Source organism: Lissotriton vulgaris, chromosome 3_1 (assembly GCF_964263255.1).
Source record: "Lissotriton vulgaris chromosome 3_1, aLisVul1.2, whole genome shotgun sequence".
Taxonomy (NCBI): Eukaryota; Metazoa; Chordata; class Amphibia; order Caudata; family Salamandridae; genus Lissotriton; species Lissotriton vulgaris.
Window position 1 is genome coordinate 1,485,364,472 of NC_141689.1, and position 72,089 is coordinate 1,485,436,560.

Genomic DNA, 72,089 nt, shown 5'->3' on the forward strand with positions numbered 1-72,089 from the left:
GAGAGGGTGTGGGATGTAGGAAGGCTGATGCCTTCTGTCTCATCCAATTCCTGGTTGTTAGGTGGTACTACCCTCAATGTCAGTGTATGATCTACGTGAGGGGCCTTGTGATTCAGGAGTAGGGACGACTCTTCACTTTGGCGCTGATAATGTTCTTTGTTTGTCTGATAGGTAGACCTCTCAGTTCTTACAGTCGTGTTCTCCGGTACTGGCATTACTAGACCAGTTAACTCTACCTGGTTAGGGTTTTGCGCATGATGGTTCCTGGTTCTATTTGCGCCTCTGATGGTGACATCGTGAATATGTAGAGTGTCTACTGGTGGGGTTAGGAGAAGTTGATTACTCGGGTCGTCCATTGAGTCTTTTACCAATTGGAAAGTCTTGGCAAATCTCTCTAGATCTCGATTTGCTGCTTGTATCAGCACCATTCCAGATTTATATATCGTGATGTTAAGTTCGGCTCTGCATCTTTCTGACGGTGAGGTTGACATTTTTAAGCCATGAGGGATGTTTTTCGTAGTTTTTATGGTAAGCATCTTAGTGAAGGCATTGCGCCATTTAGCTGTTCTGTATGTATAGAATATGAGGTCATTCATTTTTGTACCAGTAGTTGCATTAAAGTATAGGTCTGCGAATAGTATGTCCGGGGTTTTCCTCAGGGATTCGTGTTTAAACTTCTTAGCTGCATTTTTAGTTAAATTATGGGGGTATTTTATACTCTGGGCACTCAAGCCAGCAGACGCTAGGTATCTTTCGCTCATTTTAGCTCCGTTCTGCATGTATTATGGTGATTCTTTCTCCGTTTTATTCCAGGTAGCCCCACTGCTGATGTTATTTGTTGCTGGTTTTATTCCCAGATCTAGAAGTGTGTAGTTATAGTTTTGCTGACTAGTACTGGATATAGCTTCTCTTTTCCATAATTATTCCTCATTTACCTCTAGTAGTTGTAGTTTCAGAGTGCTTAATAATTATTAGCCGGCTGACCTTTGCTCTGCTCTATGTTGGGTGTAAAAGCTAATCCTTGTAAGATGGCTGCCCTTATGTATGTTATTATACAGGCAGGGAGGCCTTTCTCTCTTTCCACTTCTTACTCCAGGTACCACCCATGTGCACCCCCCACCCCCCCTTCACCTCTGGGGGCCCGCAACGGGCCCCCAAACAAAAATCCGTATGCCTTTGCACGCCGGAAATGCCGCCGTGTAAAGGCATGTTCCTCCAGACATCCTAAAATGGCTGGCGGTGTCTGATAGACACCGCCAGCCATGTTAGTGCTTTTCCGCCGCGGACGGGAGGCGACCGCGACAGAAAAGCTGCGGACTGAAAAACGATCCCCCAGCCATCCTAATCTGGCGGAGGGTCTTTTTAAGTCCGCTGCGGATTTCCCGCATCCTCTGGGCCGGCGGTGGATTCGCCGGCCCGGAGGATGCGGAAAATCCACAATCCTAATCTGCCCCATAGTTTGAATGGATGGATGCCTGGATCATGGTACTATCTGACTCTTAGATAGCATATGTGTATCTAGAGAGAGTAGACGGTCACTGGATGAACTAAGTGTTACTTTGAAGAGCATGTAACACCGCACCCGCACGTCCGTCCCAGTGTAGGAAAGGCAAGGAAAAGAAGTTGTAATTTTGTCCGAATACTACCATGAATAGTAGCAGTAGTTTGTATTGCAAGCACAGCATATATCCGGCTATTACGATGCCCACTCACTACCTCTGTTAATAAGTATAGTAGAACTCGGTCATTCATGTGTGGATGTATCACTGTTCACTCAATAAAAAGCAAAGCACCTAAAGTCATCCCATATGTAAGCAAATACATACCATGTGCAGTGATAGATATTTAGATTATTTATCTTCTTCATTTTCCTTTTCTAGTATTCATTGGCACTGTAGGGTGAAAGTTAAATTAATTAAGCAGTAGCCCTTGTAACAGAGTATTCTCAGTGCCACCCGTAATAGAAAAGTAAGAGCATCACCACCTGCATGTACTGGACTGGTACAGTAACGCAAGTCTGTCTCACTCATCATGGCGGGCGTCTGTTTTTCTCGGGTGGAAGTTGACTGCGCTGGCATTATGCCGGCTTGCAGAAGTTAACGTACCAATTTTGCTAAACAAGAAAGAAGAAGAAGAATAAGACTAGTGTACTGTCATAGTCGACTCTAATGGAGTGATCCATAGTGCTCGTAGAATTGATTCCTTAACCTCCCACTAATGTTAGAGCAAGGGTGAAGAAGTGGGAGGTTAGATAGATACTGGCCACAATAGTTATGTACTGCACTTGCAAGTTGCTAGTTCTACTGTGACACAACTTTCTGCTGAATCATTTTGTGCTAATCTTAAAGAGCATTGGTTACAGACTATGTTTATTTATTTATTTATTTATTGTCATTTTTAAAGCGCGGCGAATACCCGTAGGCGTCTTGGCGCTGGCTGAGGGCATAGGTCAACATCCAGGAGAACCAACGGAACCTTCCTAACTATTGGTCAAACAACCAAGTCTTGAGTTGTTTACGGAATATTAGCAGGGATGGACTAGTCTTGATGTAAGAGGGTAGGGAATTCCAGAGTTTTGGGGCGGCAACCAAAGAGCGTCTATCGCCCCAGGTGACTGTTCTAGTGCGTGGTACTACTAGATGATTGTGATGGGTGGAGCGGAGAGCACGAGTTGGTATGTAACGTACAAGATTATGTTTAAGAAAGTGGGGGTCATGATTGTTAAGTGCCTTGTAGACAATACACAGCGATTTGAACTTAATTCGACTGCGTATCGGGAGCCAATGAAGTTTCCTGATGGTGTTGGAGACAGGTGCAAATTTGGGAAGTCCCGAAAGCAGCCGGGCTGCTGCGTTTTGAATTGACTGCATCTTGTTTGTCACTCGATTTTGGGCATGTAGGAAGAGGGCGTTACAATAATCCAAGGCGGACAACACCAATGAACTGATCTGAGTTTTCCTGACTGAATCCGGTAGAAAAGGTAGGATTTTCCTTATCTATTTAAGTTTCATGTGAGCCGTGGCTGCAATTTTGTTGGCATGCGCCATGAAGTTAAGACCCACATCGAAGGTGACGCCAAGATTCCTGACTTTAAGAGCTGGGCTAGGAGGCGTTCCAAAAGATGTAGGCCACCAAACTGATGACCAGCCAGGAGAAAGGTGACCAAAAATGACCACTTCGGTCTTTTCTGAATTAAGCTTCAGACAATTGGTGGCCATCCAGTCACCTATGGCCACCATCCCTCTTGTGAAGCGTGTGGCCACCTCATCACCATCCCCCTTAATGGCCAATACCAGTTGGGTGTCATCGGCATAGGAGGTTAGGCTCATCCCAAATGCTTGGATGACAATAGCAAGGTCTGACACATAGATATTAAACAGTGTCGGACTTAGGGATGAGCCTTGCGGAACCCCACACGGCAGCGACACCTTAGAGGATTGGTATGGTCCTAGGGATACCGCCTGCGTTCTATTAGCCAGAAGCGACACAAGTAGATCCAGCGCCGTTTTCTGGACCCCCATCCGTCCGACACGGTCGGCCAAGATCTTGTGGTCGACCGTGTCGAAGGCCGCCGAGAGGTCCAGCATGACCAGAACTGCTGTCCCCCCCTGATCCCGTATGGCTCTGACGTCATCAGCCACTTTCAGGAGGGCGGTTTCCGTGCCATGGCATTTGCGGAATCCGAACTGGGTGTTATCGAGCAGCTGATATTGCTCTACAAAGTCCGACAGCTGCTGATTCATGGCTTTTTCTACGACTTTGGCCAAAAATGGGAGACTGGCAATAGGCCTGTAGTTTTTTAGGTCGTCTTTATTAAGGTTGGCTTTTTTTAATAAAGGTTTTACCAGCGTATGTTTCAGGGAGTCGGGAAAAATCCCGGAACTAAACATAACGTTACAGACCGAGGTGATGGCCGGAATCAATGTGTCCATAACTGGGGCAAGAACTTTAAGCAGGCAAGGATCCAGTGCTGAGCCGGTTTTAATTCTAGAGATAATGATCTTCGTCTGATCCATAGAGAGGTCGGTGAAGCGTGTCAATGAATTCTCCAGCGGGGGAGGGGGAGGAGGACTGATGACCGGTTTGAGTGTTCATGGTAAAAGCCTGATAAATGTCATTTACTTTCGTAAAGAAGAAATTAGATAGGGCATCGCAAAGATGTTGTGAGGGGGGAGGTGTGAGATCCTGCATGCTGCCAGAGAGGAGCTTAGTGATGTTAAATAACTCTTTGCTTGAGTTTTTTGCCTTTTTAATTTGTTCTTTCTTCATATAGATGCTCCTTCCAAACCAACCCGGAAGGAGCTGGCTAGACGGGCCCGGCAACGGAGGCTGGAGGCCACTGTCGCTGAATATCGGCGGCTGGTGGCCCAGGAGGAGGGGACTCGCAGTCTACAACAACATCTACCGGCACAGCTGCATCCTCCTCCTCACTCCCTGGGTCACCCAGTCAGCGCAGAAGGTCTCCAGTGGTACGGAGCCGGGGTACCGCTGCCGCAGTCACCCGCCACCGCCGAGCAGCATAGAAATCAGCTGCCCCCCCACAGCAGTTGCAAAAAACGTATTCACCGCCTTTCCCTGAGGGTTTCCTACCTCGAGCAGGAGCTGCTAAACACGAAAACCCTGCTCGAGACCCTCCGCAAGGAGCATTCCGACCTGGCCCGGAAAGTCAACAGCAGCAGCCAGCAGTAGGAGGAGAGACTGTCCCTTGCCCTTTTTTAAAGACTTCTGGGGGCTGGGAATTGGGAGTTGGTTTTTTTTCACTTTTTTAGACTTTTCACTGACATTCTTTGGGGTTAGGGAGTGGGGGTGGGTTGGGTCTTGTGGGAGATTATTTTTGTCAGGGATATAAATATACTTTAAACTTTATCTTAGCATACATATTTTTTTACTGCTTTTGAGGCTGGTGGGTGGGGGTTTAACAGTAACTTTGTTTTTGTGAAACTGAAGTGGCATCTTGATTCAAGTTGTGTAATTAATTGCCCAAATGTTTTCAAAACTAAGTGCCTCTCACAGAGTAAGTGAATTCAATAGTCCTAGGACTTTACTAGTGCTAGCGTCAGTCTCTCGTCTCTCCTAATACTCCATTATACTTCCTCCCCCAAACGCTTATCTTACCTGTAATTTGTGTTTGGAAATAGGGCTAGGCACAGGGCTGGCTGCACGGCAAATGGCGATTAAGGTTGGCAATCCTGGGTGGATGAAATGTCATCATTGCGTTGGTACTAGTGGTGTTACACAGTGGCAGTTGCAGCATCTGAAAAAAAAGAAAATTAAACCTTATTTGTCCTTACCGTAGCATTAGAACGGTACGATAGAGAATATACCAGGTGACAGTACACTACAACAGTGCCACAATGTAGCCTAACAAATGGTAAAGTATTGAAAGTACAACTAGTACTTGCGTTAAGTTTCTTTGACATTGGCTACTACTACAAGAAATTATTTGGGGGAAAGTTTTGTTGAGAGAAGAAAAAAAAAGCATAGCATGGACAAACAATAATTGAAGATAAAGTAATCTTTGGGTGCAAAGCTAACCATAAATCTTTTAAGTGACATAAAGGAAGTGCATGCACTACTGCATGCGCGGTTACTGAAAAGTAAGTAGTACTTTCGACAACCGTGAATGACAGAATGCGACAGTACAGGGCTGCAGCATTTTCACTTGCCTATCTCTGCACTCAGAGAAACCCTTCTTACATTAAATTAGGTTTAAAAAATAGCAGAAGCAAAACCTATAGAATGGCTGTAGGGATGAATTTAAAAGCAAAGATCCAAGAAATGCAGACTCACACTCATAGAAGTTCACAGCAATAACATTACTTTAAAGATAATTAGAAAAGAACGGATACTGTATCTGTGTGTTGTTGTAGTTGTCCTGTTGAATTTGATAAGTTGCATGCATCAAACCATTCCTCTTATTAGCGGGACTCCTCCATTCCAGCTGACGCTCCGTCCATCAATGTTGGTGACCAGAAGACACCCTGTCCACTGCCTGCCTGGCGGATGCTGAATTGCAGCTCGCTAATGTGAAGCCTGACTTCATCCTTTTTTTCCCATCGCACAGACTGAAACCCGGCCTGTAATTATTGATGGAAAAACAGGAAGTGATATTAGAACACCACTGACAAATAAATATAAGGTATTTACGCTGTGTAGTGCAAAAAGTCACACCTTGAGTTTCCTAATAGACAGTACAATATTTTTGAAAGTGCGTACTCTGTCTGAGTCTCCTTTTGAAGGATAAATAAGTATGGGCAAATTAATTTAGAGGATCTTTCCCCTCAAGCTAGGTGTACTGTAAACTGTGTTTTAGAACAAAATTAGACCTTCCCAGCAGTGCTTCCACCCAGACCCTTACTAAAGCCAGTCGCAAAAATGTAGAAGACCCCCAATCAGATCTCAAAAAATGAGGCCTAGTAGAAAACTGGTGACAAAACGTACTTTGAAAGTAAAAGTAGGCTCAAATCCCCTTACCCACCAATTGAGGGGTGCAACAGGGTGTCAAAGTAACACCCTGCCACCCTTCAATCTTTCCCCCTTTTACCGAATCGGTATTTACAGATTCGGTAATTGCCATTCATTCCTATGGGCTTCCAGGCCCATAGGAATGAATCGCCATTACCGAATCTGTAAATACCATTTCGGTAATTATCGAAACTTACCGATTCGGTAATTTTTACAGAAAAATTACCTACATCCCATTTACCTGTTCTTAAATACCGAATCGGTATGATTCGGTATTTAAGAGTCGGTAAACTGCGATTACCTACATCTAGCCCCAAGTGCCAGGGCTCTCGTCAGGAAGCCACAGCAGCTTGCACCACAAGTTGCTCCTCCCAGCGCAGCCAATGGCAGTGCCAACACAACTACTAACCATCACACTCATACAAGTGTGACGATTCAGACAATAGTAATTTTTAATATATATTGATTTTAAAACAACTGTTGTTGTGCCATCTTTAAATTAGACAGATAGCTCCACGATGTGGCAGACTATTACATGCTCCGGTGTTGACAATTAGGTGCCAGTGCCGAGAACCGCTAACCAGCGGCTCAAATTAAGCACTGGTAAAGGGCCAGACCCTGCACCTTAAGTCTGCTGAGTCGTATTGTGAGATGTGACTAGTTGAGTTAAATGTAGACACGGGGCACATGGCCCTGCGCCCAGAATATACTGCACATGGCAGCACTGCTAGATGGATCACTGAGGTGAGATGCTTTTATCAGGCTCAGCTGTACCCAGTCTCAGATATACATAGTCAAATGCTCTGTACAGCGGGTTCTATGGTGACAGGGCTGGGTGTTTCTATAGTCGGCTGCATATGAATGTGCTGTTGATTTAGGGAATATGAAGGGTATGGCTTGGTAGAGCCTTAATCCATGGAAAGTGCCCAGTCCCAACTTTGTACAGCCTATGGTGATGGTAGATGTGATATCTTTAGTCATATAATTGATTATGTCATTTATCATGTCATACTTATGACGTGCATATGTCACGTGGCCCATAGGGACATTGTCATTTTCACTAAGTTAGCATGAGCATGTTGCAACTTGCCTGCTGCTTTGAGCACGTCACTACACGTCTTTATTTTTGCAATATTTTCAATGGCTGCGTTCACATGAGCACTCATCGCTGTGTTCACTCTCTGCATGTTCATGGGATTTTGACTGAACATTATGTGCAAGGTTGAACAGCAATGCCCCTTGTTATTTTGTTCTGGCCAGGTCTGAGCCCTTTTAACAAAAAACATACCAATGCAGCTGTTGTTTGGACAACGTGTTTTGGTTTTTAGTGGAATACAAGAATAGGTAGCACACACTTGAAGAGTGACCTTTCCAGGGAGAAGATTGAGACAGCACCTATGGTGTAGATCTACCACCTATAGGCTAAGGTATGGGGACAAAGCCCAGAGCTCTTCTATTATATAATAATATTTCTTCTTAGCAAGGGGAGAGAGGTTAGGCACGATAGTCCTTTTTTCATTGTCTTTTTATAATGACATCTCCCTTTGTGATATATGGACTAGCTGTTATTCTGACTGTGTTTGTACTTCTGCTTGTTGTGGCATGTATACTGCATGTTAAAAGAAATAGTTAAAATAAATATTTTTAACTGTTTTGTGTCTCTGTCAGATCTTATTGTGGACAAGTACAACTGTGAGAGTGAAAGGGTGTGTCTTGTTACCGCAATTCCTGAGAGATCTTGGAGTGTTGTGTTCTGGGGTGCCTAATCATTTGTTTCTCTGTGAGTGAGTAGTAGAACAAGTGAGACACTATAGCTAGTTGGTCCTGGGCTTGTGGAAACTAAGGTGGTAGGAAGACTCAGTCCCTATACACCAGGGTACCATATTCCTGCGCATAGATCTGTGTTTGTGCAGAATCCCTGCAACAGGGCACCACCAACGTTTGGTCTGGTACTTATTCATGAGACACCTGAGTAGCTCTTGTGCTTGTCCATAATACCCCCTCACCTATTTCCCAAGACGTCCGTGGTATGAGGGCTAAACTGCCTATATTTGTGTTTTATAGGTTTTTCAAGCTTGAAGTTTAAAAGATTTAGTTTCTCTCTCTCAACTTGATTTTGTGCTACCATTCTTCTGATTGATCCTTTTCCATTTATATTATGGCAGTCACTATTCCGGTACCTAAACACGCTGTTTCTGTGATCTGTGTAGACCCCTTATCAGTTGATGGGGCCATTTGGCCCGTTTTGGCGGGTTTTACAATCCATCCAAATTATATTAATGTTACACATGCAGTGCTACACCAGTTACATACAACACTGATTCATATACACAGAAGTGTCATATAATTTACGTCACATGCGATACAATTGGCTCCGGCTGGAGCCACTCCCCAGCCACCAGGACATTGTGGTGGTCTTGTTATTAGTCGCGTCATGATTAATTAAGTGATGGGCAAACGTCTTCAAAACCATAATGACTTGCCATTTTGGCTTGCACAAAAATTTGAACAACTTGAAGTTGTCTTTCCGCATACTATCCCTGTGAAAAACACAAGGGGCCATATGTAGGTAAAAGGAGATTACCGAATTTTACGGAATCGGTATTAAGAATTCGTAAAACGCGATGTAGATAAAAAATCAGTAAAGTTTACCGATTCGTTCTGAAAGAATCGGTAAAAAAATCAAAAATCCAACAATGAAGTACCAAATCGGTGTTACCGAATCCATTACCGAATCGGTAAAAACCGAATTGGTAATTCAAAAATACGTACGTAGGAGAATCAGCCAATCCTGATCAACCAATTACCTTACAAACAGGAAGTTGCCAAACCCAGCCAGGTGTACAGGACCAGGAGCACACAGTGAGGCAGGCAGGCAGTCAGCCAGGAGAGCTGAGGAGGCAACAGCAACTCAGCCACACAGCCACGAAGCAAGACAGAAGAACCCGAAAGCACGGCGCCATCACAGCCACCCATTCCTCAAGCACAGCCATCACCACCGCGCCAGGGAGGGCCGCAGTCCCCTCTCACACAGTCCCCAGAGCGGCAATCACCGACACCACCACCACCACAGTCAGGCAGGAGGCATGGCGTGCCCAGCCTCCAGCAGATGGAGGGGTCGGAGGAGGAGGGCAGATTTGGCGAACAAAGTCCCATAGGTGATCAATACCACAGGGAGAGGGCTGTGCAGCATCCGAGGGCTCCCACATCACATCAAGACGCCGCAGGGTAAGGCCGAACAGTCCAGTTGCATCCGAGCAGGGTGACAGTGTGTTTGCTGGACTGGAAGGCAACATGCTGAAGGTCCAGCGCCTGCAAAGGAGGGTGATGAAGTCAATGCACAGGGAGGTGGCACACATGAACAAGCATATGCACAGGATGGAGAAGGGCATCAGTGCTATGGGTCAGAACTTGTGTGCGGGAATGGAGAGAGTAGCTAACTCGGTGGACAACCTCTGCAGCCAGCTTCAGCAGGACCGTCTTGGCAGGCGCGGGGAGAGACAGAGGCTCCAGGCCTATACCAAGTCGGTGAACCGGCTGGCCACTACAACTTCAGTGATGTGTCGCAGGTCCATCGCCATGCAGGAGGGGATGGCGCATTGCAGCAGGGATGTGGCCAGGGGGATGGTGTCCAGAGGCTACCAGCCGTGGTGGCATTACGCCCTCACCCACTGAATGCAGGTGGCGTTGTGAACGCAACGTGCCTGCACATGAACAATCGTCCACACCAGACAGTGTTGAAAGGGAACGTGGACGTGCTGCGCGTGGACGCAGGAAGTAAAGAGCTATGGCTGTTTCCATGAATGAGATGGCTGATGTAACCCATGTCCAATTGGACATTGCTCACTATAGTGGAGGTGTGCACAATAAACACCTTTACATGTAACAGGTAATGGCTCAGTGTCGTTACTCACTCAGAAAAAGTTTGACGTAATCTCTGACCGTCTCTGTCTCCCATCATGTTCAATTGCACCACCAGCTGCGCAGGGCTCTGGCTGAGGGTTGTCGTCGTCCTCGTCCTCTGAGTCAGTTAGTTCCACTGCTGTACCTTTTTTTGTGGCTAGATTGTGCAATATTGCACATGTAGCAATAATCTTGCAACATTTCATGGGGCTGTACAGACGTGTACCTCCAGTTTTGTGGAGGCAACGGAATCTGCTTTTGAGCAATCCAAATGTGCGCTCCACCACGTTACGTGTGCTCCTATGTGCCACAATATACCTCCTCTCCCTTGGGGTGGTTGGGTTGAGATATGGTGTGAGCAGATCAGGCCGGAGGGCATATGCGCTGTCACCTATGTGAAGAAGTAAGTGGCATTGATTACTGTGAACAACAGCTTGAGGCAGGGTGTACATCAGGGTGTGGCACATGTACCTACCTAGTATGTATCCGTCTCCAAATTCGCCAGCAAGCAGACGTGTATGGATGCCACTGTTACGGAAGATGTAGGTGTCGTGGCTACTCCCGGGGAATTTGGCTCCTCTTTTGAATCTTCACTTCTCTTGCTATCTTCTTTTCTTGCAAGATTGTGATATCAACAAGAAACTGCAACAAATGTTTTATTAACAACTGATCCCATTTATTCAGCTAACATTGTCAATCTTTTTATCTTATTTCTTGTTCTTTATTATGCTGACTTAATTTGACCTACCCGAGTTTCTGGTGACCAAGGCCTCTCTTCTTTCTTTTTTATATATGTTCTACTTTCTCTCTAACTGTAATTGCAATGCATATTTTTTATTAGTATTTCTGCTGTGATGCTCTATATTTAATTATTCCTTTCTCTCTTCCAGACTCTCACCTCTTATTGTACAGATGCTACCTTAAATGAGGATCCATTTTCATCTCAGGTAAGTCTCTCTTCTTATCTTTTCTCTTGATATTGGTAGTAGGCTTTTATGTGTAGTAACCCAACCTTAATGTTGTGTTCTAGATCTGCTACATGAATCCTTTACTTAGTAATGATGATGTATGAATCCTTCAGGAAAGCTTTTCCCAAATTAACCTTTCTACTGAGGATAATATCGACAAAGTTAAAGAAACTCTCTGCAGTGTCCTTTTACCCAAATTGAAAATCAGCGATACTAGTGCTGACTCTGTCCAATCATAAACTCTATGATTCTTAAAAATAAATCAGCAAACTGTGCCGCATTTACAATTTGTGCTCTCTTATAACCTCAAAACTAAACTCTAGTCATTTCACTCTCAGCTCCTTATTTCTGCTGAATTCAATGCACTTGTGCTGACTCTACCTTTCGAAACACTACTCTTTCGAAGTCCGTGTGAAGTGACTCGAGAAATAGCATGCGCAATTCCGTATTTCCTGACTACCTCCTAAAACTCGGAAACCTCCCAAAACAAGCAGAAACCAAAACTAAGAGCTTACTGACTTGCGCATAACCACAATGCTACTCTTCATGACAGGTATTCTGAAACACAACGGGAGAAACGTTGAGTGCAGGCGCGATGAGTTTTCCCTGACTGACTTTTGCTCCGCAAACCTCTGTAGCTCCTCCTTCTCGAACTCCTCAAGTGAAGTGCACACTTCTGTGGGAGCTTCCCCTGGACATTCCAAATTGCCACCAAGCACCAGAACACTAGCCTGCTGACCCAATGGCAGCTCCTTGGTGGCCATCTTGGATTTTCTATGATCTCTCATCTTATGCAAATAATAACCATAGGTCAACCTTGTGGGACCTCTTTATTTCAATCTTGTGGGACCTCTTTACTTAATTACACCAATGGAGTAACCCTTTGTATTAGGAAGCAGAGTGGGTCTGACAGTACCCCCCGCAAGGTAGGTCCCTCCGGCTTGGGGTAGCCTGGAAATTTCTTGTGAAACTCCCTAATTAATCGAGAAGCATGTACATCTGAACTTAACTCCCATGATCTTTCTTCTGGACCATAACCTTTCCAATATAGTAAGTAGTAAATCTGACCTTTAGTTTCTTTTGAGTCCAAAATTCATTTGACTTCACATTCCACTATTCCCTCTGTTTTAATTGGTTTTGGGGGTTTGCCTATTCTTAATTCTTTTGGTGTCTTTTTGAGAGAAGCATGAAACTGGATGTATTCTCAGACTCTTGGGTACTTTCTGTTGGTAAGTCAAGGTACTCAATTTCTTTTCAATTAAATAGGAACCTACAAACCTTGGTTGTAATTTCTTGTTTCCTTTGAGCTTAAGATTTTTAGTGCTTAACCAAACCTTTTCTCCAACTTGGAAATACGGGTTCTTTCCTTCTCTTCTTGTCTACATATTGTTTGTAACTTTCCTTAGCTCATGTGAGATTTTAGTTGCTTAACTATGTACTTGAGTCATATGTTCAACTAAGTATTTTACTGCAGCAACTTCTACTTCTTGAAAATTTATAGATTGGTTTGGATAGCTTCCTGAATTTAAATAAAATGGAGAATACCCAGTGGACACATTTTTTGCATTGTTTTGCTCAAACTCTGCAGCCCAAAGTTATTCTAGCCAGTCTCCCTCTTAATCTAAAATACATAATCTGAGATATTGTTCTAGCTCTTGCTTTGTTCTTTCAGTTTGGCCATCTGACTCTGGGTGATAACTAGTTGTGTACCTTGTTTTTATGTTTAATTTATTTGTAAATGCTCTCCAAACATGAGAAATACATTGAGATCCCCTGTCAGACACTAGTACCTTGGGACTCCCATGAGCTTGCACTATTGTTTGGCTAAAGGTGTGTGCTAATTTCCTAGCTGTTGGTACTCCTTTTAAGAGGACAAAATGGACCACCTTTTTAAATGTATCTACACAAAGTAATATTGTGTCAAACCCTTGGTTGGATGGTAACTCTACTATAAGATCTAATGTCACTGTATACCAGGGGTCAGGTGGTGTGGGTAAGGCTTGCAATAAACCCTTTGGAGCTTGTCTCTTCTGTTTTCCCCTCATACAAGTTTTGCACGTGGCTACATACTGGTGAATATCCTTTGTCATATTGGGTCACCAAAAGCGACATTTCAAGAGATCTTCTGTCTTCTGGATTCCTTTATGACCGGCTAATATGTGTTCGTGACACTTGTTTAATGCTTTTGTTTTGCAATTCCTGGGTTGACAAATAGAGCGCTCCGGCATGATAAGGTAAATTTCTACGGACTTACAGTCTGGAACCCTCATTTGCCCTTTTCTTCATTTCTTTTAAACCCATCGATTCTTGTGCCGATTCTTTCATGGATTCTTTCAGAACTGCTCCCATGACCCTCCCTTCTACTATTATACTTGGATTTTCAATCTCTTCTTGCATATTCTATGTGCCCAGTCTGGATAAGGCATCTGCTTTACCATTTTGAGTTGCTGGTCTATATGTGATAACAAAGTCATTATCAGCAAAATATAATGACCATCGGAGTTGTCTTGGAGTCAATGTTCTTGCTGACTTCAAAAAGTTCAGATTCTGATGTGTATACTGTGATAGTATGCCTGGCACTCATCAAGTAATGCCTCCACTCCTTGAATGCATTTTTATAGCCAATAACTCTTTCTCAATTATAGTGTAATTTATCTCGGGGAGGTTAACTTCCTTGAACGAAAGGCCACCGAGTGTAATTGACCCATGGTTTTGTGTCTTTGAGACAAAACTCCTCCCAATGCCAGATTAGATGTGTCAGTTTCTACATAAAAGGGCTCGGCGGGATCTTGATGCAACAAGATCAGAGCTGTGGTGAAATCTTTCTTTACTTTCATAAATGCTTTTTCAGCTTCATTAGGCCAACTGAATTTAACTCCCTTCCTTAGCAATCTCGTTAAGGGAATTAACTTCTTGGAAAAATCTTGGATGAACCTCCTGTAGAATTTAGCAAAGCCTATAAAACTTTGGACTTCTTTCACAGTCTTTGGAGATTCCCACTCAGTTACTGCCTTGATTTTCATCTCTGAAAAGGAGGGGGGTTATTACTTCTCACAGGTGTTTACAACGGCGCTAGACCAAATAGCGTGATCAGTATTCGTGTACCACAAAATAAATGCGGTGCTAAAGGTGGGTAAAAATAGCCCCTTAAAGCCCCAAACTGGGACCAGGAGGCTCAAAACAATATATATCAACAAATCCTATGCACACGGGTGTGCATAGGATTTGAGGCCCACATACCGTTCCTATTTGTATGGGTTCGACACCATGTTGTGAATCATTTCCCTTTGCATTCTCTACCTTTGCTTGATCAAACCTAGGTCTCCTTGAGAGAAAATCTCTCCTCTGCTCTCCTGTTCTTTTGTTCTATCGAAAATTTATTTCAAGAACTAAATCAATTAGAGCTGAGATTTCTATAGCTCTGTTGGGCACTTGGGCTAAGGCATCTTTTAATTCATCTTTTAATCCACGATAGAACACTACTGCTCGTTTATTCTCTGGCCATTCAGTTTCCACTACTAGTTTGTTGAACTGAGCCAAGTATGCAATGAGATCCCGATTACCCTGTTTAATCTCCAACAGTTCGGTTATCTGTGGCTTGTGAAGCTTTGCACCGATCAAAGATCCTGAGAAATTTGTTTTTTTAATTCATCTGTAGCATATAGAATTGGATAATTTCTGGTCACTAAAGGCATAAACCAGGACGTTGGGTCTCCACTAAGATAAGATAGTATGAATGCCACTCACGACTGCACGTCAGGAAAAACCGCAGAACGGCACATAAAATGTAAGGTGCATTGTGTCAAAAACACTTGTACCTTTTCAGGATCTCCATTAAACCACTCAGGAGGGGCCAAAGAAATAACTGGGGATAAGGAATTAATGAAATGGGTTGTAACCTTGGGCATAGGGACTATTGGGTCACTAGAATATTCCTCATGTGTAGATGAGTTGTTGAAACTTGTCTCAGATACTATCCTATTCATCTTAATCGTTAAATCTGTAGTTTCTCTCCGAGATGTTATCAGGTCCTGTCTAAGTTCCCTATTTTCCTCCCTAACTGCTATTAATTATTTTGGTATCCCTGCCAAAACGTCTCCTAACTTCTTTAGGTCTATACCTTTGGCCATTCTGTTCAGATGCAAACTCAGTGTTGGCACTTCACTCTGTCAGGAAGGCTGTTGCCCAATATGCAAAGGAGCAGAGCGACATCAGTTCTCAATGCCCCCACTACAGTTTTCCAGCCAACCATGTTTTGCCAAGAACGTGCATAACTGCGGAAGCCACAGTGGGGAAAGGGGATGGGACAGAGAAGAGACAGCCACACTTCTTTACTCTGGTTCCACTTCTGAATCTTCACTTCTCTCGCTATCTTCTTTTCTTGCAAGATTGTGTTATCAATATGGAACTGCAACACATGTTTTATTAACAACTGATCACCTTTATTCACTTAACATTGTCATTCTTCTTATCTTATTTCTTTTTCTTTATTAAGCTGACATAATTGCACCTACCCGAGTTTCTGGTGACCATTGTCTCTCTTTTTTCTTCTTTATGTATTTTCTACTTTCTCTGTAACTGTAATTGCAATGCATTTTTTTTTATTAGTTTTTCTGCTGTGCTTTTCTATATTTAATTATTCCTTTCTCTCTTCCAGACTCCCACCTCTTATTGTACAGATGCTATCTTAAATGAGGATCTATTTTCACCTCAGGTAGGTCTCTCGTCTTATCTTTTCTCTTGACATTGGTAGTAGTCTTTTATGTGTAGTAACCCAACCTTAATGTTGTGTTCTAGATCTGCTACATGATTCTTTTACTTAGTAATGATGAGGTATGAATCCTTCAGGAAAGCTTTTCCCAAATTAACCTTTCTACTGAGGATGATATCGACAAAGTTAAAGAAACTCTCTGCAGTTGCCTTTTACCCAACTTAAAAATCAGCTATACTAATGCTGACTCTGCCCAATCATAAACTCCATGCTTCTTAAAAATAAATCAGCAAACTGTGTCCAATTACAATTTATGCTCTCTTATAACCTCAAAACTAATCTCTGGTCATTTCACTCTCAGCTCCTTATTGCTGCTGAATTCAATGCACTTGTGCTGACTCTACCTTTCGAAACACTACTCTTTCGAAGTCCGTGTGAAGTGACTCGAGAAATAGCATGCGCAATTCCGTATTTCCTGACTACCTCCTAAAACTCGGAAACCTCCCAAAACAAGCAGAAACCAAAACTAAGAGCTTACTGACTTGCGCGTAACCACAATGCTACTCTTCATGATAGGTATTCTGAAACACAATGGGAGAAACGTCGATTGCAGGCGTGACGAGTTTTCCCTGACTGACTTTCGCGCTGCAAACTTCTGTAGCTCCTCCTTCTCGAACTCCTCAAATGAAGTGCACACTTCTGTGGGAGCTTCCCCTGTACATTCCAAATTGCCACCAAGCACTAGGACACTAGCCTGCTGAGCCAATTGTCCCTCCTTGGCATCCATCTTGGATTTCCTCAGAACTCTCACCTTATGTAAGTAATAACTATAGGTTAATCTTGTGGGACCTCTTAACTTAATTACACCAATGGAGTAACCCTTTGTATTAGGAGGCAGAGTGGTTCTGACAGGCGGTAACCCTCCTCGACAGCGCAGCAAAGGTTACCATAGTGCGGCAGACACTCCACCAGCGTCTGGAGGCGAAAGCAATTGATACTCTCATTACAGTAGAAACAGCTGACACTCGTGTTGCCCCCGATAGGCTTTATGAAATAGACCTCGAAATTGAAGGTGATATTAAATGCCCAATTAATGGAGTTTTGGGGAAAATCTAACTTCTTCTAATGATATTTTGTTGGCAGAGGTTGATTAACTTCCCCCTTTTGTCCTTGCTTCCTCTAGAGACAAGGGGCCAGATGTAGGTAATCTCAATTTACCTATTCTTAAATACCGAATTTTACAGATTTGGTATTTAAGAATAGGTAAATGGGATGTAGATACATTTTCTGTAAAAATTACCGAATCGGGTAGATTCGTAATTAAGAATCAGTATTTACCGATTCGGTAAATACCGATTCAGTAATTCCCATTCATTCCTATGGGCCTGGAGGCCCATAGGAATGAATGGAAATTGCTGATTTGGTAAATAGGGGAACCCTTTCAAGGGTGGCAGGGTGTCACATTGACACCCTGCTGCACCCCTGAATAGTGCATGGGTGCACATGTGGCACACATACATGCCCTAAGGGCATGTATGTCTGCCACATGACACTGAATAAAAAGCAGAACATTGCTTTTTAAAAGGAATTTGTTATTTACCACCAACTAATAGATGGTGGTAAATAACGAATCCTTAAATGTAAGAAGCACTCACTTGAGTGCTCCCTACATTACAGATTCTGTAATTTACCGAATCAGTATTTTAAGAATTCGGTAATTTACCGATTCGGTAAATTACTGAATCCTGAAATGTGGCCTCGTACATCTGAAAAGCCTAATACCGGTTGGTAACGCCTGAAATCCGGTAATTTCGGCCTTTACCGACCGGTATTAGGCTTCCTACATCTGGACCAAGATGTTATTCTACTGAGATTTTCACAATATGTTTCTGATGACGATAAATTGGCTTATGACTCTTAGTGTCCTTGATCATTGGCCCCGGTGTTCTATCGTGACCAGGCCTGTTGGGACAAGGGTTCCCCGGTTCATGTGATACCTGTGCGTTCCACACCTCAGCCCCAAACACAGTATTCGATCAAATGGGATGCCTAAGCATCCCTAAGTGAAATCTTGACCCAATTGGAATATCAGGGTGTGATTGAACCCTGTGTTTCATCAATAAATAATCCTCTTTTTCCGATATTGAAACCGGACGGTTCACATTGCATAGTTTTACACTACAGACATTTGAACAGTCTTGTTCGTACCTTTGCGGTTCAGAATACACATAGCTCTGCGTTAGTGCATAAAATTGTTTGAAAAAAGTACAAAACCACTTTGGATATTTGAGTTTTCAGTCACTCCTTGGCTCCAGAGAGCCGTGATTTGACGTTATTCAGTGTGCTAGGCAAGCAGGGCCGATATGCGAGATTGCCTATGGGATATGAGACTAGCCCAGGTGTGTCCCTTTTCATGAGATCGACCCCGATGCCTTCTCGTGCGTCGATGACATATACTTGACGGATGATGAATTACAGCCGCATCAGCTGCGTGTGGACCACATATTTTGGAAACATTGGTTACAAATTAAATTTTGCTAAAACTCACATCGCCTTCTTGGCGGTTCTTTTTGTTAGTTACAAACTCAACATTGAAGGTAGGGGCTTGGCCCTCCACTTTCTGGAGAAATGTGCTCAATTGCAACCTCCATCTACTCTTAAAAAACTGCAATCTTGCTGTTTTTTTAAAATTTTGGGAGGATATACATTCCTGAATATGCCCAGCATATCAAACCTCTTTACTCTTCAATACAACTTTCTTTTTCGACTTACAGTTGGCTTCCGGAACATACCGCAATTCTTCAGTCTCTGCAGTCTGACTGCTTGCGATCAACTTCTTGTTAACACAATAAAATTCTACGAATTTGGTAATAAGGATTATGCCTGGAGCGTGAGGCTTTTCTTACTTCATGTTCAATGACGGGAACACTGTCCCCATTGCTTTCAAATCACATTTGTATACTTCATCTGAGTTTCATTTTTCCTCTACTGATTCTTTTTGACTGCTGTTCAGATGGTGACCCTGAAGGAACGCTCTCTGGAACAGGGGAAATGCAGTATCATGGTCTTGCCGGTACCTGCTTTAGAAGCAGTTAGAAAGGCTAGTGTCCTAAATTCTAAAGCCTTTCATCCTTGCTGGATACAATAGGCTAGTACTTTGGCATTGGCTGATGTAAACTTTTTCTTTGATCCTTCTTTCCAGACACAGGAGTTTTTACAATATGAACATGTTCATCCTGCTCCATTGTCTCCGCTTCCTCTTAATCAGTACAAATGTATCATTTACACCAACGGTTCAGCTCAACCTGTTGTTGGTTCTAAGCATGCTTTTTCAGCAGTCTGTGTAATTGTGGCAGGTACGATTGTTAATGGGGATTTTAAATCCTCCTTGGTGCACACACAATCTCTGGGTGACTGTGCGGCTCATTTGGCTGAGTTACATTCTTTGGGTTTGGCTCTTGAATTTGCTGATCCTGAAGTCCCCTCACTCATAGTGTATGATTCATTTTACTGTGTACAATCCTTTAATGACAATTTGTTCTTTTGGACACAGAAAGATTTAGTTCATTCTAAAGGTAAATGGTAACATGTGTGGCATAAAACGCTCTGGGTTCGGGTGGCTGCTCTTAAGAAATGTTTGCCACTCACACATGTTATCCATACTTTAGGCCATCAATGTGTGGGACCACATGCTGTTGGTAATTCAATGGCTGATGAGGCAGCCAAATCTACAGTAGCCACATCTCAGTAGCAGCAGTCACTATGTCTATGACTAAAATTGATGATGATATTTTGCCAGCTATCACTGCGACAAAAGAGGGGAAAGAGTTCCCCCAAGGTTTTCCTTCACGTTACACATATCACTTGTCTCTCATCAATTGCCCTTTGCAACAATTCCATCTGTTGGGGGTTGGCTGATTCCCAATGAGGACCGCAGACTTTCTTTGATCATTAGAACTCATGAAGGCGTGGCTTCTGCACATGCTAGAGTAACTGGGACAATTTCACTTTTACAGCAACGTTTTTGGTGGCATGGATTATATCAACAGGCTTGTAAATATGTTCTTTATTGTGATATTTGTCAACAAATTAAACCTTCTACTGTAGCACGTCCGCCATATACTCAACTTTACATTTCAAACTTTTTGATGGTATTTATCTTGATCACTGTGGTCCTTTGACATCTGATACTGCTTTGAAACACATCTTGGTTGCAGTGGATTCGTGCATGAGATTCCTTTGGGTTTGGCCGCAACGCAGTGCAGACGCTTAAACTGTTCTAAAAGATTTGCGTGTCTTTGTCAGTACGTTTGCCTGTGGCACCTTAATTCTGACCAAGGTCCAGTGTTTGCCTCTAAGGCTTACCGGGATGCGAGGAAGTCTCTGGGGATGCAGGTGTAATTCGCGTCTCGATATCAGCCTGAGGGCAATTCTGTTGTGGAGCGGATGAACCGTGACTTAAAGTAATCTTTAACAGCAAGGGTTTTAGGTACTGGCAGGGGCTGGCTGACTCATCCTTACAGAGTCCAGCGTAAACTTAATAATCTCCCAAGAAGATCTCTGGGTGGACGGACCCCATACGAAATGCTCTTTGGCATTAAAATGTTTGTGGCAGACCTTGATGGTCTAGACGTTGTGATGACTGCCTCAACATTTGATGTAGATAACCATTGTACTATGTTACAGGAACTACAAAAAGCTTGTGACTCACAAGCGAAAGCCCATTTGTCCTCTTCCACATATGCAGCGGTGCTGATTCCTGGTTCTGGCTGGCTTCCTAATGCTGGATATCTAGTCCGTAAAAAAGGTGGAGAACAAAAAAGTATTTGGTCCTTCCTACTATGCACCGGTCAGAGTCCTTGGTTTGACAGGCACCCCTACTATGATTCTGCTTCCACTACCTGGTCGCAAGGAGAATCGTTACATTTCCATCACACAAGCCAAGCTACACCATATGGCCGATACTGAATAGTATGCCTTGCGCGCAGGCATCTCTCTCTCTGAATCGGATGGCTTTTGTTTGGTCAACTAATCCCCAGCAATTAGTAAGGGAGTTGGAAACTTTTATTGATTTATTGCCTGTTTTACCTTCTACATCCACAACTGCGGCAATTGAATATGCTTCTCCTCCCGTTTAGGTTATAATTGACATTCCTGAAAGTAAAGTCCACTCACCTTCTACTGAATCACAACCACCCTTGTTTCAGCTGGGGTCCAGTGGTTTCTATATGGACTGCATTAGTTTTTCATCTGAATCTTCTTTGTCGTCATCATCTGTCACAGAACCCCCTACACGTACCAGCCTTTTCATCTCCTGGTTCAAAAAGCCTTACCTAATCCCTCCATGGACATATGTCTGGATGGTGCTGAAAATGGTGTTCCTTTTCATGTGGATTGAGTTTGTGACTGTGACTGTGTATTTCCTATTGATTAATGGCCATTACTTACCTGAACGCTCTGCTGTGAATATTTTTGACAGTGTTCTAGCCCCTCACATGTCCTCCCATAAAATGAAAGTAGATCAGGCCCTAGTTAATATTTCAGCATTCCCAGTTGTTGATGGCATTGTTTGGGATAAAGTACCATATGATATCTATGGCCCGGCGTAACTTTTAAACATTCCATACCTTTTCCGTGTTACTGTAGGAGATGTGATTTTGCCTGATATTCATTTTGATGACTGTGATATTCATGCTGTTCATTCATTGTTCTCTGACTTGAAAAATTATACTGCATTTGACACTGAAGATTTGTATTTAAATTCTGCAAACTATGCCGATTTGTTCTGTTATCAACATTATAGCCATCATTTTTTACACAAGACCAACACTCTGAGACCATTTTTTATTTTACCCAATGGGAGCATTGACCAACACCGTTACAAGGTAGTTCAAAGACCCAACTGAATAAATTAATGTATTTTATAAGTTACAATCTTTCTGACCCTCACTCCTATTTTTATGAATTGAAGATGCCCAACTGCACTTAATTTATGCTGACCCACACTAAATTAGTATACTCCTTGTCCTCCATAAACGATTTGTCCATGAAAGGTTATGAGTATTGGAAGGATGCAATTGATTTAAAATCCATCTGGGGTACCAAAAATTGGCAAGTGCAGGGCACTGAGTCTTTGCATCGTGCATGTCTAATACCGTCTCAGCTCATATTTTTAAATGAGACTGTAAAACAGACTACTTGCTTTGGTTTAGCCATGGGCAAAAATCTAAACATTCCCTCCATTCCGTTATTGGAACCTTATGAAACATGGCAAACACATACCAACTATACAATTGAAGACTTAGCTGTCATGTTTCAGAATGGCACACTTAATTCTTCCACTATTAACTCCTTGGGTTGGTTATTGTGGCCAACTAACTCCAAAGCATGTCAATTACGCTTTCTGAATACTACACAGATTACCCAAAGTAAACCTGATCCACGTTTCCCACATTGACATACAGTTATCACATACTCGGTAGGTAAATTGTGTCAGCAATAGTTGGAACATTCCGCACTGTCATCTGTGAAACAACATCTATCTTTATTGTCAGGTGATATTGATCTGGCTGATTTTCTTTTTGGTCCAAAGTCCCATCAAACTAAATGTTTTGTTTATACAGCCTATAATGAATTTTGGAAGCTGTCGCAGATGGAAGCAGTGTTCCGCCTGTGCCAAATTGACCAAGCTAATTTCAAAAAAGTTCTTGCTGTTGTCGATAATAACATTAATACACTGTCTTCTCGTGTATATATACTTTGGATAATATTGTATCAATCGACATTGACATTGTTTAACATGAAGTGTCAGTTTTGTATCATGGTCAAAATCAGTTATGTTCTGTGATGCAATTTGCATGGACCTTACAAAAGCTCAAAAGTGGAAAAGTACAGTGGGATTATCTGAGGGGCCTGTGGTCGGTCTGAACCGGGAAGTGAGTCCCAAACAAGTATGGTCTCAACTTCTTCAGTGCCCAGACCACAGCAAATGCCTCACGCTCAATTGCACTACATGTTAGCCGCCTGAAGCCCCACTTAGAAAGGTCCGAAGTGGGCATGCTCCTAGCAACAAATGATGGAATGGAGGAGGAGACCGAGCCTCTTCCTGATCTCCTGTCTGCAACAAAGCAAATGGGTCGGTGGATGGAGTCAGCCTTTCTGCCACCCTGACCCCTGATCAGCAGCACAATTGTCGCCAACTGTTAGGACAATTCTCTGATTTGTTTTCCTTGGTTCCTGGTGTCACTGAGTGGTGCATCCATGATGTGGACACTGGGGACAGTCCTCCTGTGAAGCACAAGGCTTACAGAGTGACTGACAAGGTCAGAGTTTACATTGAGGAGGAAGTCTCCAAAAGGTATGCTTTAGGGGTGATTGAGTCCTCCAACAGTCCTTGGGCCAGCCCAGTGGTTGTGGTCTCAAAGGCTGCCACGCCTGGTGCCACACTGGAACTCCGGTTCTGTGTTGACTACAGAGGACTCAATTCAGTCACCAGGACTGACGAGCACCCCACCCCAGAGCTGATGAGCTCATTGATCGGGTAGGGGCTGCATGGTACCTCAGCACGTTTGATTTGACGTCTGGGTACTGGCAGATCGCCTTGACTGATGGGGCCAAAGAGAAGTCAGCATTCTCCATACCAGATGGGCACTACCAATTCCGGGTTATGCCCTTTGGGATGAAGAATGCCCCTGCCAACTTTCAGAGGTTGGTCAACCAGGTGTTGGCTGGACTGGAGGATTTCAGTGCCGCCTACCTGGATGACATTGTAGTGTGCAGCGCCAGTTGGGAAGAACATCTGCGCCACCTCTGGGAAGTGTTGATGGCACTGTGAAAGGCAGGCCTCACGATCAAAGCAAGTAAGTGTCAGATCGGGCAGGGTTCCGTGGTGTACTTGGGTCACCAGGTAGGAAGCGGCAAGGTGGCGTCCCTACAACCCAAGATTGATACCATCCTGGCATGGGAACCCCCTAAGACTCAGACACAGGTGAGAGCCTTTTTAGGACTCACAGGGTACTACAGGAGGTTTGTCAAGGGGTATTGCAACATTGTTGCACCCTTGACTGAGCTGACTTCCAGTAAGCAGCCCACGAAAGTGAACTGGACTGACACCTATCAGAAGGCTTTTGATGCTCTGAAGACTGCCATGTGCGCCCACCTTCTCAAAATAATTCATTGTACAGACAGACGCTTCAGAGCATGGTGTGGGGGCTGTTCTATCACAGAATAATGAAGAGGGCCAAGACCAACCTGTAGCCTTCATCAGTAGGAGGTTCCTTCCATGGGAACAGAGGTGGAGTGCAATTGAGCGTGAGGCATTTGCTGTGGTCTGGGCGCTGAAGAAGTTGAGACCATACTTGTTTGGGACTCACTTCCGAGTTCAGACTGACCACAGGCCCCTCAGATGGCTGATGCAGATGTGGGGTGAGGACCCAAAGTTGTTGAGGTGGTCCATTTCCCTACAGGGTATGGACTTTACGGTGGTACACCGCCCTGGTACAGAACACGCCAACGCTGATGGTCTGCCCAGATTTTTCCACCTTAGTGAAGAGAACTCCCAAGGGGAAGGGTAGTTCTCCTCACTTTCAGCTGGAGGGGACACATGTTAGACCTGGCATCATTGGCGTGAGTCTCCCTTCCATTTTTGACGGATTGCCTCCTCTGTTTTGATATGTCTTTGCTGGATTTATGCTTTGAGCACTGTGCCACTACTAATCAGTGCCACAGTCCAAGTGCTCCCTATGTTAAATTGATGTACTAATTGGTTACTCCATGATTGGGTTATTTGATTTATCTGTCAGCCCCTAGTACAGTGCACCCTAGGTGCCCAGGGTTTGTAAATCAAATGCTGCTAGTGGGCTTGCGGCATTGGCCGTGCCACCCGCGGAAGCAAATTGTAAAGTGTGTCTCAGGCCTGCCATTGCAAGGCCTATGTGCAGTCTAGCACTGCCATGTCGACTTGGCCAAGTGCACCCACTTATCAGTCCCTACACCTTCCCTTTGCTTCCTATTTGACACCCCTATGGTAGACCCAAGGACAGGGTGCATTGTAAGTATAAGGTAGGACATGCTCTAATGTGTGTAGCATGTTCTAATAGTGAATTACAGCCATTTTCGTTTTTCACTTTTGAAGGCTACCTGTTCTCATAGGCCAGAATGGGCAGTTAGATTATTACATTCTTATAATCCTAACTGACTCTGGGAACACTATAGAAATTCGAATTGCTCCACCCCCTGTGGCTTGTCTGATGTCTCTGCCCTGCACTGTGAAAGGAGAGGAGGAATCATGTCAACAGAGTGCTCCAGAGCTGTATCTTCCCTCCCCTGTGCTGGCTGGCTCCACCTCCTGTGTTGCAGCTGATGTCTCTGCCCTGCACAGTGAAAGGAAGAAGAGAGTCATGTAAACAAAGTGCTCAGGAACTGGTTTGGACTAGGCAGAGGCCTCTCTGTCTTCAGAGAACAATGGATTTTGGGGTATAAATATTGGGACCCTGATCCCAAGAAATTAGATCACTTCTGGACAATAAACATTTCTGCGAAGGAGAAGAACCAAAGAGGCTGCAGGAATTGTACTGCGCCTCTGCCAGTGTGCTGTTTGCTGGGTTGGCCTGCAGTGCTTGCTTCATTGCCAAGGGAAAGGGGAAGGAACTTTGTAAGGACTTTCATCTACAGAATATTCTCCAAGGTCTTGAACTGTGCTTGCCCCCTGCTGAAGTCTCAGGGACAAAAGACTCTTCCTGAATTTCCTTGCTGGGATTTCTGACTCCAGTCACTCGCTGGAAGCGCGATGCACCAAGAGGAAGAGTGTTGCCGCCGCAGCTGAAATCATCGCAACGCCGGAGATACGAGCCTTCGCCTCATCTCCCTGGAAGTGTGTGTTCATTAAAGCTGCCTGCCGTCACATCCCCGGAGAAGCGTGACTCCATCAATATAGTCGCCATCGCGTCACCAGAGAATCGCAGGGACTGTCGTGGCTCCAAAGTACAGAGTCATCGCAAGGCTGCCAGCGCGTCATCGCATCGCCGCATCAAGGGCGCCATCTTCTTGCATCACAACCGGATCATCGCAACGCATCAAGGCGCCATCTTGCGCACCGCAACGGGCCCGCACGCTGAGAACCTAAGCATCACCTTCGCTGCGGTAAGGCTCACGACGAGTCCCCTACTCTGTGCAAGCATTGAGGCAGGACGCAACCGTTCCCCCGGATCACGGAACTGACGCATCTTCCTTTTTGCGAGCCTTTTGTTCACTTTGCTTTACGCATCCAGGTACTTTGTTGAGAACTTTGTCGCATTTACCAACTACTTGACTAAGTGTCGTATTGTGGATTTTTGTCGTTTGTGGTCTTCTGTTTAAGTCTATATAAAGAATACTTATTTTTATAAAACCTGTGTTGTGTCCATCTGTAGTGCTTTTACTGTATTACTGTGTATATTCACAAATGCTTAACACACTGCCTCTGAGATTAGCCTGTCTGCTCGTGCCAAGCTACCAAGGGGGTGAGCAGGGGTTATTAAGGAGTATAATCCCCTTATCTTGACTTAGAAGTAAGAGTCCCTATTTGGACAAAGGTGAATACCATTGCCAACTAGAGACCCCAAGATCTAACAAACACTATCCCATATGCTTGGTGACAGCACTCTTTTCACATATACTTGTCACTAAACCTTGTATTGAATGTTTAAAGCCTGAGGTGTGGGCAATTCACCTACTATCAATACTGACTCACAAGAAACTGGGGGCTGATGTATCAAGGGTTTTTACCCATTTTCTCTGGGTAAATGTGATGGCACATATTGAGAAAGATCCTTATGAAACCAGCCATTTTACCTATCAGTGAAAGACTCAAAAGCAGCCAAAATATCAAATATGATGTTGATATGTCCTGATTTTCTACTTTTTATAAAATAATTGAACAAGACCCAAAACATGCTTCTTAACCCAGCTTCTTTAGACCAAAGACCACAAAACCGAAAAAAAGCAAAAGGAAGAACAAACAATATTTTTGTGACATCCCTAAACAAAACTCAAGCAGAATACTGTTAGCCTAGTCTATCTTGCTATTAGTTTGTATAACCAAGTTATATTGTATTGGCCTTTTCAGAAAGAAAAAAATGACTCTTTCACTCTTCTTTTCCTTTCTTTGAATGGCATTTATTTTCTGGTTGTGCAGGTGTTTTTTCAGTGTTTATATGTTTATACTGGTAAGGGCTATTTCTCTTTTGGTGAGGTTTTATCAGTTATTATAGGGTTAAACCTAAAACCAAATAGCCTACAAATGATGTTTTGCACTGAAGCGTCCAACTGATCGATTTGATTGTTTTTGCAGTGTATCACAAATCGCTTCAATTTTGCTGCATAGCATGTTCTTGTGGTACGATGTCTAGTCTCTTTGATGGCGGGAGATTAAGGTAGCCAGACTCTAAGATGTAAGGTGCCAGATCGCAAGATTGAGATGACTGGGATCTGGATATCTTATCTCTCCATGGCTCTGAATGAGAAGATTGGGAGTGAGATGTAGTTTTTGGTGAGGAACTACTGAGAGCTCCAACAGGGTTGTGAACCAGGGTTGCAGGGCCCATGTGGGAACAACTAGGATGAGAGTCAGGGATGCCTTTCTGAGCTTCCGAACCATCAATGGAATGAAAGGGAGAGGCGGAAAAGCATAGGCAAATATCCCTGAACAATTCATCCATAGTGCATTGCCTTCTGACAATGGGTGTGAATGTCTGGATGTGAAGCATGGGCATTTTGCATTTAGGTTTGTGGCGAACAGATCTACGTGCAGAAAGCCCCGCATTTGGAAGAATGGGAAGAGAACTTGAGGGTGGAGTTACCATTCATGGATCTGTTGTCTTTGATGGCTGAGCAGGTCTGCAATTTCATTGTTTACTTCTGGAAGGTGATCTGCAAGGAGATCCATTTTGTGATGTATAGCCCATTCCCAGATAGTCTGTGCTATTTGTGACAGCTGGAGAGAGTGTCAGCTGGAGAGAGTGTGTTCCCTCCTGTTTTTGTATGTAGCACGCTGCTGTCATGTTGTCTGTACTGATCAGGACAGCTTTGCCTACTAGATGTACTTGAAACACTTTGAGCACTACAGAAATTGCTAGCAACTTTAGAGGATTTATGTGAAGCTGTTTTTGCTGCAAGCTCCACATGCCCTGAATTGTATGCATCTGGATATGAGCTCCCCAACCAGTGAGCAATGCATCTGCTGTAAGCACTATCTGTGGAACCGGGTCAATGAAGGGCCGTCCTTCTGAAATGTTTTGTGTATTCCACCACTGCAGAGAGCGATGGGTGCGGCCGTACACCAACACTAGATCTGATAACAGACCCCGAGCCTGGTTCCACTGCTGTTATAAAAACTCCTGAAGGGGACGCATCTGGAGTCTTGCGTAAGGGACTATTAGAATGCAAGATGCCATCATCCCTAGTAATTGCATGAACATTCAAGCTGGCAATGAGTGTTGAGGCTGAAACTGACACAGTAAAGTTTGCATGATGTGGATTCTGGACGGATTGGGGTAGGCCAAAGGCTTTTTATGTATCTATTGTGGCTCCCAGATATACCTGTATGTTGGATGGTTGTAGATTGGATTTGGACAGATTTATTGTGAATCCTAGATCGTGGAGCAACTGCACTGTTTTGTGAGTGTGACGTAGACAGCTTTTTGTGAGCTGGCTGTTATGAGCCAGTCGTACAAATATGGGAAGACATCAATGTGTTGTCTTCGTAGATGAGCTGCGACTACTGCCAGGCACTTGTTGAAAACTCTGGGTGTGGTAGTTACTCCGAATGGGAGCCGCTTGAACTGATTGTGCAGGCCTGCTACTATGAACCTGAGGTACTTACGGTGAGCAGGGTGTATTGGGATATGGAAATAGGCATCCTTTAAGTCCAGAGTGGACAGAAAGTCACCTTGTTGAAGGAGAGGGAGCACTTGCTGGAGTGTGACCATGTGTAAGTTATCTGACTGAATGTATAGATTTAGTTCTCTGAGGTCTACTATAGGCCTGAGAGAGCCATCCTTCTTGGGAATTGAAGTACAGGGAGTATACCCCCGCCCCTTGATATCTTAATGGGACTGGTTTCATAGCTCCTTTCTATAACAGATTGAGAACTTCTTGCTTTAGAAGGGTAAGATGTTCCTGTGACATTGCACGTGATTTTGGAGGAATATTTGGGGTATTGTCTGTAAGTTCCAGGCAGAAACCATATTGGATAATTTGTAAAACCCATTTGTCTGAGGTGATTGTGTTCCAGACAGGTAGAAATTGGGAGAGACGTCCCCCAACGGAAGTGGAATGATCGAGCATTGCGGAAGGAATTCACTGCTTGTTGTTTGCAGGGGAAGTGCATGTGGAGTTGCCTCTGCCTCTTCCCTTACCGTGGTTTCCTCTAAAACCTCCTCTGAAATAGCCTCTTGATGAGGGCAATTGGTTGTTGCCTTTGTAAGAGGAGGAGGGATTTTCTGTGGAAATATTTTTGGAGCCACCCCTGTAAAAAAAAGTGCAGAAAGGAACGCCTATTCACAGGTAACGGCAAAGCCCCATTGACTCTGCGACCTCAGTGTCTTTATTCATCTTTTCCAGTGAGGTGTTTAGTGCTGGACCAAAGAGGTGTTCCTTGTCAAATGGCTGGTTGAGAATAGAGGCCTGTACCTCAGGTTTGAACCCTGAAATTCACAACCATGCATGTCTGCGTAGCAGTATGCTGGTGTTTAGTGTGCATGCTGCTGTGCCTGCTGTATCTAGGGAACACTTGATGAAGGTATTGGTGATACGTTTGCCCTCCTGGATAAGATTGTTTACCTTAGAATTATGCTCATCGGGCAGAAATTGCGTACGTTTTTCTAACTCATTGTAATGAGCCATATCATATCGGGATAACAAAGCCTGAGCAATGTGCCAGTGATTAACTGCTTGTGAGGCTACCCTTTTGCCAGAGGATGTTTGAAAACCTAATCTGCATGGTTAAGCATTCCCTTAATCTTTGGCAGTGTATGTGTAGTTTTTTTAGAGGAACTTTGGGTCTCAAACAAGAAGTCCTCCTCTAATGCCTCCTTATGTAGTTCCAACCCATGTCAGGGTCGGTATCTGTGTGTGGGTCAGTGTTATAATCCTGCCATGGGTTAACATCTTTTGGCCTATCCTCCTCCCCATCCCCTTCAACGTGTGGGTCAGGTGATAGTGAATGTAAATGTAAATGTATGTATACTTGTAAAGCGCACTGTTACCCCATCACTCGTGGCATCCTGGCGCTGTATACCCTGGGGAACCCGTCCTGGCTTTCCCTGTGAGAGGGCACCCCAAGGTGAAGCCAGGCATCCCCGGTGCTGCTAGGGCCGTTGTGGAGATTAAGCAAGCTATTGCCCAGAGTTGCAGAGTGGGACCCATGGTTAGCATAGGCACCTAGGCGAGAATTATCGAGTCCGCGGACATTGACCCAAGACCCTGCCGCATCGGGAATTGAACCCTGGTCCCAGGCTGACCTCTGCTTCAGGGTCTGCCGCTTCTAACCAGTGAGCCACACTTCTCCACGCAGTGGTGGTGGCGAATTTGTGGGTGTGATAAGTAAGTGAGGATTAATAGGGGAAGGAGGTGAAACTAAGGTGGTGAAGGGTTAGTAGCCACATTTCTTTTCTTCAGGGGCATTTGGTGCTCATCATGTTGGCCTAGCTTCCTTTTTTCAGGAAGTTTGGCATGGATATGTCCAGTATCTGGGTTAATAACCAGTTCTTTCTGTTTCAGAACTGAGGCTCTTTTAGCAGAGTCTTTTTATCTTTACTTGTCATTTCGGTGTTGAAAGTTTCAGCTTCGAACTCTTTGGTACCGAAGATTTAGTCTTCGACAAAGAGGGAACAAAAATGGAACGTGGACCAGGACATGCACCGAGGTTTTTGGTTCGGTGCCGGCATGGGGCAGACTCGCTCCCGAGATGCAAGGCTTCTCTTTGTGTTTTGGCACCGGGCCCCCGGGCGGGGTGCTCAAAACTTTATTTCGGTGCCGACCTTGGCCCGTAAACACAGGAAGGACCGGAGCCTTTTTAGGTCTCGCGACCTATCAATGCGCGCATTGAGCGGAGCGAGAATTCATGTCTCGAAAATCCTCGTGAAACCAAGGGCTTCTTGCGCTGCGGTTTTCATTGAGTTCACGTGACCAAACAAGCATGCGCATTTCCTTCTCCTCCCCTACGGCCGCACAGCACATCAAAGGGCTTCGCCCAGCATGCGCTCTGCGGCTTCTTCTCCCCTACCACGCTTCTCCTCCCCTAATTCATCATGGCTGGCCGGCCGGCCGGCCGTACTTTCAGTTTCCCACCGCTCTCTCTTAGTGGCCTCACATGTTTCACATTCCACGCTGGGCTGGGAGCAGATAACCTCCACCAAATTCCATGAACGTAAGTACAACACTGTTGGCAATGACTAACTTTGTAAACTGTTGTTGTTTTAGTCCAGGCAGTTTCACATAATGAAAAGGTTTTGAAATTAAAATGTTGCGTAATTTGTTTATGAAACTTAGGAATTTTAAACATACGTTTAATTGCATTTACTTAGTTTTTTTTGCCTGTGCTAGATGGCTAACAGAGTGATGTACCTCAATTAAAACATGCAAAATCGTATAAACAAAACGTGAGACCTCAAATTACACAGTAAGCACAAAAAATATATAACCCAATATACTTATTTAAGTATCAGTAACTAGCATCGCCGTGCAATGAACATGCTATTCTCGCCTGCAGTCCGAGCAGTGTATTTTCTATTTTAAAACACCTGACAGAAACCGAATATGCATACTGGCCACCTGTTAGTTATTGGGTCCAGACGTAATGGCGTATTTTATGTAAAACGGATGATCGTTTTTAATAAGTCATAAACATGAAAGCTTTTATACAGCAACTTTAATAGAAGCAGCAAATTCCGCCTTGTTCTACCTCTCTCTCTCTCTCCCCTACGTTTACGCTCAACCGTCTCTTTCTCCCACTGTTCTGTTTCTCTTCCCTTGTCTACTCTCTGTCTGCTCTCGTTAGTAATGAGTCTCTTTATGTTTTCTAGCAGTCAGTTTTATTTGATCTCTTTTTCCATTTACTTTCTGTTTTTTTCTCCCTTTCTTTCCACTTCTGTCTTTCCCCCAGCACCTTCCCTTGCTCCCCTCACTTCCTCTTCTCACGTTACTCTTCCTTCCTCTGTTGTTCTCTCACTCCTCTCTTGTGCTTTCTCGTGTCCTTCCCTCGCCCTCATGTGACTCCTTTCTACTCCCTCTCTCACTCTATCGTTATTTTCTTTCATTTTCTCTGTCTCTCATTCCTTCCGAGCCCGGCGCGGTTAGGCCCAATGGCCCTCCACAAGTTTTCCGATCGAAGATCTTTGAGTCAAAACGGTGCGCAGAGAATGGGAAACGTGATCGAGAAGCGAAACTGTCAAGAGTAGTGGATTGCGGGTCGAAGGGAAACCGAGAAACAATGCCGAACCGGAGGGCAGCAATTCACAACCGAACTCCATGATAGAAAAAAACAATCTAACAATGGAGCCGATACCCATGCGCACTATCACCAAAAGGAGTCACCTACCTCGTGACTGGAAACGACTTCTTTGAACAAAAACAAAGTGCAAAAGACCCAACACTAGATGGCGCGCTATGCAAAGCATGTGATCTACAGCTCACATGCCTTGAACATAAGGATATTTCTCGTTATTATGCCTCCCCTGAGAAGGCATAGCATTTTCATGTATTCTCAGGGCTACCATTCAAGTTAAATCTAGGAATGCACCAAAATTCAGGCGTGGACATGTGGGATTTCCCAGGCTCCACCCATGGAATGCCTCCCTGCGGCTTGCGCTGCCTTGCTTTACATGTGTTTTATCAAAAAACGCACTGCCACGCATGCCACGCAAGGTGGTCTTGTGTGGCTTGATAATTCTCATCTAGGTTTTGTGTTGCCCTTGCGTTATCTTGCCTGGCACAAGGGCGACACAAAACCTTGATAAATATGCCCCTAGTTGTCAATGTATTGCCATTCAGGCCCTCATTGTATATATTATCATGTGTGCTGTGGTCAAAAATTAAAAAAAACCATTGGAAATTCAGTGCAGGTCACCAGTGTTTCCAGTCTTGACCCATGTTATTGGTCTTACACACATTAAAAGGTTTCATTTACCTCACAATTCTCCGAAAATTAGCCCAAGTTGCAATTTGCAAATGTGGGCAACTTTTTTTGGTGTACCTGGGCCTACTTTTCGTCCCTTCATGCCCATATTTACTATCAAATAGCACATGGGCTGGCATGAGGCTAAGGAGAGCAATATGGCTGAAACAACAGCAACAATCAACATTCCTTCACTAAAGGTTTTTAGCGCAGATAGTTGACCCTTTTAAAATGGCAATACAGTTTTGCATCACCTAGGTCAAAATGTTGTAATTTAAGTATAGGGACACGTTTGGGGAGGGAAACAACAAACACTCCATGGTTTTGACTCAAAGCTCGATCAACTAAGATAGCATGATATGGCTTTGCCCCAAAACCTAACACCAAGTGACACCTGGTGAAAACGAGGGGGTAAGCAGCTAACAAGACTTGTCTATTTATGACTACTTAGGAACTGTGCTAGAGAATATCTCTTGGGTGAAAATCCTATGTGCAACACCTCTCAGAAGATAGGACGTGTTGGCCCTAATTTCTCCGTTAATTAATTTTTGACGTATTTCATTGGCCTACTGCGCTTTAAATGTAATTATTTTTATTAAGGCTGAGGTCTAGCAACCTCTGTCTAATCTAAAGTGGTCTTAATGTCTTAATAGGTTTCAAAAATTTTACGGATCCAATGTTTCCATACAAGTTGGGATCTCTTAATCACATTCCATATCTACTTGCAAAACCTTATACTCTATAGAATGTACCGGCTAGGAAAGGAACAGATTTGTGTCTCTCTTACACCACGCAACCTGGTGCAAGAGCGGCGCAAATCTTAAGTTCAATTTTGGAAGCCACGCAAAGCCACTTTGAGTGGCTTTGAACGGCTCCAAAAACCTGGCGTAACACAATGCAGCGCAAATTGCAGTGTTGCGTTACTCTGTCCTCGGAGGGCGTTCCATGGGTGTTAATGGGGGGTCCCACGCAACTCCCAGGTTTTCGATGCATTCACAGATTTACAAGACCTTGAAAGCCTGAGAATGCGCCAAAAAGATATGCCTCCCCAGGAGAGGCGTAACAAGGAGAAGGAATATGCTACTTACCAGTATGCATCTGTTCTTGGCATAGAGGGCTGCAGAGTGGTACATTTATGAATAGATCGCCATCTGGTGTTGGGCTCGGATGATTGCACTTGTTTTTCTCTTGGAGAAGTTTTTGTCGTCACAAGACTGATGACTCCTCCTTTGGTTGCTAGTGCGCATGGGCATCGGCTCCATCCTTAGATTGTTTTGCAATAGTAGGGTTAGATGGAGTAGTATGATAGAATACAGATAGAAATTCCCATGTAAGTGTATCTAAATAAGATAGTGTTGGAACAGACACAGGTTTCTGGGGAGGCTGGGAGGGCATGTACCACTCTGCAGCCCTCTATGCCAAGAACAGATGCATACTGGTAAGTAGCATATTCCGTTTGAGGCATATGGGCTGCAGATGGTACATTTATGAATAGACTATACAGCAGTTACCTTCCTAGCGGTGGTCACCAGTGTCTGTTGCAACAGTTTGAAATAAAGTTTTTAGTACAGCTTGGCCCACTCTAGCCTGTTGTGTCACCTGCACATCTACACAGTAGTGTTTTGTGAAGGTATGCAGTGTAACCCAGGTTGCTGCTTTGCATATGTCATCTAGAGGAATGTTTCCTAAGAATGCAATAGATGCCCCTAGTTTATGTGTAGAGTGAGCTCTAGGAGGAACAGTTAATGTCCTCTTTGCTTTTATGTAACATATTTGTATACATTTTACAATCCACCTGGCAATGCCTGCTTTAGAGATAGGATTGCCCTTATGTGTTGGAGAAAACGCTACAAATACTTGTTTGGTTTTTCTGAAAGTTTGTGTTCTTTCTATGTAGTACAATATTGCCCTTCTTACATCTAATGTATGTAGGGCCCTTTCTGCTACCGTCTGTGGTTTTGGAAAGAAGACTGGTAGTTCCACTGGTTGATTGATATGGAATGCTGAAATTACTTTAGGCAAGAATTTTGGGTTTGTTCTAAGAACCACTTTATTTTGGTGTAACTGTAGGAATGGTTCTTGTATTGTAAATGCCTGTATTTCACTTACTCTTCTGAGTGAAGTAATGGCTATAAGAAAGGCTACCTGCCATGTAAGGAATTGTATTTCACACCTATGCATAGGTTCGAAAGGCGTTCCCATTAGTCTGGTGAGTACTATGTTGAGATTCCAGACCGGGGAAGGCGGTAGCCTTGGTGGAATGACTCTTTTGAGGCCTTCCATGAAAGCTTTTATTGCTGGCACTTTAAACAGGGATAGATTTTGCCTGTTTTGTAGGTACGCTGCTATAGCTGCAAGATGTACTCTAATAGATGTGTAAGCAAGGTTACATTGCTGTAAGTGTAGTAAATAGCAAATAATCTCTTTAGTGGATGCGTCCAGAGGGTTGATGTTATTACTGTTACAGTATATAGCAAACCTCTTCCACTTTGCTGCATAGCATGCTCTGGTGGTAGGACGTCTTGCTTGCTTAATGATTCCCATACAGTTTGGAGGTAAATTTAAGTATCCAAATTCTATGACCTCAGGAGCCAGATCGCTAGGTTCAATTGTTTGGGATCTGGGTGCATTATTTCTCCATGGTTCTGTGTACGGTGCATGGGTAATATTTCTAACTTTTGATGTGGCACCTGTGAGAGTTGCAGTAGTGTGGTGAACCACGGCTGTCGTGCCCACGTGGGTGCTTCTAGTATCATTGTCATTGAATGTTGTTGCAGTTTTTGAACCACTAATGGAATTAGTGGGAGAGGGGGAAAAGCGTATGCAAATTTGTTGGACCAATTTATCCATAACGCATTGCCCTGCGACAGGTGGTGTGGGTACCTGGATGCAAAGTTTTGGCATTTTGCGTTCTGATGAGTGGCAAATAGATCTATCTCTGGTTGTCCCCATCTTTAGAAGAATGGCTGCAGTATTTGGTCGTGCAGTTCCCATTAGTGTATTTGTTCTGACTCTCTGCTTAAGATGTCTGCTATCTGATTTTGAACTCCTGGTAGGTGTTCGGCTTACATATAGATCTTTTGAGGAATGGCCCATCTCCAAATGTCCTGCGCTAGTCTGGATAGTTGGAGAGAGTGTGTCCCCTCCTGTTTTTGAATATAATACATCGCTGTCATGTTGTCTGTTCTGACCAGGACTGCTTTGTTGAGAATATGCATTTGAAAAGCTTTTAAAACTAGAAACACGGCTAGTAGTTCTAGATAATTGATGTGCAGCCTTTTTTGCTGTACACTCCATCTTCCCTGCACTGTATGTTTGTCCATATGCGCTCCCCATCTGGCGAGCGATGCATCCGCTGTTAGTATCACTTGTGGAATCGGTTCTAGGAATGACCGCCCCTTGGAAATGTTTGTTGTGTTCCACCACTTCAGAGAGCGATGTGTGCGGTCGTCTACCAACACCAGATCTGTAATCTGACCTTGAGCCTGATTCCACTGTGTTGCTAGACATTCCTGCAGCGGACGCATTTGTAGTCTGGCGTATGGTATTAGCAGTATGCAAGAAGACATCATCCCTAATAACTGCATGAACACTCGGGCTGTTAGTGAGTGTTGCGGTTGAAATCTTTGGATCAACGTGAGCATTGTTTGTATCCTGATTGGATTGGGGTATACTTTGGCTCTTTCTGTGTCTATAGTAGCCCCTAGATATTGATGAATTTTGTTTGATTGCAGGTGGGATTTTGTGTAGTTCACCGTAAACCCTAGCTGGTGCAGCAACTGAATGGTCTTTTGTGTGTTTTGAAGACATTCTTCTTGTGATTTGGCTTTTATTAGCCAATCGTCCAAGTAAGGGAAGACATGTATTTGTTGTCTTCTTAGGTGTGCTGCAACCACTGCTATGTATAAGAACAACAGGAGTAAAACCCATAGACCACGTCGGGATGGGTGTGGAGTATAAAGAACAACAATTCCCAACAGGTGTCAGTTAAAGAACAGTTAAATGATGTATGCAGTCAGCATTACATAAACAAGAAACAAGGAGGCTCATATGGTTTAAAAGCTTGTTATTCACCAATTCAGAGGAGGGTGTTTCACATGGAAATACAGTTAGGCAGCACTGTACAGAGAGAATCATGTGACAACCCGAAGGCACTTGGTGAGTGGTGATATTTACAATTGGTGAAAGGTGAAGATGCAAGTGCTGAACGTGAACAGCGTGAACGGCGCAAAGTGACAAAGACATTTTACAGTGATGGCTCCGCAGGATTAAGTTAGTCACTTAAATCATGGAACAAACAATTTTAACAGGAGCCAAAAACGTTAGATGTGCCATAAAATTGCGCTGTGATGTCGACGGCGTTTCGATGCCCGGAAGTTGGAATCGTCATCAGGACAGGGTTGTCGAATTTTGGGCAGTGCTGTGGGGAGAAAGGTCAAATCAAACAGGATAATGGAAGGGCGACATGATTAGTGATGGGGTGGCGATGGGGGGGGGGGGTTTGATGCAGGGGGTGGGGAAGGAAGGGAGGAGCGGGGGAGCGGGGGAGCGGGGGAGCGAGGAGGGAGAGAGGACCGGTGCACGCATGCAAGAAGGTGAGGAGCTAATCAAGGGTGGGTGTCAGGGGAGTGGGAGATGTATAGGGGTGCCTGGACAGTGCCAGAGGATGTGGATAAGGGTGTGGGGGCCAGTCAGATTGTGATTGAATTGGTGAGCAATCGCGCATCGGGGTGGCGAAAAATCGAGTGGTAAGGTGGGTGAGGCGTGACTGGTGGATGGGCGGCGAAATCCAGGGGAATGACGCTTGCATGGTGTTGAAGGTAGTTCCTTGTGTGGACGATGTTACAAAAGGGCGTGAGGGGGTGAATCTCTAGGCATGGCAGTTATGAACTACTGTGATAAAGGGGTTACCCGCGTGGGTGGGGACGGTATAAGGCAAGGTGCTCAGACATACTTGTGCACGCAGTGACAATCGCGTGGTCAACAGGATACCCTGGCGGAGGCAGCGGATGCAGCGTCTAGGGGAGAAGGACAAGAACCGTCATGACCAGCAGTGGGCATGATCGAGTGACAGGCTCCTATCTTAAAATTATAAATTACCTGCAATTGTTTGGCGTAGCCAAGGGCAGGTATGGCGTGGCAGCGCCTATGAGGAGGAAAGAGCCACCAGTTAAGGTTAACAAAAACCGCAGTCGGCGGGGTGGGTGAAAAGTGAATGCATACACGGAGCGGCCGCCCGATAAGAGCGGTTGCTGGCGTGCTCCACGGCTCAAATGGGTGTCGTACCTGACTGAATCAAGGCGGCCGGCGGCGATGAGGGCTCAGACCGTTCGTGCGGCTAGCGGTGAATCGAAGCAGCTTCGTGGACCCGGAAGGGTTCTAACGTTGTATATACAAAGTGATTGGGTGGTGAACTATGGGGGAGCGTGTCAGGAGGGGAAGGGGGCGGGACTAGGGCTGTGTCACAGTGTTGCCGGAGCAACGGGGAAAACAGGAATAACTTGTATTGAAAAAGGAAACATACATAGTTGGAATAACGCAATGGAGGCTGGACTGAAATCAGTACAATTATCACAATCAGAGAATAGTAGCCCAAACAATTGGTAAACTGGAATGATGGAAGACATTGTTTAAACACGGGTTGTAAGACATGAGTCAAGTGGTGTAAAACCGGTCAGTTAGTTTACATGTTTGAAATTGAACGGAATGAGTGGGCGTATATGTTAACACCACAGTACAAAGGTGGAGCACAATGTTCATACATGGTTAAGACAACTGTCAATGGCGACTAAACATTTGACATTTAAAACAGTTGGGGAATAACCGATGAGAATACATATGTTACCAAATAATTCTGACTCAAAGGGCTTGGAGTCTACAACCCAGGTTCAATTTGATATGGGGAAATGTGATTAGGAGGGATGCTCAGGTACATGACCTGGCTGCAGGTCAGGGCTGAGTGAATAGAGGCACAGAGGGTTAGTAAGGGGAGGATGGCAAAAGTGTGTAGCAACCAGGAGGGTGCATGAGGATCATGGTATTAGATGGTGATGGTACTGTTCCACTCGTCAAGAGTGTTGAGGCCATGGTTGACAGAGTCGACGCGTGAAATCCATTTGCATTCTGCTCTGTTCAACAGATTGGACATAATTCCACCTCTGCTTGGCAGTGTAGGTTTTTCAATGACCATCCATCTCAGGTCTGTGTCAAGATGTTGTTTTTCGAGGAAGTGTGTGACCAGAGGGGCGGTCAACACTTTGCAGTTAATTCTGCTTCTATTCTGGATGATCCGCTGCTTAACCATTTGGGTTGTCTGGCCGATGTAAATGAGGTCACATGGGCAGCGGATCGCATAGATCACATTTTGAGTCTTGCAGTTGGAGTGGTGGTTGAGTTTGTGAGTGAGGCAGTTGTAGATGAATTCTTTTGTGTTGATGGTGAGGTCGCACACACTGCAGGATTGGCATTTGTAGTGGCCAATCACAGGTTCCAGGCCTCAGGCGGCTGTGATGGTGTGTTTATCCGTGGGTTGGTTGGGCCAGGTGATGGCATGTACAAAAGGATTGGCGATGTTATTACCCCATTGATAGGAGAACAAGGGGGGGGTCCCGAAACTGTTCTTGGGATTGTAGGAGTGGCCAATTTTTCTTGATTATTTTACTATTCTTGTTGCTATCAGGGCTGAATGTGGAGACAAATGGGATTCTGGTCAGCGTTTTTTTATTGTTCGGGGTCAGCAGGTCTTCACGGTGTTTGTAACAGGCGCGTTTCTTGGCTCTTGTCACTAGGCGTCGTGGGTAACCTCTGTTGATAAGCTTGGTAACCAATATGTCAGCCTCCCTGAAGTAGTCTTTGCGCCATTTGCAGTTGCGGCGGATCCGCAAGAATTGGCCATAAGGTAGTCCATCACGCAGGCCTCTGGGATGGTAGCTGGAATAGTGTATCAATGTATTCCGCTCCGTGGGTTTGCGTTAGAGGGATGCACCGAGACCACCATCTTCTGCATGAATTATAACATCAAGGAAAGGTAAGTCGTTGGTATTGTATTCACTTGAGAATTTGAGGTGTTCCTGTGCGTTGTTGAGCCAATCGACAAAGGGTAAAAGAGTATTTGGAGAACCATTCCAGATAAGGAGAATGTCATCTATGTACCGTTGCCACAGATCAATCTGTGGTCGGTACGGGTTGATGGGGGTTAAGGATAAGTGATTTTTCCATGTCGTGGTCAAACAGAATGGCGAAGTTGGGGGTGAAGCAAGCGCCCATTGAGACTCCCTTTATTTGTAAGTAGAACGTGTCTCTATACAGAAAGTAATTGTTTTGCAGTGCAATGCAAAGTAAGTCCATGATGAATTCAGTTGGGATCTTTGTGGGTTGGGGTCTGGAAAGCAGGAGTTTTTGATCACTTCGAGCCCTTCACGATGAGGAATGTTGGTGTAGAGTGACTCGATGTCCATGCTGACTAAAAGCTGGGTGGTCATGTCAAAGGCCTTATCCTCTATGGTGTTAATGAGGTCCATGGTGTCTCGTATGAAAGTGTCGGTGGTGGGCACAAATTCCTTGATGATGGCATCTATGTACTTTCCCAGTGGTTCCAGTATAGACCCGCACCCGGAGACTATGGGTCGTCCTGGTGGATTCGTGGCGTCCTTGTGTATTTTCAGAAGGATGTAAAGGACGGGCGTCCTGGGGTGTGGGTTGTTCAGGTATTCAAACTCCTTTTTGGTGATGATGTCAAGGTCCCTGGCCAAGGTCGTAAGTAGATAGAATCTTTTCTCTAATGTCGTTCAGAGGGTCTCTGGAGAGAGGGCGGTAGTGTTCCGCGTTGGAGAGTTGGCGTTTGATCTCCTGGTCATATTGGGTGTTGCTTAGGACGACGATCCCGCCGCCCTTGTCCGCGGGCTTAATGATGATTTCACTGTTGTTTTGGAGGGAGTTGAGGGCATGTTTTTCAATTAGGGGAAGGTTATAAGGGATGAACCGTGGTGTAGTTTTGAGGTCCATCACTTCCTTCATGACTAACCGTTCAAAAGCCAATATTTCGGGTGTCATCAGATTGGATGGGGGATTGAAGGTGGACGGAAGCCGAAAGAGAGAGACCTGGAATGGCGTAGAGTCAGGTCTATCAGCAAAAAAGTACTTGAGGCGAATTCTCCTGAAGAATTTTAAGAGATTGGATTGTAACTCCAGGAAGTTAGTTCGTACGGTGGGTACGAAAGTGAAACCCCGTGATAGAAGTGTGGTTTCTTCAGTGGTCAAAATGTGATTGGAAAGGTTGAAGATGGGGATGGTCATTTCAGTAACCACTGCTAGACATTTTGTGAACACCCTTGGTGCTGTTGTTACCCCAAACGGAAGGACTTTGAACTGATAATGTTGTCCTTCCACAACAAACCTGAGATATTTTCTGTGGGATTTGTGAATTGGGATGTGAAAGTAAGCGTCTTTTAGATCCAGTGTAGAAAGAAAGTCCCCTTTCTTCAGTAAAGGAAGTACTTGTTGGAGCGTGACCATGTGGAAATGTTCCAAATTTATGTATGCATTGAGAGGTCTGAGGTCTAGTATTGGCCTTAGAGACCCGTCTTTTTGGGGAATTAGGAAGTATAGAGAGTATACCCCTGTTCCTTGTTGATGTTGTGGAACCTTCTCTATAGCATGCTTTTGTAGCAGTGATAGTACTTCCTGTTTTAACAATGTTAGATGATCTTGACTCATTGGACGTTGTTTGGGGGGGATGTTTGGTGGGGTAGCTGTGAGTTCTAGGCAATAACCATGTTGGAGAATTTGTCTCACCCACCTGTCTGATGTGATGTTTTCCCAGACAGGTAGGAACTGTGATAGACGTCCCCCGACCGGTGTTATATGGTCTGGGGGGAGTTGTATGAAGTCACTGTTTTGGGGTTGGGGAGTTGCGGTTGTTGTTATTTCCGCGACCTCTGCCCTTGTTGTTGTTACCTCTGTAACTGCTTCTTGAATTACCTCTGGGTGATGTTGGTGTAAAAGAGGTAGATTGCTGGCTTGTGCCTGTATTGTTTGACCCGCCTCTATAGGTGGACCTACGAAAGGAACTCCTTTGACTTGGCTGTTGCAATGCTCCCATTGATTTAGCCGTTTCCATGTCTTTTTTCATTTTTTCTGACGTCTCATCTGTGCGTGAGCCAAAAAGTGTCTTTTCATCAAAAGGCTGGTTCAATAATGATGTTTGTACTTCTTGTTTGAACCCTGAGACTCTGAGCCATGCATGTCTTCTTAACATGATACTGGTGTTGATGGATCTTGCTGCAGTGTCTGCTGCGTCCAAAGCACATTTAATGGAAGTGTTAGTTATTATCTTCCCTTCCTGTATAAGCTGATCTGCCCTTTTTTGATGTTCCTTAGGGAGATGTGTAATGAGTTTTTCTAACTCATCATAATGAGCTCTATCATAGCGTGCACATAGCGCTTGTGTATTAGCTATGCGCCAGCTGTTTGCCGCTTGGGATGCTACTCTTTTGCCAGAGGCATCTATTAACTTGGACTCTTTATCAGGAGGAGGAGCTTCTCCTGTAGTTAATGAGTTTGCTCTCTTACGAGCGTTTGTGACTACTAGCGAGTCGAGAGGTACCTGTCCCCTGATAAATATTGGGTCCTTTGGGGCTGCCTTATATTTTTTATCAATTCTTGGGTTTAATACCCTAGCCCTCACAGGATCTTTGAATATGTCAGATGTGTGATTGAGAAGACCCTTAAGCATAGGTAGTGTTCCTGATGTTCTTTGAGCAGCAGGTAGTGTTTCTAGAAGGAAATCCTCTATTTGAGGTTCCATGTGTAAATCTACCTTGTGGTATTTTGCTGCCCTATTAATTAACTGTACAAAACCTGTATTATCATCAGGTGGTGAGGGTTTTGAGGGATATAGTTCAGGGTCGTTATCGTTATCTGACCCTGCATTATAATCCTCCCATGGGTCTGCTTCATCAGGGGCAGTGTTGTCATCCCCATGAAGTTCTCCCTCCCCTGTATCACTTTCTACATCTGTTTGAGGTGTAAATGGTCTTGGTGTAGAAGGTGGAGGAATAGCTGGCAGAGTGTGAGGAAGAGGAGAAGATGGTGTGTCTGTAGTTTGAGGAGAAAGGGGAGGAGTTGTATTTGTCCCCATTGTTCTCTTTTTAGGAGGAGGAGCTTTGTCGTCCAACTGTTCATTCTTCCTCTTTTTAGGTAGTTTTGTCACCACCTTGCCAGTTTGCTGATCGATAAACAAAGTCTTTTGTTTTGGATCTGTCTGATGCTCCTGTGTCGGTACCGAAATTGTTGGTTCTGAAAGGTGCCTTTGCTTCTGACTGTCAGTGTTCTGTTTTCTTGGTACCGAGAATTGGCTCGATTCCGATTTTTTCGGTGTTGAGTAAGTCTTCGGCGTCGAAGCATGTTTCGGTTTCGACATGGAATGTTTCGACGGTGAGCTTTCCTTTGTATGGAGCTTGGGTGTCGATGTCGATGCCGATCCCTTCTCGGATCCGACATAGTGGGAGGCCGAGTATTTCAGTTTCGGTTTCGTTGCCGGGCATGAAGGTGGGGCGTCGGAAACTTTTTTCGGTAGTCTGACCGGGCTCGAAAGCGGGGTCGACACCAAACGGGGTCGGTTTTTCGGTAAAGGGATGTCGTCACTCACGGTTTGATGATCGTCGATTTCTTCAACATCAGACTCGTCCACTTCCAAACCCGGCTCCTCCTCATTTTCTTCTTCTTCGGGGTGCTGGGCCTCGAACAGCTCCGGGATTGCATCTGATTGCATTCTTGACACTTCGTGTCTTCGGGCTCGACGGTTTCTAATCGTCGACTTGGAGGAGAATGCTGCGCAGGCTTCACAGTCCCTGGATTTGTGTTCCGGTGATAGGCAAAGATTACAAACCTCGTGTAAGTCCTTGTGTGGGAACTTAGCACCACATTTTTTGAATGGAGTCCTTTCCATGGACTCCGGGCTGGACTACGTCGAGATAAGCCTCCCGGTCTCGTCGACTTAGAAGTTGTAACTTTTGTTGTTTGACGTCGAAACGCGTCGAGATGGAAGTAAACTCGCGTTCGATAACAATACCGTCGAATTGGAAAGGGAATACGCCCCGAAATATCACTTTTTTCCCGAAGTCGATCCGGAGCGCTTCGATCCTCATCCGAACCCGATGGCGGAAAAAAACAATCTAAGAATGGAGCCGATGCCCATGCGCAATAGCATCCAAAGGAGGAGTCATCAGTCTCGTGACGACAAAAACTTCTCCAAGAGAAAAACAAGTGCAATCATCCGAGCCCAACACCAGATGGCGATCTATTCATAAATGTACCATCTGCAGCCCATATGCCTCGAACATATCTTTATTTCTCCTCGTTATTCCTCTTTTTATGTGTACTGCATTCTGCAGCTCACAAAGAAAGAGGATATGCCTCTCCCGATTATTTTTGTACAGGAAAGGTGCCCCTTCCTGCACAAAAACAATCCTGCATGCAACACATTCACCCTTGGACTATGGTACAAGGGTGCCTGCAATGGTGCTAGGCTGCCTATTGTGCGCCACAGAAGGGAGAAAAGTCAAGATTGCGATGTTTGCCTTAAATGCAGTCCATTCCTACCCTATACCAATGACGCAGTGCTGCATTGTGATTTGCTGCGCTGCACTGCACCACTATTTAAGAAATAAGCCCCTGAAAGCGTACCTCTAAGGAAGTGTTTGATCCATGCCTAGAAAATGGTATCCCCGAAACTTTGTGTTAAACTCTTGCATGTTGAAAAGAAATGATAATTTAAACTCGTCATGAATAGCTATATTTTTAGGAGTGTGGAATTCTAAATTGGTAGTTGCAGGCTTTAATTACTGGATTTTTAGTAACCTTGCTTTAATATCGCAGGGGATTTAATGATCTTTTGCAATGATCTCCTTCGATTTGATTTACTTTCCAAATTCTTTTCTTTATCTTACAATTAACAAACTATATGTTGGGGAGCACAATAACACTTCTCTGGGTGTAATTTGTGGGTGTGTGTTACATGCTTATGATGTGGCCGCAATATAGTAAGTGGTGTGGATCTCTTGGGGTCCTGCTTATACTTTAGAGAGTCTTCATCATTTTACATTATGCATTTAAGTATGCTATACTTGCCCCATTTGTTGCTGCGCAAGTGCCTTTTTATATAGATGTCATATATTGTTGTTCAATCAATGGGTTGAACAACAACATACCCTTGAGCCATCTCCCTAACGCCTTAACAGCGGCGGTTTTTTCGCCACGGTGCGGGCGTTCTAAGGGGTGGGCAGGGCTCCGTCGTTGGCCATTGGCCGACGGCAGCACTAGGGAGGACGGGAGCACGCAAGGAGTTAAGGATATTTCTGGATCGTCTGAATTTAACCCGTGATCAAACAAACCTTTTTACTGGCTGACCTGGCCCTATGGATATAAGCATGTGCTTGTTCTTTACAAATTTTATGACAAAAATCTTTCTGACTAAATCTTTATATGTCCATCAGTTGCACTCTTTTAGTTCCACTTTTAACTTAAGTTTGAAAATGTTCTTAATGTTGTGCAACTGATGGACATATAAAGATTTATTCAGTGCGTGTCTACCCCCCACAGTTAGCACCAACCCCTAATTAAGATGAATTAGGAAGATATCGCTCAGATTACAACAAACAAGGCGGAGACCTTAGCATACACTTCTGAAGAGGCAGAACAAATCTATGGACTGATCAAAGAAACCAGAGCCTTCAGCCCACAATTAAACACTGCAAATCAATTACTAAAACAACTAGAGTACATGAGCAAACGTGAAATCAGTAAACGGTTACATGCTACAACACTAATACATTATCATCGTAACAAACGTATACCAAGAGGTTTAAGGATTGCACTTAAACCGATGTTATGCAGGAACAACAAATCCTTTCTCAATAAATGGTATCAAATACTCAATAAATGCAGCTTAGATCTGATCTTGCTGATAGTGGAGGAACTATCAAAGGAACTTAAAGAAGTGGAGGAAGAATTAGAAGGCATCAAAAGGGAGATTAACAAACATGATGACTGGAAGACATTAACAAACAATTGGATAAATATGCAAAAGAAATAGAAGACAGAAAAATAAAGAAATACAGAAGAGACACAGTGGATTATAAGTTGGAGGAGGTGTACAGTTGGGCGGAGGTTTATAATCAAAGAAAATGGCAAAAACCATCCACAAACATCAGTTCCTCTCAGGAGAGCGTTGTATCCGAGTCAGACACAACACAAAACAGAAGACCAATAGAGAAGAATGTACAAACAGGACAGAAAGCCCAATCAGACAAAGCTTTTTTAGAGATAAGCCCGGCGGCCAACAATGTTCCAACAACATCCGCAATTGTAGAACCTTCAAAACCAGGAGGGGAAAAAGAAAAAGTAAAGGAGTCAGAAGCGGAACGGGAACTGAGATCCAAGAAAAAGAAAATGAACTTGTAATTAACATCTCAGATAAATCATTGTCTAAAGCCCAGATGAACCTATTAAACAAAGGCATTACATTTGTCCCTATATACAAATCTAATCCTGAAGAGACTGAAATAGCCATATTTAAATTTCTACGCACATTGAGGCTAAAAAACTTCTTCAACAATCTTCCGCCTACAGAGAAAGTGGAAAGTACAAGTAAAGAATTCAGAGTGAAGAGCACATTTTGTGCCCCTACATCACATAAAACAATTGATGCTCATGAACGAGTGATCACTACAGAAATCAAGAATATCAATTACAAGAGCGGCACCAAAAGCAATTTTTCAAAGAAAGAATGGAATACACTTAAATCTTTGAAAGACATGACTGAAATAACTATCCAGAAAGCAGATAAAGGGGGAGCCCTGGTAGTAATGAATTCGACTTTTTACAAGGAAAGTGTCAATCAGCATCTACAGGATACGAACATCTACCACAAACTTGAACAAGACCCCACAGAAATGTTTGCAGCCACACTCAAGGAGATACTAGATAAAGCTCTAGAGATGAAATGGATTACCAATAAAACTTACCAATTTCTGAATATAAAACATCCAAGGAGGCCACAGTTCTACATGTTGCCCAAGGTGCACAAGCATCCAACACGACCACCGTTTAGGCCCATTGTATCAGCCTGCGGATCTCTCTCTGAACCAATCGGACAATATTTGGATTGGTTTCTACAACCATTAGTTCAGAATTGGTGCACCCACATAAAAGACACTACTGCATTCCTAAACATTTTACAGGATGTTGAGATTCCAGGAAATGAAGAAATATGGCTCAGTTCAATTGATGTAACTGCATTGTACACTTCGATCCCTCACAACGAAGGATTAGAAGCAATGGAGTGGTGTTTACTACAGAATGAAATTGAGGGACCAGAAATTTTTTTTTGATGGAAATCTTACATTTTGCGCTTTTTCACAGCTACCTAGAATGGGAACAAGAGTATTATGCACAATGCAGTGGGACCAGCATGGGCTTTGCTGGAGCACCGTCGTACGCAAACATTTTTATGTCCAAATTTGAGAGCGATCATATACTTGACAACCCAGACTGGAAAACAGGATTGCTGGTCTATAAACGCTATATAGATGATATTTTCATCATGTGGAGAGGTAAGAAGGAAGAACTGGAAGCAAACATTGAGAGATTGAACTTGAAACATGAAAGAATTAAGTTTACACATGAGATTGATCAGCATCAATTATCTTTTTTGGATGTAAAAGTGTCCATAAAACAAGGTCAAATATGCACGAATGTACATATGAAAGAAACGGACCGCAACAGCGGATTACACTATTCTAGCTTTCATCATCATGCTCTCAAGCGACATTTACCAATATCCCAATGTATCCGCTACAAAAGGATCACATCGGACTCCAATGAGGTTTCAGACATTATCGACAGACAGATCAAAAAATTTGAAAAACGAGGATATCCAAACAAATTACTACAAGAGTCAAAAACCAAAGTCATGGCTATGACGAGAGAGTCTCTACTAACAAAAAAAGACAAATCGAACCAAAAACTCACAGTGTGTGTTCTAAAACATTCTATGCAGTCACCTCAAATCACCAATATCATGAGAAAACATTGGTCTATCATTACTCAAGAACCTGATCTTCAACCTTTGTTCGCAGAACGGATAACATTTGCCTACAACAGATCTAAAAATTTAAAAGAACTGCTAAAGAAGAAAGAAATGAATCAAAGCAAGATAATTCACAAAGGAATGCGTAAATGTGAGAACTGTACGCACTGCAACAATGTAATAACAGGGTCGTCCTTCACACATCCTAGAACTGGGCAAATAATTCCATTAAAACATTCAAGCACTTGCGACACCAAAGGTGTGATTTATGGCATTAAATGCCCTTGTGGCAAACTATACGTTGGGCAAACAGAACGAAAGATCAAGGTAAGAATAACAGAACATAAGAGTAACATTCGGCAAAAAATTTGAAATCCACAGTGGCAGCACACTGGGCAGACACAGGACATAACATTTCTCAGCTACGCTTCACCATACTGGAAGTGATGGAAACACGCCCAGATATGGACACACATAAAATGAGACTTAGAGCAGAATATTTTTGGATAAAAAAGATGGGGAGCCTCCAGCCGTACGGGCTCAATGACAGACTGGAATTAGCATGTTTTTTATAAATCATCAGAAAGTTATTTTGTTTGTCCTGTATTGACCTCGGTTAACAGTGTTGACCCGGGGCTACATCTAAATTACGATATGATCAACATGTCATCTATCACAAGAATATGTATTGTGTACCTTGGTTACATCCCATTCCAACATGGCTGACACATCATTACCGTGATTTTAGTTACTTGCCATATTATGTTGATATACACCAGTTTTCTTTTAGGAAACTTAAGCTATTTTTCACATTGGTTCCCAAAAATTTTTTTTTGTTTACATGACACGAAAATGTTAGTATTCTGCTCGCAATAGTTTCGTATATTTCGAACTATTGCGGTCATGTGACCGCATAGCCAGCCAATGAGCATGTAAATAAAAGCTAGAATCATGCACGTTATCTTAGCTAGACCGGCATTGGTGGTAAAGAGAAGCGGTATGCGTGTGAGCATTTCCGTAAGTAACTGACACAGAACGCGAGTCGTTCCGACTTGAAAATGTTTTGATAAACTTGTAAATGCATGACAGATAGTTTCTTTAGATTATTGAAAGGGATTTTGTTGGCAAGGATCTTCGAGTCAGGTGGGAGTGTGACCATTGATTGCTATTGTTATATTATGAATAATTTTGCATTGATTGTACGCAATATGTAGTTGTCCACAACCGAGAGTCTTTGAATCATTGACGGGTAATCACGTTTGTTTTACGTATGTTATAGGAATCTTTTCAAATAACTTGTGTAGTGAATTGGACCATGTAATTGGTGTATATACATTTGTGAACATAGCTTTGGGCTCAAAATTGTTTTTTTGTTCTTTCCTTAGTGACCCCCGAAGAAGGGTCCATCTGTACCCGAAATGCATTGGGTTGATGTGAAATGCTTTAAATAATGAAATCTGCAAATATTTGAAAAATAAGAGTTTAATGAGAAAAAATCATTAAAATAAAAAACATTGCATTGGAAGATGTTTCCAAAAAATGTTTTTCATGGATTTTTCATTGAATAATGATGAACTGAGGAATAGGACCGCCTTTGGTCCAAGTAAAAGTGTGCACACCTCAAAACCGAGAGTAGTACTCCTGCCCTCACCTATGTTGAAAAATCTTTCTGACACCATATTTCCAACGAGTAGGGATAAGACATTTCTTGGCCCACCAGTCCTTTTTCACCTTTTTTAAACATTTTCAAATGTTTGTAGTGTCCTATTGTGACACTTGCACAATGGCAACTCCATTTTATGAAACCACTGGACAGAAGCTCACTGCATACCCCCACCAAAAAGCTGCAAATTGATAGCAAAAATAACATCAAGCTCTTCATAGTATTGACTAAAAGTGCTCCCACGTCTCCGCTGGTCGCAGCACGCTCCATTCCACTGGGGGATGGGAAGAACCCGATGGTGAAGCATGCCACCGAGGGAAATCTTGGTGGGTGAGGGTAATTTTAAGAAAACTTTTTGTTTTCCTTAATAGAGTGGATAGTTCAAAAAGCACAGATGGAATCTTTTTGGTTATTACAGAAAACAGGAGGGACAAACGGGCTGGGAGTGTCTGGAAATGGATTAAAGAGGCATGAGGTGGAGTTTAGACTACACAACCTTGGTGTTCAGGCAAGACATTTCATTGCACTAGCCACTGGCTTCTGAGCAGATCACTGGGCTCCGGCACACATTCTTTTACAAGTTAAGCACAGGATTTGATTGAACCATACCTGGCACCACCACGTAGGCCCTCATTGCGAGTTGCCAGGTAATTGGTGTGATATTTATTTAACATGATAAACTCCGAATCCGCTCAGTCTGAATTTATTGGTTGCAATAAAAAACTTCCAATGCAGTTTAATGCTTTCTGCACCAAAATCAACAGGTATTGATCAATTCTGAGCATTTTTATCCACAGTAAATATCAGTAGTTTCATCTGCTTATATTGATCACAAAACTCATAATTGCTAAATGTGTGTTAATTGCAGTTACAACATAAATCACAATGAAACAAGGCTGCTCGTAATGAGAGCTGTGGTCAACCCCAAATTAGGCATTATGAGCCCATCTGTCATACTGTGAACTCTGTTGCAGCTGAAGTCCCAAATTTGAGGTACAGATAACTGCAAAAAGCATATTTTTTGTATTTGCAACTCCATTTGATTACAATAAGAAGATTTTTGAACAGGAAGCCCTTGGCGCTCCTTTGTCGCTTTATTTTTTTTACATTTTGCATTGCAGTTACTTAAATAGTTACTTAAATATGGATTTTCCAACAAATGCCATGATGAAAACATGGGCTTGTACCTCACGTTTGATGTCTTTACCAGAACCTCTCTATGCACATTGAAGCCTGTAGTCAATTGTCTGTGCGTATTGACGCCTGGGACCATTTATCTTCTGGCTGTCTTCTATGCCCCACGGTTCTTTCTAGCAATGTAAAGTATAATTTGTCTGCTTTGGCTTAATTTTATTGCCTACTTTCACTTTTTAGGTCTGGCATTACTCAATACCTTTTGATTTTACTAGCATGTACTTACCTTCAAGCTCCCTTTATCTATTGGTTTACTTTTATGTCATTCACATTTTATTTCCACCCCTTACAGCTTGCAGCATGGAGTACTAGCCCACTTCTGAAACTGGATAACATTACTGTGAGTGATGGCATAATACTCTTTCCCACACAGAGCAGTTCCATTCAGTGACAGGGACAGCTCTGGAAACTGATGCTTTTTTAGAACAAAAGAATATTTTTGCTTCTAGTCAATGTTTTGTTCTTTATTATATTAGCCAGGACCTGGCAACTCTGTCAACAAAAACATTAACAAAACTATGACAAAATAAAACAAGAATGACAAAAACAAAAGGCTGTCAGACAACCCCTGACCTATTGGTTTTGGCAATGGTAGTTCCTTGGAGGTATTGGATGAACTATTTTAGTTAATTCCATTTGCCTTCAACTCATTAGTCCAATAATGGTATTAAATTGACTAATTTTAGTGTTATGGATCCAGTCGCACGCAACCTTAGGGCATATTTACAAGCCCCTATCGCCACAGGAATGTCACTTTTAGTTACGCTCCTGTGGCGATATGTGCTTCACCTTATTTACAAAGCAGCGTTAAGCCACTTAACGTGGTTTAACGCTGATTTGCAAATAAGGCCCCCTTTCACGCTGTACTTAGTGTGAAAAGGGTAGGCAATGGGTTTTGCAGTGGGTGTTCTGCCCCAACACCCCTTGATTTTGGCGCTGCCCAATATTAACAAGGTTGGCGGTAATATGGGGCAGCTCCAAAATTAAGAATCGGGAAAACCGGGTCTTGACAGGTCACAATGAGGAGAAATGCATTATTTCTTCTCGTTTTTTTCAGTTTTTATGTGTGCAATATTGTGCAGCACACATAAAAACAGCAAAAACGCCATGCATGATTGTTTAAGTGCAGGAAGGTGTCCCTTCCTGCTCATAAGCAATCATTTTAAAAACGCTGAGTTGCAACGTCTATGTGTGCTGCACAAAGCAGCACACATAGAAGTTACAAATCGCCATTTAAGATTGTTTATGTGCAGGAAGGGACACCCTCCTGCACATAAACAATCATTCCTCACAAAGCAGGCACCCTTGCACTATGGTGCAAGGTTGTGTTGGCGCTAGCAGCTAAATTTAGCGCCAGCGCAGAGGGAAATGCAGGATTCCTGGGGTGCCATCATCCTAGTTGGACTGTCATGTGCTAATCATCTTTGGTACAGCCCAGCAGGAGGGAAGATTCTAAAGGGTCGGGCTGAGACAAAAAATATGGCCAGTGAACCAAATAAAAGTAGCCTTCATTAGTGACCAAGATAGTTTAAATAGTGGCCTATATTTGCAAATCAGACCGGTTTTGAACTTGTAAAGACACAGGGCCTCATTTATGAGGCCCCTTACGCCATCGGAACGTCACTTTTTGTGACAATCCGCTGCGCAGAAGCCTGCGTGATATTTATCAGGCAGCACTTAGCCACTTTTTTTGGCTTAATGCTGCCTGATAAATATCAGTCCCTTTAACGCAGTGTTCTGCGTTAAAGGAGCGTGCAATGGGTGTTGCTGGGGGGCTTCCCAGCAACATCCATGACCTTTTGACAGTGCCCCATATTTACGAGAAATCGTAAATCTGAGGCAGGGCCAAAAGTTCACGGCTCCCCAGGGGAGGCGCAACAGTGAGAAATTTCTTTATTTCTCTTTGTTTTTCCTTTTTCTATGTGTGCTGCATTCTGCAGCACACATAGAAAGAGGAAAAGCCTCTTGTGATCATTTTTGTATAGGAAGGTTTCCCTTCCAGTACAAAAATAATCATTCCCACAGCACATGCACCCTTGCACCATTGTGCAAAGGTGCTTGCTTTGGCGCAGGCAGCCCATTGTGCGCCGGGGCAGGAGAAAGGGACAGAAATGTGCCGTATCTTATAGATACTGCGCATTTCTGCCCTTTTCTTTTGCCGTAGGGAAGCGCAGCAGGAAGGCCTGCTGCGCTTCCCTACGGCAATAACTCAAATTAGGCCTCCAGTGTATAAGTAGTTTGCAAGGTATGTTAGCCTGCATGCATTTGTGTTTGCTGTAGGTAATGTTTGTGTTAAGATTAGGAAAACCAACAGTAAAAACCTGCCCATTTAACCATAAACAGGCCCACAACCGCTAAAAAGCAGCCCACACATTGATGTCAGAGGACCAGGCCATCGGGCACTGCCTGGTTGCCCTTTAGGCCAACCAGACACTGCGATTCTGGTGTGCTTGGGTGACTTTTTGAAGGTAGGAAAATATGCGGATCATAATAAGGGGGGAATACGTTTAATAGCAACATGATTGACTTTGATGATGCTTTATCAGGTATACCTCAGACGGCTACTTAAAGCTTGAACTACACAAAGAAAATGGCCAGAGTTTGAGGTACTTCTTAGCTGTGGAAAATAAGAGGGCACATTCAAAATATTTTTTATGGTATGAGGTGTCTGCTAGCCTGGGGGTTCATTTCTGCCACCCCTTCAAGTTTGAATTGTGTTCAAAAGGGGTGTGACGTCAGCACGTGGGAGAGATGGCACATTTCATTTAACAGGAAATGGGAAGCTCTAATCAGAATCCACTCAAGAAGAAGGACAATCAGACACAGATTGGATCCAGTTGCTTATAAATATAATTTATTACCTGTTTAAAAATTCTTTATTACAATTTGTACATGTTTGGGGTGACTGAATTGATGCAGGCATTTACAAACGAGAACGGAGGCAAAGAAGAAAAGGCGTAGCCAGAACATGAGACCACATTGCCACTGTACAAGAATACAAATAATGCAACGGCTAGCACGTCTCACTTGGTACTTCTTTAGAAAAGGAATTGCATAGTAGATACAGCGATAGGAAAATAAAAAGTAAAAACCATTGTTTTCTACATCTGAATTGCCAAAACCCAGGTAAAAATATTTGTTTGAGCTGTGCCTAAGTGACACAAACACCAGGCAAAGGAGAGCCTGCCCACTGGAGAAGAGCTCATCTAAATGTTATGCCAGTAAATTTAAAGTGATCGCCAACAATGAAAAAAATGAATGCATTCTAACATCGTGCCATGCAAAATCTCAAGAAATGATTTACATGTTATGTTTCAATTCATTTCCACTTGTTGTACTTCCTACTTCCTAGCTAAAGAACATGCTGGTCATTTTATAGCCCCGCGTGTGGTTCAGCTTTTAATTACAAGAGGGTGTCATGAGATACCGCTGGTTGATTTAGAGACCTTATTGCTACTGTAAAAATGTGACTTCCGCAATCTGGATGCTGCAACTGCAGCTGTAGTGAAGCCACTGCTTAACACTTACATTCTCTGGCTAGTTTTCCAGTTTCAATCAGCCCGCATCTCCTTACAGGTGTGTAGGCTAGCATTTCGAGGATGTTATAAAGTCCTATTTTTTTAAATCAGCCTTCTTATCCAGCTCAGCATCCACAGTCACATTACTGACAGCAAATTGGAAAGTAATCATCAACTGGGCAGAGAAATGTCACGAAAAGCAACAAATTGCTGCAGTTTTCTAGAGCTATTACTTTATCATAATTTATTCCTACTGGTAGTATTGTTTCAAGTTTGACTCTTACTGACAGTGTTTCTTTGAAATTAAACATAAAAAATGGGATGGAACGAATGCTTACAATTTGTCTAACCAGTGGCTCGGGTAGCATTCCAACCCATTGTCCTGTTTCCTGCCATGCCACCTCAGAGTAGACCCAGCCACCAACCGAGTGACAAACCCCAAACAGGGCAAAACAAGTCCTGGGTTGCTTGTGTTCTAGTTCTGAGAGGACCAGGCTTGGTAGTTCAGGTCAGACTGTTCCTATTGGAGCAGGACAAAGACTGATTTCCATATGGCTAAGTATAACCATTACCCAAACTCCAGATATGCTGAAATGAATTTTTTTCTGAGTTCTATTTATCCGCTTTGGTGCGTCGGATGGCCCCCCGGCCATATGACGTCACGGTGGGCGTGTGCAGAGGATAGCCGGGGCCGTCCGAACCAGCACACGCGTGGAATTCTCCCGCACAGTGGGGGAATTTTGGCCGCAGCGAAGCGGCTAAATGGCTTGCTCCCTCAATTGAGGAGCACCAAGGCCAATATTTAGAACACGACAGTGATGGGAGGGGTTAGCAGAATTGCACATTGGTCCCCCAACTTAGGGAGCAGAACTTGATAATGGACTTTGCAGCTGAGCAATAATACGGACGTTTTGCTTTTCCAGGCTATGTGTGGCAACAGCACCCCTTGCCGTGATTGCAATCACTGTGCCTTCTTCCATCAAATGCATGTATATGCAGAGCCCGACGAGTTCATTCACTAATATTTTGCATGGGCAATCGTGTGGGGCCACACGATACAAAGCATTGAGTCAAAGAGATTATTTCTCAAATACTGTATTTATATAAAATATATACACATACAGAAATGTCTATGGTCCCTTATAAAAAGAAAGGTCTTTCGAGCAAAGGAGCTACAGCAGCAAAGTACGAAATCCAGATCAAACGACTGGATAAGACATTTCCTGCTAATCAAGAAACTTCCATACAGACTTCCGTCGCTCTACGGTTTTAACCGGAAGTACGTCATCTCGTACCTGTAAGAAAAGGCACAACAGCAGAAGCTGCAATTTACACAACTGATTTGCTTTGTAGTCAAAGCTAAGGTTTCTGGGATCGTGCCTTCTTTCCAGTAGACGGAGCTTGGGGCAATTCCCTTCAGTGGGCACTAGATGGCAGTGTGCAAAAAGAAATCGATTTGTGTCCAGGAAAGACTGGATCACGTTCTCTTCCACGTGTTTGCAATTTCAAGGCTTAGTGTCGGGACTTAGGAATTTGGCTTTTTTAAGCCTCCATTACCGCCATGAAAACGAAACTGCCCATTTTGAAGTACCAGGTTTCAGGCCCAGAAAATGGTTGTTGGTTAATAGTCGAGCACTCTGCTACCAGGCAAGGGCTTTCTACGCAAACCAGAAACTTGTGACGTGAGCTGGAGAAGGGGAGTACTATAAATAACCAATAAACCATCGTTGATTGACCTCATGAATCTTGAAAAACACTAGGTAGGGGAAGAAGTCCAATCTCCTCTGCGGCCCTTCCAAGTTCCCCAGGTCCCTGTGGTACTAGCTGCACAAGCACTGATTTTTCTGTGAATTTTGGGTCCTGTAGTCTTGTTTATTCAATTATAAAACCAAGACTACAAGTCCCAGAATTCAAAGCAAGAAAAAAACCTAGCCTGGAGCAGCTCATCATGCTGGAAACTTTGCCGATATGCCTCTGTTTCTATGGAAACCACGAGCGGGAAGCCTTTCCTGGTCATTTCTCTATCTCCCTAAAACACAGAGGTTGAAGTTCGCTCTGAGAACAAAACTCTGGCCAGAGGCGATATTGGTACCCATGATGCCAAGGCAACTTGAAGGTATGCACAGCGAGGACTCTGCTATTACCTAGGGAGCATCATAGGCTCACTAAATCACACCTGTCAACACTGGACTCCTGCTGACAGTCCATCTTTGCAGGGGATTCTGCTGAAACTAAACAGGTTTCTTAAACCCTACACAACAGCAATGCTGGTGCCCCTGGCCCCTGTGTCACACAAGCTCACCCTCTTTTTCACATGTGTGTAGAAGACCTGCCTTCCGCTAAGCCTCAGTGTGCACCCACTTAAAGGGTGTAGTGCAGACAGCATTTGGTACAGAGGTGATTCTGGGGCTGCGCCTGTTTTCATTATTTAGAATTGTTACTGTTATTGCGTGTTGCTGCTATTCCAGGAACTAACTTCAGATGCCCCAAGTGATACTTTTTAATTACCTCCTGTATTGCATTAGCAGGAAGCTGATGCTTTTTTTCCGAACTCTTAGAAACTCCCCCGAGAGACTGGTCTTCTGTGGTCCCTCTTAATCGTGGGTGAGTTTGTGTGGAAATCAGTCCTCATAAACTGAAGACCTGTCGGAAGCCTTTGTGTTGCTAGGGTGAAAAATGTGCTGGGGGGTTCTAACCTGACTTTTACCTTGTAAAAAGAAACCAAGGTTGTTTGGAGAAAGTAAAATGTAGTATGTGTTGCCACCTAGTGGTGAAGTGGCTTAACTGTCTCATAACGAATGAGCTAGCCAAGCCTGCTTTTTATTTTTATATAAATTAACTTTGTAGCAGGAACTTAGGGTTCTTAGAAATGTGGGGGCGGGGTAAAGAGCCCCAGCTGCCTTATCCTTGTGACACCCTGACAGCATGGTCAAGCAGCTGACATTCCGGTTCTGTTTGCATTTAGCCAACTGAAAATGGGAACTCCATGAAAGTTGGGGCTGAATTCCCAAACAAACTGACATTAAATACAAACTTGATTGCTCAAGTGGGTGAGCAGTAGAGAGTAAACTGAACTGAGCGTAGCATAACTGTTCATGGTCTTAGATTTTCAGTACCTTTAAGTATTTGAAAAGACAATCTACTTCAACCGAGAAGTTGGCTAAAATGGAAAATCAGGTTTTGGATAGAAAACTGAAATGAATGCTTTCACTATATGTCATTAATCTTTCAAACTGCATATGATGAACATTTAAAAATATACTCGTGTGCCTATACACACTCATTTCAAAGGAAAGGTGTCATTATATTTTAGACATATGTTCTAGAATTATGAAGCAAAGGAGGACCAAAATATGTGCAGGGTTGACAACATTTTGTGCCAGGAAAAGACAAATTATGGGCTGTAATGCACCACTTTCTGTGGCAGTATTATTTCTCAGTTTTTTTCATTTAACACACATTAAGACTGTCGGGGCAAAAACTGTTAATATTATATTTATTAGTAAAAGTGTCACCTAATCGGTAACAGCTTAATCACTGAATACAGAAAGCAGCAACTCAGTGATGGCCAGTTCACCTTTGCAAGTGGTCTGCCACTGGACGGACCTGTGAGCGACATTTTTTTTATTTTTTACTTTTGATCCCTTTTTAGCTAGAAACAATGTTTTTGTTGAAGTCTGCAAATTACACGGAAAATGGTGGAATACGTGGTAAGTGTGGAAAATCCATAACTATGCACGAAATCTCAGTGGCTGCAGAATTGCACAATTCCAGTGGCCCTAGTAATCAAAAGTTAAGAACTTTGGAAAGTAAATGAGACTCACAGTGAGATGTTTTTGCAAACGTCATGGTTCGAGGTGCATTACCCTAAAGTGAGGTATTTACCAAGTGTGGTAAATACTATGGGGCTTATTCACAAGTCGCTTGCACTGCTGGTGCGTCACTTTTAATATGGGAGAAAGTGCTGTTCTGGCGGTGCACGGGGCATGTAAAAAAGGCCCCTTTCTATTCCAACTTTTTGACTTCCAAATGAGGAGTAACAGGCAGAATCCGCATTCAACGCACAGTTTTGCGTTTTTTACAGGCCTTTCTCCAGATAAATTTCATCATGTTTGCCTTGCCGGTGATCCTAAAAAATACTTTAAAAAATGTGGGCAAATTGTGTGGATTTAATAATTATACAACTACTAATTCCGATCAGTATTTAGCCCTGCACTGCAATCCGGGTCTAAGTGTCCCTAAATGTTGGTGAACCGGAAGTGGGAGAGCCAATGATCGCTGGGGGAGTGTATTGTGGGGGCATAGGTTATATATTTTCCATTCCTCGAACATTTTAAAGTGCTGCCCTTTGCTTGAAATTGCTGGCCTTTGCTCAAGCTTACATTTCAGTTTGACATTTAGCGAAAAGTCAACTACATTGTACTATGTGAAACAGCATACTTTTCATAACTGCTTGTAATTCACAACTGCACCCTCAAAAAATATTGTTGAACCGGACACTATTTCTAATCTGTGGTTAAAATACAACACCCCTTTCTTTCATGTGAAATTCTCTCAACAATCCACATGCCTTTGCTTTCAACTGTCCATAAATCGCTGTTTCCCTCCCTGTCACGAGGAGAAGTATACGGCATTCCATATCAAGCATAAAAGTTAATAAATACATTATTTTCAACAGAAACAATATATAAGCAAATATCAGCTGTAAAGGACAAAGGCGTATGCAAATTCACACAGACAAATCATACTGTTGGCAACATATAATTCTGCAGACATAGCATTAAAAAAAATACAGCGTAGCAGGGTGGAATGCTTAGCAGGGATTAGAATGTATTCACCAAGCAGGGTCAACAGAGTGAGAAGAGGCTGAGAGCCAACTTCGGTGGGTGTGTGATTTTAAAAATAAATAAAGAAAATATTCCTAAATATACATTTACACCTGTCCCCTGAGATGCATAAGACACCCAGAGTAGATGGTGACACAACATGAAGGAGACAGTTCTATATAAAAAGAAATCCTAATATTAATATAGACTTTCCTAGGCAGAATTTCCCATCCAACCAGGCAGAGAAAAGGAACTGTACCACTAGCGTACTTATATAAAAGGAAAAATCCAATAAAGTGGGAAATAATGCGCATCTTGGTACGTTCCGGAGGCATGTTTGAAAGGGCAACGCCTAAAAGGCACTTTGTGGCTGACTTTAAATTCTTGCCGGCTTTTCGGCTATGTCTATGCATGGTGGTTGACTTTGTGGCGCCAGCGGAGTCCAAGACAAATTGTGCCAATTGCTAGCCGGCCATCCTCCCCTGACCGGCCAGGCATTCTGCACGTGGTTTGTTTAGTTGGTTCCTTGCAACAGGAGCATGTTGTCCTCTGACATAGACTAAAAGAAGTGGAGTGGTAAGCAGGTCACTTAATACAAAAAAACTAAAGCTTGCATTAAGTGCTCGCATGACTGGGGCAATTTTCTCTTTGACCTCAGCATAGCCTTCCACAGCAGCACACTTACAAGAATGGGTATGTATATGTGGCTAGGGTGACATGAATCTGCTTTGGGGGAAAATTGCTCCTTCAGGAACAGCTTCGTTTGCACTTGGCGGTGGGGGTTGGCTGTGCCAAATATTAACACGCGGTTCTCTGTAACGTGCTTCTTCCAAATATAGTAAAATCAAAACTTTTAAAAGCACCCGCTCTCACTTTTGGCATAAGAGTGAGCTAGTCTGTTTACATTTCTTTGACAGTTCGTGACGTCATAGACAAACACTGCGCATGCTACATTTTCTGCCTATGACATCACAACCATGTAGAGAAAAAGAAACCACAAACAAAGGCTCTACTTTGAAATAGATCAGGGTAGTTGCATGGTATGTAAGTCACTTTCGCATATTTTAGGAAACAGTGTGCCATTTGTAGAGGGACAGTTTTAATAAGCACACCCTTTCCTCATTCTGTTACAAATTCAAGCCAAAACATCTTCAGGGTACACTTGGCACTACAATGAAAGGATGTTTGAAACAAAGTTGGGACCGGAAGCTAGTTTTCGAGGCTGTCAGACACATCATCAAGTGGATAATCTCACTTTGTACCAGACTAGCTCATTCTCACCCCAATCAGCTTCATTGGCACAAGCATCCGCCATGCCTATCACAAATGGGCACTGAAAGAATGGAATCAGCAGCTCCCAAACAGGTGCACCCCCCTCACAGTTTGTGAAGGAGAGGTCTTCTTAACTCACCAGGCAAAAGGATCTGGGACAGGTCAAGAGAGGGTGCGCCGATTATCACCACCAGTTGTGGCTAAGAAAGATTGCACATGTGAAGAGTCAGATCTTGTGTGGGTGCGTGTGTTTGTTGAAAATGAGGCCCCGGCATTCCTTACATTTAAGATCTGAAAGCACTCTTTAGGCCTCGATGCTTTAAATTGCAGCCTCACATAAGACGCTCCAAGAGAGCAAATCAGAAGCATTTGCAGACATGCCTGACTTCTCAATGGCTGCAGGTAACACCTTCAAATAACCAGGTGGGCAAAGGTAGAAACATATGAACATAACTCCTCTAACATGAGTAATTAATAATAACAATTCTGTCAATCATTTTACATTGTTTTGTGGGGAGGTTGTCAGCAACTCTTGATGATGCCGGGGCACCACGTGCTACCCAAGCCTGACTTTGCTGCGAAATGACATACGTTGCGATAAGCTCGCTGAGCAACTGGAGGGCTCCATCCCTGCAGAGCGCCTGGAGATTGATTGGCTTCCAGATGTTTACAGTGATCTGTGTTCTGACAACAAGTCAAGGAAACAAAAAAAAGCGCAGTGGATTATCTGGCACTCAATGCGCTAATCCACGTGCCCGGCTGTAATACCACTGGAAATTGCTTTCTCGAAATAGCCACAAACTGTCCACAGCTTTGATTCGGCATGGCTTACACAAAAATATAAAGAGCTCTTGGACAGTTCCCTGCTGATACCCCCTGTCTATCATGTGATGTAAACAATGTCCATAGCAACGGGTATTGTTTAGAAAATTCATCCATATATCTGGATAGCAATAAAATCGTTTCCTAGGAAACTGTAAAATCGTGTACTGAGCAGTGTCCTGCCAAGCTGAGAGGAATGTCAGGTTGATTTAGGTCATCAAGGTACCTTTGAATTTTTACTTCGAATTTTTTTTTTCTTTGTTCAAAATTGTCTCCGTGAGCCTCATTGGTCAGGAACATTTTCCACAGGGACTTCGACGGGAGTCCCCCCTGGGCATGTCTTCCATCTCTAAGTCTGTTTGCAGAGTTCAACACAAGATCAATATTTGGCCTCCACCAAGGTCACCATGGTCTCGTGCCTCCCCATCTCCTCCAGGACTGCAGCCAGGGTGCTCAGGTTTCCCTCTGGAAAGTTCTGTGCCTCCCATAAATCCAAGATCACTCCGGTGGGGCTGGGCTTTGTCGCAAAGTAATTGAGGTACCTGCAGAAAACAAGAGCAAATTAGCATTGTATTGCATTTTATTGTATTGCATTGTATTGTACTGTTAGGGCTACTAGATATATGTGGCCATATGTGACGGAGAATGACAAAATTATGCATTAGGTTGGGCTTGATTATGCAGCGACAGAGGGCATCATTTATGAGGTTTTTGCGCAGGACAGCGCCACAAGGAATCTTGGAGCGCTGCCCTGCGTCAAAAAAAAGGTCAGGAATGTGCAATATTTATGTGATATGGTGCATTCCTGTGCTTTTCCCCTGTGCCGGCGCACAAAGGGCCAACACAGGCACCCTTGCACCATGGTGAACAGGTGCCTGTGTTGCAGGGATGATTGATTTTGTACAGGAAGGCACACATTCCTGTACAAAATCAATCAGTTCATCGGTTTTCCTCTTTCTATGTTCTGCAGCTCACATAGAAAAAGGTAAAAACGATGAGAAATGAAAACATTTCTACTCGTCGAGCCTCCATAATGCCACCCCAGGGGGGTGTTAGATTCGGACACATTCCCAGGTTTATGATTTCTAATAACTCTGGGAATGCTCCACATTCCTTTGGTGTTGCCTGGGAACACCCACAGCAACACTCATGGAACGCCCCTTTCACTCAGTGTTCTGCGTGAAAGGGGCATATATTTACAGGACCAGGAAAAGCCTTGCAAACATGCCGGGGCACATTGTGCCACCGGATTGTCAAAAAATGATGTATCAGTTGTGCAAAAGTGCAGCAAAGGGCCTCATAAATGAGGCCCAGAATGTATATCTCTTTCCCCCCCAATGGCTTGTATGGACAATAGTGACAACACTAGATGGTAGGAGAATGCGGGGCATCCTTATCTACAGCCACACATGCCACACATTTTTTCCCCTCTAACCCAGCAAATGACTGCATCACACAGACATGAATATTCAAAGAAAGGACATAAAATGGTGACTTGGATATGAGCTGGGGGTCATGAGCCAAGCAAAGAGTCAGCCAGCATGTTTGTGAGCAAATCCTTTAAATTCGGATAGGTGCATGTCAAAATCTTTGATGTTAGATATTTATATCTCATAGATACTTTGACAGTAGTTTGTGTGTCTGTGGTCTTTGCAGTTAATGTTTATGCAGCTTACACCTCCATATGCCACTGAAGGAGATATTCTGTGGGTGTCTATTCTTGAAAGATGGTTTGGAAACAGTGGTATATTGTTTATGCAGTGAGGTATTGGTCTGGTAGCTACAATGCAACAGTGATCATCAAGACAAAGACATACGGCCCAAATATAGTAAAGATTTGTGCAGGAGATTATGTGACGCAATGCTGCGCAAAAGCTAGCATCTCTTTACTTACCACTGTAAAGGCCAACATGAGCAGCACTAAACTGAATTGTAAATGTGCCCCTCCGGGTTGACAGGATACCTTTGCCTACCTTGGCATAGTCGTTAATCGGGGAGATGAACGACTGTTGGCAGCATGGAACTTAAACTGGCCATAAGTCTGGGAGTTGCCTAAACCTTAGAATGGCTTGACAGGAGATAAGGGTTGAAGAAACGACCTAATGGTAAAACTGAATCCTATTTTTTTGATATCTCAAAAACACATAATGGATAACAATTTACGTAGAAGGAATTTCAGTGGAGAGTTTTTCCATGCTTAGTTGCCAATCTTAATATCTCACTCCATTTATACATCCAGTGGCATGACCACCATAGCCCTATTTGATACATGCAGATAAAAATTAGGAATAGGAATCAAAAGCCTGTATTAGGGGAGCTTCCTTGCATGAATGATTTACAGATGGTAAGTTGGTTACTCCAAATTTGGAGGATGCTTGTACGAGAAACATTTTGTTTAGGGAGGCAGTTCCATGTGATAACACAGATTACAATGTCCTAGGCCCTACCTATGAGTGCTCAGAAAGAATCCCCATCATCTCCCCACAGCTAGAACGACCGTTATCGGAGTCCTGGTGATTACAAATGTGGAGAAATAACAGAGATTTCAAGAAATGGTGGTACAGGTTTACAAGGGCATTGTGCCACCGGAGAGTCACTTTTTAGGACACTTCGATGGTGCAATCCATATTTACAAAGCGCTGTCAATATTGTATCCTTTCGCGCAGGTGTTTGTGTAAAAGGAACGTGAAATGGGTGTTACTGTGGGCTTTCCACGCAACACCCATTCCTTTCTGATACTGCCCCATATTTACAAGGATCTGTAAATATGAGGCAGCGCCAAAAACGAGCACCACTGAAAAGCAGGCGTTAGATTGGCACAATGAGGTGAAATACTTTTATTTCTCCTCGTTTGTGCTCTTTCTATGTATGCACGCATTGGAGGAGCAAATCGCCTCTAATGATTGTTTATGTGCAGGAAGGTGTCCCTTCCTGCACATAAACAATCATCCCTGCAACACAGCCACCATTGCACCATGACGCAAGGGTGCCTGCGTTGCAGGGATGATACCCTGCAACGCAGACATCCTTCCACCGTAGTGCCAGGGTGTCTGTGTTGGCACTAGGAAGCTTTTTTAGTGCCAGTGCAATGGAAAATACAGGGGTGCACTGTATATTTGTGAATATAGCAAATCAATGCATTTTTTTAAATGACGCAGCACAGCACTGCTAAATTGCTTGCAGAGCCACACTGTGCCTTTTCTTTGTGATTAGGCCCCGGTGTTCCTAGACCGATATGTGCATTTCCTGACTTTCTGTTTCTTTCACAAGGAGATTTTGGCTTCTTCAGGGACCACAATCTTTGCATTAAAATCCACTACTTGTAATTCCAATGGTGGCACTAACTCCGGGTACCGGCCCCATTGAGATTACCGAGGGGACTCACTACTTGGCCAAAAACTCAAAAACATTTACTCTCAAAATATCAATCATACATATCTTATTAATGTTAACCTCTTTGGAATGTCTACATAAAGTCTCTTTAACTCCCCACCTATTATTTGCTTCATTTAATTTGCTTGGGTTCATTTGTTATTTTAGCTCTAGCTCAAGAATACTTGTGGTCATATGCTTGATTGTTAATAAGTATTGATGCTCACTGGGTATTCTGACAGTGGGGTGAGAATTTGTTTGTTGCAGTCATTGGTTTTGCAGTTTACACCTTTACGTACCATCCATAACACAACAAAGGACTCTGAGACAAGCACGAGTCCACCTTTTCCACCCTGTATGACTGATAAGCGCTGCATCTACCTGTCGAAGTTCAGCTTGTGGGCCAGCATCCTCCAATCATGCCCCCTCGTCTGCGGGGCGTCCAGACTGCTGCACAGCTTCTGTCGAATGGGGAGAGGGATGCTAAAAGCACTGGGGCCTACAATGGTGGTGATGGTACTTCCTGCATCCATGAAGGGAAACTCAATGTTACCGGAAGGTTCCTGCAAATGAATCAATGAAAGAAAATTAAGAATATTTGAATACAAAGAAGGGATTTTGTGGTTTCCAGATACCGGGCATAGGTACAAAGAGCTCTTTTTATTGTGTTTAATATTTCTCATTGAAGAGTTAAAGACACAAAAAATGTTAGCAGTAGCAATACAACATCAATATTGAATAATACCAACAGAAATACAAAATAATTAAGAGCCAGATGTAGGTGATCCAGATTTACAGATTCTAAAATACCAAATTTTACCGATTCGGTATTTTAGAATCGGTAAATGGGATGTAAATTTTACCGAATCGGTAAGATTCTGTATTTACAGTTTCGATATTTCCCATTCATCCCTGTCGGCCTCCAGGCCCATAGGAATGAATGGGAATTACCGAATCGGTAAATACCGATTCGGTACAATGGGGATCACATTCAAGGGTGGCAGGGTGTCACTTTGACACCCTGTTGCACCCCTGAATAGTGCATGGGTGCACATGTGGCACACATACATGCCCTAAGGGCATGTATGTCTGCCAGATGGCACTGTTATAATTTGCAAAAAATAGCTTTTTCTAGAGTTTTCGATATTTACCACCAACTTGTAGTTGGTGGTAAATAACGAATCCTGAAATGGGAAAAGCACTCATTTGAGTGCTCCCTACATTAAGGATTCGGTAATTTACCGAATTGGTATTTTAAGTAATCGGTAATTTACAGATTCCTTAACCCCTTAAGCGCTGCCGTCGGCCAATGGCCGACGGCAACGCTACCTCCCCAGTGCTGCCGTCGGCCATTGGCCGACGGCATTCCACCCGCGATCGGAAACGCCCGCACTGCGGCGGAATTACCGCCACGGTTAACGGGTTAAAATACCGATTCAGTAAATTACTGAATCCGTAAAATGGCCACCTACATCTCAAAAGCCTAATACCAGTCGGTAACGGCCGAAATTCGGTAATTTCGGCCGTTATCGACTGGTATTGGGCGACCTACATCTGGCCCTAAATTGCTTAAAATAAGAAAAGTAGCAATATAAGACAAGAAATACATAAGAAGTATGTTTTATATAAAGAAAAGCAAAAGGAAGAAAGAAAAAGAAATGGAAGCAAAGAAAAAGAGAATGTAAAAGAGGGTGTCTAAGATATAGATGGGTGAGAAGAAACAGATATAGTAAAAGGTAACCAGAATAGGTCAGATTTATGTTTCTGAGACATCGAGAATGCAGAAATAGTAGATATTCTATGTTCAGCACAGGTACAAAGAACCCTACCCTGTTGTTGCAACAACATCTTACAACGGCACTAGGGAGCTGAGGAGAAATAAACATCTCTAGCTGACTTAGCAGTGGTTGCAGATTTATGGGTCCCTGTAGCACACTGGCCCATTAGGCAAACTCGGGCCAAGTTCAATTAGCGCTAGACCAAATTGAACATTGAGGAGGGAGAAAGGAAGGGGTTCTTTCAGAAAGTGGAGAGTAGTGCATTTGTAGGATGCATTAGAGAACGCTGGCTACCACATAAAGCACATTATGATAGCCCTCCCCTTTTGCAACAGGGAAAGAGTGTAGCGAGCAGCATGGTGCCCAGTGGCATCCATTTTGTCCTCAACAGTGGTAAACATATTGGTTTGGTAAGTCTATGTATTTAAATGCAACACATATTACTATATGGGCATTTCTGGGTACTTCGTGCCAGCGACATATAAAGGCTACCAAAAACAGAATGTGAAACAGAAAACAGTCGAATGCAGGCTGAAACAATTTAAAATGCCTTTAGTTAATTAAGTTATCGCTTCTAGACATTTTACAAAGAGGATATGAGAAGCAAAACAACTTTTATTGAGTTGTGGTTGACATCAACATGTGCCTGTAAGGTGGATTTGGTCAAACTGTGGCAAATCCACAAATTTTCAAAAGGTTTCTCTTATTAAGGAGGAATTTGTAAGAGGTGTTTTGTATATCCCCTCTGACAATGTTCAAACAAAAGAAGACATGTGGCGCATTTACATGTTTTAATTCGATTATTTGATTTATTTTGCATGAAATGATAAACAACATACAATACAGTGCCTCATTTGGACGGTAATAGTCTGATTTTGAGATCTGGACTCTGCAATTTACTGTTTACCGCTCCTATAAATCCAATCTATTTAGTGCACTTGAAGATTAGCAGACTTCTGACAACAAGGCTTATGTCAATTTTATTATCCGAAATGTCCCTGTACAAATGTCTGTGGCTAGCAAGGCATTCCTGGAAAAATGTCTGAGTCTGAAGTTATATTCATAGACTCCTATAACAATTTGACATTCGGTTCCACACGTGATTTCATACTATGAGGTAACGTCTGACGTCAACGTTCTAGAGTAATCTAAAGTCGGATGTGTGCGGTGATGCCAGGTTCAGAAATGAAGCCCCAGCCCAAAAACAAATGTCGGAAAAAATGTCCCCTTCTGCAGCCACGTGCCTTCAGCGATGTCACAGTCTACGGTCAAGTTCTGGCTTGTAAGTCAAAAAAGCTTGCGAAACAAGTTTCTCAGTAAGCCTACCTTACCCAAGGAAATTATTGAGAAAGTGGTGAACGTAAGACACAATTACTCACAGAAAATGCTTTGCGAACAAAGCTTAGAAGTTCAGCAATAATTCACATATAAGACAAATGTAAGACAAAATTACTCAAAAAAGAATATCTTGGTGAATAAAAAGGTATAGAGAGAATGTACAGTTTTTTAGTGGAGTTTTAGACATTTTTTGCTGTCTGGCACTCTTTGCAGTAATTTGTGATGGTACGTAAAGGTACATGCCTACATTTGTCTTTGGGGAGCACCACACCCTCATATATCAGTATGCTTGGCTTGCGTGGGATATTTTATTTACCATTGAGTCCTAACTACTTTGTTTCAGACTACATCACAGACGGCTTATACTGCTCCTTGGGGTCTTTTCAAGTAAAGGGTCTTGACATATGTGGCCTCAGCATTGGCATCATGGGCACAGCCTACACTATTGCCTGTAGTTTTAAACTTTTGTATAGGTATATACTTTTATTTTGCAAGCAATGAATAAACAAAAATAGGAGAAGGTATTTCAGATGGTGTCTCAACCCTACTTATTTTACCAAATGCAAACAGTGTGAAAAATTGTAACAGCAGCTGGCAATGTATCTACTTAAGGTCCTTCACCATTCCCGCTCAAAATGGAATGCCCCAAGCCGAAGCCTTGCGCTTCCACCAATGCTCACCGCCTGGACCAGGATTCCTTGCAGTCACCTATCTAATGCTATTACACCCATCTCCTGTCTCTCTTGGTGCCAGATGAACGACCCTCGGTGTTTGCGACTTGCAATTTGCATTTTTTTTGCGACTCGCAAATTGTGAGTTGCAAACGCTGATGCACAGCAATGTCTGACACACTGAGAGAGTTTGTGATTCCCAAATGGGTCGCAAAGGACCTGCCATGTTTGTGACTGATTTTTCAATAAAGCAGTTTTTACCCCCTGAAATGTAGCCTGTTTTCCTTAAAACGAAAAATGGGACTACTGCCTGCTCTTAAAAAATCATTTTGCCACTAATTTGGTGATATACCACCATTTTGAAATTGGTTGTAAATGTGATTGTTTCGCGACCGCATTTGCGGTTGCAAAACAATCTTACATCCTCATGCGACTCTCTATTAGGAAGGGATGCCCGTGGCATGTCCCTTTCAAATAGCAACTCGCAAAACCTGTTACCGACTCGCAAAATAGGTTTTGTACATGCTACAACCCTTTTTAGCAGCCGTATTTGCGAGTGATAAAAATGGTCATACATCTTAGCCGAGTTCTAATACATTTCAAAACCTACTCTTTTCTTCCTTTACCCAGACCATACATCCCACACTTTTGACTGTCTAAGTGTTCCTACAAAGCACAATTGTTACATTGAAGAACCATGTTTGATGATAAACGAATGAAAGTGCTGCAGCAAGATCACAGAAGCTTCATTCGGGTGTGTGCTGTGTGTGAGAGAGAGAAAGATAGATATGGCTAGAGAGGGATATTACACACACATACACATGCAGAGACACTCTCCTTCTGAATTTTTCTTATGGCCTCATTACCTCTGGAAATATTTCCTTAGACATGCGCAGCGGTAACTATTCAAGTGCGTCGGAAAATCAATGACTTTGAAATAGACAACACGCCCGTATAAAAGCGCCTAAGATGTTAGGATCGGATACTTCGCTCTCAATGGCTCTCTTTCATTATCTCACCTTCCCACAGAGAGAAAGTGAAAATGAAAAATTCCAGGCAAAGAGGGAAGTGAAATAAGCCCACCGACACCTGTCGTTATCAGAATAATTGCCTGAAATGGTTACTCGACCATCTGCCTGCCGCGTTTTGGGGTCTCAAGATAAAAATTAGATTTTAAAACACCTCATCCGAGGAAGTAGATTTGGAGACATAATGATGGCAATGAAATACTTGGATGAATAAAAAACTTTGAGACTCCTTCTTTGCTCTTTTTAAGTTCAATAAGACTGCCAGGTCACATTGTCCCTGTCCGTACTCCTGTTGTAGAAACAAACTTTTCTTTCAGCGGCAGCTCTTCCGCAATGGCAAAGGAGCGACGCCCCACTGCCTGCCTCCGAGCCAGCAAAGGTAAAATAAAGCTATTTTCTTGCAATATTTTATTTTGCATTTGTTGGCTCTTAGCCGGAGCTGAAGGGAGGGGCATGGCCTAGGCATGGGAGGGGGGAGGAGGAGTGCTACTTGCACTACTCTCCCTAAGTGCTCATGTGTGTATGGCCGGTCATCTCAGGCCGACCAAAACACACATGTGCCCTTTGGTTTTCTTCAGCCTAGATGCATTGAGCAGTCGGGCTGGAGAAAACCCCAAATACTCCCTGTATGAGCACAGCGTCTTTTGTGCTTGCTCAGGCCAATCCCCGCAATGTTCTGCAGCACGGGGATTGGATGGGAGTTTGTCCCAGGGGCTGCTGGGACCCATGAAGAGGAGAGGTATAACGCTATTTGCATGTGGCGGCTAAACTATAAGTTTAAAAAAAATCTATTATTTCTAACCACCCCAGCTCCTACGCGACCTCTCCCTCTCCCGCGCTCCCTCTTCCCCCCACCACCCTTTATTTGTGGTGGCCGCCACTCTTTCCTTTGATTGCCTGATGGCCATAAATCAAAGACGACCCTAAGTACGGATAGAAAGAGTCAAAGACACCCAGAGTGAGGGGCTTATTTACAAGCCCATTGCACCGCTGGTGCATCACTTTTTTTGACGGACCAGTAGCGCAACGGGTTTGCCCATATTTTGAAGGCCATGTAAAGTCATCCTGCGTGACTTTTCATAGCCTTGTAAATATGGGCCTCTTTCACACATTACTCTGTGTGAAAGGGGCGTTCCATGGGTGTTGCTGTGAGTGTTTCCATGCAGCATCCATGGAACTTGTTGCATTCCCAGATTTGAAACATTTTGTAACACAGGGAATGCATCAGAATCCTACGCCTCCCCAGGGGAGGTAGAGGAATGGCACAATGAGGAGAGATACTTTTATTTCTCCTCGTTTTTCCTTTTTCTATGCGAGATAGAAAGAGGAAAATGCCATTAACGATTGTTTTTGTGCAGGAAAGTGTAGCTTCTGGCACAAAAATAATCCTCTCGTAGCGCTGGCACGCTTGCAAAATGATGCAACGGTGCCTGCGCTGGCACATGGCAGCCGATTATGCGCCATCGCAGGGGAATGCGCAGGGATGCGTCGTATTGTTGTTAATAAAACGCATTGCTGTGCTTTGAAAATGATGCACCACGGAGCAGCTAAATAGATTGTGGTGCTGCGCTGTGTCATTTTCTTGTAGATGAAGCCCTGAAAGCGTTCTGAAATTACCACAAAATCAGACGCAGCACTTTATAAAACTCTTAAATAATTAAGAAATGAAGTTAGCATGGGCACAAAAAGTTGAGAGAGAGAGGGGGCCATAAAGATGAGGTAAAGTCAGGTGGGGAGAGAAACTGAAAGATCTGACCACCAAGATGCTCATACCTGTTAGTTGAAAATCACAACTTTTTCTTTGTGAGTATATTAACACAATAATGTTGTCAGATGCTTTGCCATGGAATACTTATTTACAATCAGTAATAACCGCCATTGCAACGTAACCCTTTTGACCTCTGTGGGAGTAAGAGCCTTCATGAACAACACATTCTATACACAGGCAGTCTATGGGCAGTGTGTGTGTCTCTGTACTTGTGAGTGTGAGTTAAAGTGAAATGAGAGAAAGTGAAAACAATCAAAGAGTAGAGGACAAAGCATGGGACAGAGTTACAAACTTGAACATAGGAAGAGAATGAGACAAACGAAACACGAGGAAGAGGCAGTGTGAGAGGGAGAGAAAGAGCAAGACAAACCGAGCAAGGGTGAACCGAAGTCAATGTCAAGAATCCTGGTTAAAACAAGCATTGTCAAAACCAATAAGCCTGGAAAGAATAATGTTGTTGACTAAAACATTATAAAAACTCCAGCAGTGTAAACAAAATCATAAAATGTTTGGTTTTTATAAACAATTCACTTATTCCAGTCACAAAACATT

The 72,089-nt window shown here is 43.4% G+C and overlaps 2 protein-coding genes across 4 annotated transcripts in view; both read right to left on the reverse strand.

The window, feature by feature from the left end:
* Window positions 1-14,702: 14,702 nt before the first annotated feature.
* On the reverse strand, window positions 14,703-43,970 carry LOC147728055 (uncharacterized). Its single transcript, XM_086963726.1, has 3 exons — window positions 43,844-43,970; window positions 42,179-43,213; window positions 14,703-14,962 (listed from the first exon to the last, which is right to left on the reverse strand). Exons 1-3 carry the CDS (start codon window positions 43,968-43,970, stop codon window positions 14,703-14,705), a joined length of 1,422 nt encoding a protein of 473 aa, XP_086819852.1.
* A 17,840-nt stretch (window positions 43,971-61,810) lies between these two features.
* The window catches only part of UNC5C (unc-5 netrin receptor C), a 458,529-nt gene continuing 448,250 nt past the window's right edge, over window positions 61,811-72,089 (reverse strand). For all 3 annotated transcript variants that reach the window (XM_086961949.1, XM_086961951.1, XM_086961950.1), the window contains 2 exons: window positions 65,336-65,517; window positions 61,811-62,124 (listed from right to left, as the gene is read on the reverse strand). In XM_086961949.1, the coding sequence (XP_086818075.1) occupies window positions 61,962-62,124; window positions 65,336-65,517 (345 nt within the window). In that variant the 3' untranslated portion in view covers window positions 61,811-61,961. The remainder of the gene's footprint in view (window positions 62,125-65,335; window positions 65,518-72,089) is intronic.

What these genes read in the sequence shown, in the direction of transcription:
- LOC147728055 (XM_086963726.1), bottom strand. Translation starts at nt 43,970, where the DNA reads ATGCAATCAGATGCAATCCCGGAGCTGTTCGAGGCCCAGCACCCCGAA. An exon ending in CGACGATCATCAAACCGTGA is followed by an intron (nt 43,214 to 43,843) that starts GTGACGACATCC and finishes CACCTCAAACAG; the next exon opens with ATGTAGAAAGTGATACAGGG. An exon ending in TACACCAACATCACCCAGAG is followed by an intron (nt 14,963 to 42,178) that starts GTAATTCAAGAA and finishes CAAATTTCTCAG; the next exon opens with GATCTTTGATCGGTGCAAAG.